The sequence below is a fragment of the Mustela nigripes genome, chromosome 3, assembly GCF_022355385.1.
Source record: "Mustela nigripes isolate SB6536 chromosome 3, MUSNIG.SB6536, whole genome shotgun sequence".
Lineage (NCBI taxonomy): Eukaryota > Metazoa > Chordata > Mammalia > Carnivora > Mustelidae > Mustela > Mustela nigripes.
In genome coordinates this window covers 119976722-120040774 of record NC_081559.1, presented here as the reverse complement: position 1 = coordinate 120040774, position 64053 = coordinate 119976722, and the positions used below count along the sequence as shown (strand labels likewise).

The following is a 64053-nucleotide window of genomic DNA, read 5'->3' as shown; positions in this document are numbered from 1 at the left end:
TATGCAGCCATCAAAAAAGAAATCTTGCCATTTGCAACAACATGAATGGAACTAGAGGGTATTATACTAAACAAAATAAGTCAATCAGAGAAAGACAATTATCATATAATCTTACTGATACGTGGAATTTAAGAAACACAACAAAAGATCATAGTGGAAAGGAGGCAAAAATAAAATAAGATGAAATCAGAGATGGAAACAAACCATAAGAGACTCTTAATCATAGAAAACAAACTGGGGGTTGCTGGACGGGAAGGGGTGGGTAGATGGGGTAACTGGTTGATGGACATTAAGGAGGGCTTGTGTAATGAGCACTGGGTATTGTACTAGACTGATGAATCACTGCCCTCTACCTCTGAAACTAATAATACATTATATGTATTAATTGTGATATATGTATTAATTATGTATTAATTAATTGAATTTAAATTTAAAAATATGATAAAATATAATAGTATATGGGACATGTGAGAATTGCTCTGATGTATTCCAGACTGAAAGATTTTATAAAGACTACATACTCATCACATTAAATAAAATGCTCCCAAATTTTTATTTGCAATTAATAATAATAATAATGATAATAATAAAATTAAAAAGGAAAATCTGTTATTTTTCTATGGATGTGGGTGTGGGTGGGAAGATTGGGTCAAAACAGCCTTTGCTGGCAAATATTTTAATTATTTTATTTTCCAATTTTTATTTACGTTCTAGTTAGTTAAGATAAAGTATAATATTGGTTTCAGGAGTAGAATTCAGTGATTCATCACTTATAACAACCAGGTTCATCACAACATTGTCCTCCTTAATACCATCATCTGTCTAGCCCATCCTCCACCCACCTCCCTCCATTAACCCTTTGTTTGTTCTCTATTGTTAAGAGTCTCTTAAGGTTTATATTCTTATTTCTTTTCTCCCCTACCCACCCAATATGTTCCTCTGTTTTGTTTCTTAAGTTCCACATAAGAGTGAAACCATATGGTATTTGTCTCTCTGATTGACTTACTTTGCTTCAGATAGTACACTGTAGCTTCATGTCATTGCCAATGGCAAGATTTCATTCTTTCTGATGGCTACCACATCTTTGTTATCCATTCATCAGTCAGTGGACATTGGGCTCTTTCCATAGTTTGGCTTTTGTTGATAATACTGCTATAAACATTGGAATGCATGTACCCCATTTAATCTGTATGTTTGCATCCTTCATGTAAATACTTAGTGGTGCAATTGCTGGGTCATATGATAGTTCTATTTTTAACTTTTTGAGCAACCTTCATACTATTTTCCAAAGTGGGTACACCAATTTTCATTCCCACCAACAGTGCAAGAGGGTTCTCCTTTCTCCACATCCTTGCCAACACCTGTTGTTTCTTATATTGCTAATTTTAGCCATTCTGACAGGTGTGAGGTGGTAATGTCATCCTTATTTTGATTTGTTTTCCCTGATAATGAGTAATGTTGAGCATCTTTTCTTGTGTCTGTTAGCCATCTGTATGTCTTCTTTGGAAAAATGTCTATTCATATCTTCTGCTCCTTTCTTAACTGGATTATTTGTTTTTTAGGTGTTGGGTTTGATAAATTATAGATGTTGGGTACTAACCCTTTATCAGATATGCCATTTGCAAATATCTTCTCCCATTTAGTTCTGTTGATTGTTTTCTTCACTGTGCAGAAGTTTTTTGTTTTGTTTTGCTTTGTTTTTAATCTTGATGAAGCCCCAATATTTAATTTTTGCTTTTGTTTCTTTTCCCTCCAGGAACATGTCTAGTAAGAAGTTGTTAGAGCTGAGGTCAAAGAGGTTTCTGCCTGTGTTGTTCTCTAGGATTTTGATGGTTGCCTATCTCACATTCAGGTTTTTCATCCATTTTCAATTTATTTTTATGTGTGGTATAACAAAGTGACCCAGTTTCATTCTTCTGCATGTTGCCGTCCAGTATTCCAACATCATTTGTTGAAGAGAGGTTTTTCCCATTGAATAGTCTTTCCTGCTTTGTTGAAGCTTAGTTGACCATAAAATTGTGGGTCCATTTCTGGGTATTCTGTACTGTTCCATTGATCTATGTGTCTGTTTTTATGCCCGTACCATACTGTCTTGATGACTATAGCTTTGTAAAATAGCCTAAAGTCTTGAGTCTGGATGCCTCCAGGTTTGCTTTCTTTTTCAGGATTGTTCTGGTCATTCATTGTCTCTTGTAGCCCTATACAATTTAAAGATTGTTCTATCTCTGTGAAAAATGCTGGTGTTATTTTGATAAGGATTGCATTAAGTGTATAGATTGCTTTAGGTAGTATAGACATTTTAACAATGTTTGTTTTTCCAATCCATGAGCATGGAATGTTTTTCCATTTCTTTATGTCCTCTTTAATTTCTTTCATAACCATTTTATTGTTTTCAGAGTATAGATATTTTACCTCTTTGGTTAGGTTTATTTCTAGGTATCTTATGTTTTTTGGTGCAGCTGTAAATGGTATTGATTCCTTGATTTCTTTTTCTGTTGCTTCATTATTGCTGTATAGAAATGCAACAGATTTATGTAAATTGATTTTATATCCTACAACTTTGCTGAATTCATGTATTAATTCTAATGACTTTTTGGTGGTCTTTTGTTTTCTACATAGTGTATCATGTCATCTGCAACTAGTGAAAGTTTGGCTTCTTCCTTGTCAATCTAGATGCCTTTTATTCCTTTTCACTGTCTGATTGCTACAGCTAAGACTTCCAGTACTATGTCAAATAGTAGTGGTGGAATGGACATCCCTCTCAGTTTTCCCCATTGAGGATTATATTAACTGTGGGTCTTTCATATGACCTTTATTTTTTTTTAAGATTTTATTACTCATTTTATTTATTTTCTTAATAAATTTTTGTTCTTTTTTTTTTTTTAAAGATTTTATTTATTTATTTGAGAGAGAGAGAAAAAGAGAGAGAGAGAGAGAGTGCGTGAGAAGAGGAAGGGTCAGAGGGAGAAACAGACTCCCTGGCAAGCAGGGAGCCCAATGTAGGACTTGATCCCAGGACTCCAGGATTATGACCTGAGCTGAAGGCAGTCGCTTAATCAACTGAGCCACCCAGGTGCTCATTTTAGAGAGACAGAGACAGAGAGTACAAGCAGGCAGAGGGAGAAGCAGACTACTCACTGAGCTGGGAGCCCAATGTGGGGCTTCAACCCCCAACCTAGAGACCATGACCTGATGGCAGATGCTTAACTATCTGAGCCACCCAGGTACTCTCCTTTGGGCTTTATGATTTTGAGGTTTGTTCCCTCTATCCCTACTTTCTAGAGGGTTTCTATCAAGAATGGATGTTGTATTTTGTCAAGTGCTTTTTCTGCATCTGTTGTGAGGATATATGATTCTTATCCTTTCTTTTATTAATGTGGTGTATCCTGTTGATTGATTTGCAAACATTAAACCACTCTTGTAGCCCAGGATTAAGTCCTGTTTGATTGTGGGGAATAATTCTTTTACTGTATTGTTGGATTTGAGTGGATTAACCAGGAAATTAAAGAAGAAATAAGAAAGTACATGGAAGTAAATAAAAATGAAAACTCATTCAGTAGTAGGATGTTGTTTAACTTCCCTGTATTTGTGGTCTTTCCTTGTTCTCCATTCCTTTCTAGTCTTTGTTGCTTTTGGTCTTTTTCCTCCATTCAAAGAGTTCCCTTTAATATTTCTTGAAGGGTTGGTTTAGTGATCATGAATTCCTTTAGTTTTTGTTCATCTGGGAAACTCTTTCTCTCTGCTTCTAGTGTGAATGACAATCTTATTGGATAAAATGATGGATAAACAGTGATTTCAAGGGAAATATACATCCCAATGTTCATAGCAGCAATGTCCACAAGAGCCAAAATATGGAAAGAACCCTTATGTCTATTGACAGATGAATGGATAAAGAAGATGCCATATATATATGTATAATAGAATATTACTCAGTCATCAAAAAATGAAATCTTGTCATTTGCAACAATGTGGATGGATGCTACGCAAAATAACTCAGTCAGAGAAGGGCAAATACCATATGATTTCACCCATCTGTGGAGTTTAAGAAACAAAACAGATGCACATATCGGAAGGGGAAGGAAAAATAAAATAAAATGAAAACAGAGAGGGAGGAAAAACGTAAGAGACTCTTCACTGTAGGAAACAAACTGAGGGTTGCTGGATGGAAGCCATATGGGGTAATTACCTATGGGGTAATTAAGTGATGGGCATTTAGGAGGGCACTTATAATGTACTGGGTGTTATACACAACTGATGAATCACTAAGTTCTACCCTTGAAACTAGTCATACAGTATATATTAACTAAATTGAATTTAAATTAAAAAAATTAAAAAGAGCATTTTTGGAAGTTAAGTAATTTTAAAAATAATACTTGAGAATTTCTTTGTTACATTTAAGAAATGCCTAGATAAAAATATAAGATCATACAGCAAAGGGGCTCTGAATTTAACTTTTTGAATTATACCAGCAGATGATGAAACAAAAGAGTGACTTCGAACTGTTATTGTTAAGTAGAACCAACTCATCTGCCCCACAAATAAAAAAAAATCTCAAGTACCATGTGACTCCCATCTACTCCTTTTTATGGTTGAATAATATTCCTTTATTTGTATATTATTCATCTGTTGATCAACATTTGAGTTATTCCCACCTTTGCCATTTTTGAATAATGCTGCTATGAATATTAGTATACAAGTGTCTGAGTCCCTGGTTTCATGTATTGTTTTGTTTTGCTTTGTTTTGAGGAACTACCATACTGTCTCCCCAGTGGCTATACCATTTTATATTCCCACCAGCAATGGATAAGGATTCCAATTTTTCCACATTCTCCCCATTGTCATTTTCCATGCTCTCCTGATTTGGGCACTGAAAACCCAACATTCCAGCTAACCCCTCTTCCCAGGCAACTGAGATCATCCATGACCCTAATTCTAGCATATTCTCTTTTGCATTATGTGAGCTACTTATGTGTTGCTATCTCCCACTGGGGTAGTCTCAATTTCTGGCAAGGATTGTGCCTTCGTGGTGAGTTAGGCTATAGCTTCTCTTTATCCTTCCTGATTCAGCCTCCCCTCTTCCCCACCAGCTCTTTGCCTGACTATCCTGCATGATCTGTACATCCTTAGGCTTCTGGTGGGATTTAGCCACTGGGAAGTTTCTGCATCCAGAAACTGGAGGAAGGTGGAGGTCATAGCTCGTTCCTAACACAAATGTCTTCCCTGACCTGCCAGGATGTGCTTTTGGCATAGCTCTTCCTGTCTCTAGGTTTCCTACCTTTGCTCCTTGAGGCATTGGGGTGGTGATGGTACTTCCTGTTAATAGTACTTATAGTTTCTCTCCATTCTGTTTATATCTTATGAATAGTCCATTTATGAAACTCTGCAAATTATACAGATTTCCTAAGGACCCAGTTATCCATGTGTTGCTGTTAGCATGCCAGCTAACCCTCTAATCTGGTTGGTCCTTGCCCTCGGGAGAATCAGCAACCCATATGGGTTGTTGAAATCCAGATTGGTGGCCACTCTCTTCCCCTCTGGCAGACTTCTGACTCAGCTGTCTGGGAAGGTCAAAGGATTTTCATTTCCAGCAAATTCCCAGGTAAGGCTTGGAGAACCATTCTGAGAACCATTGCTCTGGTCTTTGTACATTCTGGAACATGACAGTCCAAGTGTCTTTTTAACGGCAATTGATATTTGATATATGGGCACAGAATTGAGAGCAATGAAAAATAGTAATAACTGCCCCATAAATCTGGACAAATAGGGGAAGGCCTAAGTTGAGAAAAGTATAAATCCTTACAGTAAAATAATTTCTAAGCAAATCAGAGGAATGTCTGTCTCAAACTAAATGCCTGGGCTTTCAATGCTGAAGTTCTAGACAATAATGGGTAGTACAGAAACATCTATACATTGTGATAAAAGGGGAAACATTATTTAGTAATTTAGTAATAATATATGTGTGTGTGTGAGTGTGTGTGTGTGTGTATAAAATCACCCAAAAGAGAATTGCCGGTGAGAGAGGGAGCATAGAAGGAAAGTCTTCGCCGGAGAAATGTCCGTGGCATGACTTTGGGATTTACTTGTGGCAGAGGTGAGGCTGAAACAAAAACCGTGGAAGAAATGCAGCTCAGGCTCTGGCCACGGGCTGAGTGTGTAGGGACAGCCCCGAGATGCCTCCGAATAGTGCTGAACAGTTGAGAGGCAAAAAACCAGCCAAAAAACAGAAAGCTACTAATTCCCTTATAAAACTGTCAAAATTCTCCCTTGGACAGTTAGGGTGAAGTCATCATACTAAACACACTCAGATTTACAAGGAGATTAGTAGATAAATCAGGTAACTTTTTGTCCTTAAAGGGTTCGAGTTTCTTTTATATTTAAGACTGTTTAAGCAGATAGATTGAAATTTAAACAAAGTTTATAGTAAGCTGAACATGTTTAGCAACACCAAGAGAGCAGGAGACTGCCCCTGTGTTCTCAGTTCAACCACTCCTCTCACACAGAAAAAAATCATTAATTGAACTTGTGGCACCAAGTCCATTCATAAGAAATAAACCATCATGTGAATGGTTTATTTAAGGCAATAAATAATATTTCTTTTTTAAGCAATAAATAATATTTCTATCTATATCCTTCAAACTGTATTTCTCAAAATTTATTAAAAATAAACATTCTTTATTTACGTTGAATAAATAAATGTTGAATGGATAAGATAAAACTAGAAACAGCAAGTAAATTGATAGTCCATTGAGACAGAAAAGCCATTTGCCCCATTATTCTAATCATACTTCAGCTTTTAAAAATCTAAGTAGAATGTAATACTGCACTGTCTTCACAGAACCCTAACTAATGAAAGTTAATTCCCTTAAGAATTAATTTGTTTATGACTCATAATAACAGAACAGTATCTATGTGAGTTACTGTAGTTGAAACAAACAAACAAAAAAGGATTCCTACATTACGACCTCACTGGAGCCCCTTCCATCCTTTGTGAGATGTGCACAACAGATAACAGGTTTACCTGCTTTTTTCTGCTGAGGAAGCTAAGTTGCCCAAATTCACATGCAAGGAAGCAGAGAAGCTGCTTTTAAATACTAGTTTTTCATTAGCAAAACTTCAAGCAGCCTCTCTTTCCTGATTTACTATAGCTCAGGTCCTCCTCAAGAATGAAGTCCTGGTGATACAATCTTGAATGAAAACCAGTGTTTTTTCATCCTCCATAAATGTTTTTCCCCACTGAGCAGAGAAACTGATGTGTCCAGGGAAAATGATCATCCTAAATAAAACAACTCTCCCAGTGCTTTAGAAGAAGGGATCTTTTGAAGATGTGAAAAGACTTGTTGTAATTAAAGCCACATCAAAGTGAATGAGAATTCCTTGTGTCTGGAGCAGGCATTCTCAAGTGGGGTTCTTGATCACCTGTATCTCAATCATAGAGGAGCCATAGTAATGAATGCAGAGGCCCAGGCCTCTTCCTGGCTATACCAAGTCAGATTCTTTGGCATGGGTCTGCCTGTGTCACAGGTTTCCTAGACAGTTCTTATGCTCATGAAAATGTGAGAACATCTGACAGATACCATCAGTCCAGTTATCTACTCAGTCTGACGGAGCAGCAGGCTTGGGGAAATTAAATTATGCTAATCAAACTTGTCTGGGTCTGATTAAATACACTAGAATATTCCCAAGATCAAGAACTGTTTCTTACTCATTTGTGTGTCCCAGAGGTTAGAGCAAAGCCTAACTGATTGTAGAAACTCACTAAATGTTGGGTAAACACAAAGTAGAATGTTTCTCAAGTACAAACAAGGAGTTGAATAAATATAAATAAATATGTAGGTAAATAAATGAGGGAGAGTGGACTTTTCTTCCTTAAATATACGTCCAATAAATATATGTAAAACATTGATAAAAATGAAAAGTTACATTTAACAAACACATAGAATAGTTGTTGCAATGAAGAGTCATCAATAATTGCTAAAATTAATGAATTAAAATATGATAGGAAGCAAGATATTTGGTCAAGAATTATCTCCCCATAAGATACTTATTATTTCTTTAAGATTTTATTTATTTATTTGACAGGCAGAGATCACAAGTAGGTGGAAAGGCAGGCAGAGAGAGAGGAGGAAGCAGGCTCCCCACTAAGCAGAGAGCCTGGAGCTCCATCCCAGGACCCTGAGACCATGACTTGAACTGAAGGCAGAGGTTTTAACGCACTGAGCCACCCTGGCACCCCCATAAGATACTTATTAATTACAATGGGAAAACTAGTGAATTTACTTGGAGATATTTGGCAGACAAGCAATCAAAGGTAATAGCAGTAATGAGACATAGTGACATCACGTGCTTCCTGCTTGCCACAACTAATGAGCAGAATTTGGTTTTGTGGAGACATCAAAAAACTAAAGCTGATGTATATTCTACAAGATACTAGTCAGTACTGAAAAGTGTCAAGGTCATGGAAGACAAAGGACTAAGTTGCTGTCCTGGATTGGACTGGGAGTATGGAGACACAACTTCTAAGGGCAAGGCAGAATTCTGGATTGTATCCTGGGCTAGGAAAGATGTGAGTAGGACAACCAATGAAGAGTGACTCCAGTCTGTATATCAGCTAAAAAGGTTGTATGGATGTTAATGTTAACCAAACCCCCAGAAGGGTTTGGTTATGTACTATGTAGGATGGTGTTATGGTTAATATTAAGGAAGTCAGATGAACAGTGTTTGGGAATTCTTTGTACTATTTTTACAACTTTTTTGTAAGTTTACAATGATTTTAACATCAAACAAATATAAAAATTTTAAAAATTGTGTCTCCCTGAAAAGAATTTTTTTGCTTATTAAAAATGTAGTTCCTGGGGCGCCTGGGTGGCTCAGTGGTTAAGCCGCTGCCTTCGGCTCGGGTCATGATCTCGGGGTCCTGGGATCGAGCCCCGCATCGGGCTCTCTGCTCAGCAGGGAGCCTGCTTCCTCCTCTCTCTCTGCCTGCCTCTCTGCCTGCTTGTGATCTCTCTCTGTCAAATAAATAAATAAAATCTTAAAAAAAAAATGTAGTTCCTTGGGCCTCACACTTAGATCTACAAATCAGAATTTCTTCAAATGGAAACCAAGAAACTTCATTTTCACAAAATCCCTGGGTGGTTCTTAAAACACTAGAGTTTGAGAAGAGTAGGAACTCCTATATTAAGCTGCAAAAAAGATTATCTGACAAGGTCAAAACGTTTATCTTCTGGATTGAAAGTTATAAAAACTAACATGCAATGGATTAGTATAGCCACGTATCTAAATCACTGTGAAGTGTCAAGTTAATGAACTTAACATAGATTTTCAATTCTCTGTCAGAAGTCAGGATGTCAACCAAGCTAATAAAAGCTGATCATAGACTGATATAAAGAAAATGGTGATCATTCAATAATGTTGTGGTTCATGTTTCACAAAGCAATGATGTACCTTTGGTGACAGATTTAAAAAAATGAAGGCAAAACCATTTGACATTTTTCTTTCACTGAGTAGATTCCCCTCTTGTTTTAAATATCCCAAGGGTAGAGGACACATCTTCAAGGAAATAGTCCTTAAAAAGTATTTAAATTTTGGAGCACCTGGGTGACTCAGTCAGTTGAACATCCAGCTCTTGATTTCAGCTCAGATCATGATTTCAGGGTTATGAGATTGAGCCCCAGGTTGGGCTCTGTGCTCATTGGGAATCTGCTTAGGATTCTCTCTCTCCCCCTCTCCCTCCACCCTTCTCCCCTACTTATACTAGCTCACTTTTTCTCTCTGTCTCAAATGGATAAATAAAAGTGTTTTTTAATTTTGTTTTGTTTTGTTTTTTAATTACCACCATTGTAAACAATGACAGTTTGAGAAACCAAACCATCTCAAACCATTGGTTGTTTGGATTTGGCACTGTAAGCCATGGGGAGCCCCTTCAGGTTTAAGCTTGGAACTGACATGATCAGATCAGCTATTTTTTTAAGTAATTTCCACCCAACGTGGGGTTTGAACTCACAACCCAAAGATCAAGAGACTCCTCTTTTACCGACTGAGCCAGCCAGAATATGATTCAGTGGATATTCTAGGGGTAGCTTGGAAGAGAGTTGAAAACTGTGAAGCAGAGCCAAGAAAGCTGTTCCAAGTGTTCAGGCAGCAGAAGCAGACAGAGCTGAGAAAGATTGTGAGGATACTGGAGGCTGATAGAAAATGCAACGCGGGAGAGTGCCTGGGTGGCTCAGTCTGGTAAGTTTCTGCCTTCAGCTCAGGTCATGATCGCAGAGTTCTGGGATCTAGTCCCTCATCCAGGGACTCTGCTCAGTGGGGAGCTGCCTTTTGCCTCTGCCACTACAACTCCCCCAACCCCTCCACCCCCACTCATGCTCTCTCTCAAGTAAATAAATAAAATCTTTAAAAATTAAAAATAGAGCTTCCCTATGACCCTGCAGTTGCACTACTAGGTATTTACCCCAAAGATACAGGTGTAGTGAAAAGATGGACCATCTGTACCCCAATGTTCATGGCAGCAATGCCACAGTCGCCAAACTGTGGAAAGAACCAAGATGCCCTTCAACGGACGAATGGATAAGGAAGATGTGGTCTATATACACGATGGAGTATTATGCCTCCATCAGAAAGGATGAATACCCAACTTTTGTGGCAACATGGACGGGACTGGAAGAGATTATGCTGAGTGAAATAAGTCAAGCAGAGAGAGTCAATTATCATATGGTTTCACTTATTTGTGGAGCATAACAAATAGCATGGAGGACATGGGGAGATGGAGAGGAGAAGGGAGTTGAGGGAAATTGGAAGGGGAGGTGAACCATGAGAGACTATGGACTCTGACAAACAACTTGAGGGTATTGAAGGGGCGGGGGGGGGGGGGGAGGTTGGGGGAACCAGGTGATGGGTATTAGGGAGGGCATGGATTGCATGGAGCACTAGGTGTGGTGCAAAAACAATTAATACTGTTACGCTGAAAAGAAATAAAAATTAAAAAAAAGAAGAAAATCAGAAATGCAATGCAGGGATGGAAAACGAGATCAGACTTTCTTAAGAGTTTACTGCTTTTCTGCTACAATAATCTGCCTAGAAATTAAAACACCAGTGCCACCTATTGGTGAAGAAGATTCTCGTTCTAAGGTTGCCCTAGATCCAAAGTAACATTTTGTAGTATACTGGCAAGAATGATGCTGATTTCTCTTACTCTGTGGAATCAGCCCGTGGCAAAATACATTTTTTTAAAGATTTTATTTATTTATTTGACAGAGGGAGATCACAAGTAGGCAGAGAGGCAGGCAGAGAGAGAGAGGAGGAAGCAGGCTCCCTGCTGAGCAGAGAGCCCGATTCAGGACTTGATCCCAGGACCCTGAGATCATGACCCGAGCTGAAGGCAGCGGCTTAACCCACTGAGCCACCCAGGCACCCAGCAAAATACATTTTTGAGCTCTGCTCAAAGTACTGAGTGAAGTGAATAGTAAATAGTCCTTCTGCAGGCTGGAAAAGTTTAGGATATATCTTAGGAGAAACAGTATTTACTAAGTACAGAACTAAGTATTTACTAAATACTTATTCAAAAAGTACAGTGTGAGGTCCCAGAAGGGAGAATTTGGAGGGACTTATTTAGCTTGTTGCTGGCTGACGGGTGGCAGAATGAGGTCCATCAAAAAGGACACATATGGAAGCGAAGCTGTAGGTGTAGCCTGAAAGGAAATTTCGCAAATCCAAGGTACCCAAGAGAGCTTTCAATCTGGCTCCAGTGGTGTTTACAATGAATAGGGTTGACAGTTAATTGTCTCAAGTGGTAAGCCAGGTGCACTCTTTTGAGACGTATGAATGCTATTAGAATAGGAACACCTCCCTTCTTGAAAGCAGACAGTGCTTGCAGTCAAAGCCTTCTGTGACTCCCTCCTCAAAAGTAGAAGATCCAGATCTATCCAAAGAAATGAAAATGTTATTTAATGCACCAGCAGAGAACTGAAAACTGTGAGCAGTTAACTAAGCAGGCTAAAATAGAGACCAAATGGCAGCTGTCCACTGGTTGTCCTGAAATTTTTACCTTTGTATTTATTTTAAAAGAAGCCCAAAATGAAGTCTAACCTAAACATAACAATCGCTTAAAGTGGGTTATTATTCCTGTTGATGGTGAAGAGATGGGTGCTTCCTAAGGTCACACAGCTTTAAAGTGGTAGAGCTGGAATTTGGATCCAAGTGGACTGATTTTGGAGCCCATTTTCTGGAACTAAAACATTAGACTGTTACTTATATTCTGCTCTACTTGAGTTAACAGCCCCTGGTCTTTGGTAAATTGCTGGTACCATGCACGATGACTGATTTTTATTATTTTAAGCACAGTCCAACATAGACTACCTTGTTTCCACTTCAAGATCAGAAGGGTTTCTCATAACTCATTTTGCCTTTTATAACATTGTACATTTAAAATTTCATTAAGAGGATGTGTGGGTGGCTCAGTCAGTTGTGTCTGCCTTCAGTTCTGGTCATGATCTCAGGGTCCTGGGATTGAGCCCAGCATCGGGCTTCCTGCTCAGTAGGGAGCCTGCTTCTCCCTCTGCTTGCCAGTCCCCCTACTTGTGTTCCCTCTCACCATCTCTCTGACAAATAAATAAAATCTTTAAAAAAATAAAATAAAAATTCACTAAATACTTTGAAATTCTAGTCTTTTATTTTTTGAATTACACCCAATCACTTGTCACGTTTAGGTGTGCTCAACATAGGACATAAATATTATAAAAGTTTGTAATGATTCAAACATTCACCTAAGAATATAACAATTTGTTTCTTTGTGTCTGAGTATCTCAGCTCAAAAATGTGAATAAAATGCACTATGATGCGCTTGCATGATAATTATAAATAATACCCATTTCTTCTCATATCATCTTAGTATGCCACTTAACTGATTCAGTGTCATAAAAGTGATGTAAAGGGAGCTCAGACTAAACATGGAAGAGAGAAGTGCACTAACATTTGTAAATCAAAGCTTTTTCTGATTGTATTTCTTATTCGGAAATAAGTCAACAAGATTCCCCATTTAAAGAATCCCCATGTGTTCAGAATGTACATTACTATCACTTGTGTTTTTAAGTACCGTGAATCTAGTTTGGTACCTCTTCTAGCAGAGATAAGCATGGAATCAGGAGCCTATATCACCAAGGGGAAATGTGTCATACAAATATACTTTTTAATTCTTTTCTGGCCTTGATTAAAAGTGAAGTATGGACAAGGAGTCTTTCACAGAGGGAAAGCAATTTCCCAATCTCCTCAGCCCTGAATATCTTTTCTTTATTTAGATGCTAGGCTGCAAAGTATTTTCTCTTTCCTAAGATGATAAGAAATACAGAATATTTACCATTCTGCATACTAAACAGAAAGCCTTGTGTTGCCTGACTGCTTAGTCTAACTCAGTGATTTTAAACAACAGTGGCTGTCACATTTATCATAAGGTTACAGAGTCTTTGTTTATTTTCCTGACATTTTGTATAGAGATAAGGGTTTTTTGTTGATTGTTTTATTATAGAGCCTTTAACTGTCCATAATGTAACTCATTAACTTCAGACTTGTTAATTAAAAACACTTCTGAAACATGTTTGTAGAAATTGCACGTTTTCATAAAACCAGTTAAAGGAAATGTTGTAAATGTTCATAAATATGCCTATCATGTATTCATTTAAGTTATGAGAGGCCTTACTGTTTTCACCCGACCCTTTCTTTTCTTTGATCTATATATAATTGTATGAATCACAAATACATACACACATATAAGGAAAACTCTGAAGTGCTGGCAGCTAAGAAGGGGAAATTAAAAACACATTTTAAAAATGATTCTAAAGAAAGACTTATTAATGTTAAAATTGGAAATAACCTCATGAACTCATGACCTTTAAAACTTAGATCTTTGATACCCTGTTGATGTGTCGTCCCACGTGCCATGTTTTGTCATGTGGAAGAATCTGACACTCATCCCTACTAAAATCTCCTGGAGAGTGGCCAATTCAATGTCTCTCCCCGATTGAAAGGAATCAGGGAAATCAAGACAGGCCTGGACATCTTTGTTGGAGCTGGAGAGTAAGGATGCTTGACACGTCACAGATGGTTGTAGAGTGTCAAAGAGAAAGGAGATGACTTACAAGGTTCCAGCTGACCAAATTGTTTTGTTCGAACATCAAAAAATAGAATAGTTTTGTGAAAATTACTATAAATTTTTAATGTGACTCAAAAGAGGTAGGCAAAAACATACATAATTCTTCATTTATATTGACAGAACATATTGTATGTTACTCAATTCAAATCATGGGTGTATGGAATGAAGGTAACTTCCAATCAAACCTAAAATATTATGTAACATCTTGTAGCCTGGGATACGTATGTTTGCAAAATTCCATTAATATAGGCAGTAAAAGATCTGTGAAGGAAATTATTTTATAAAAGTTGTGTAAGATGGGGTACCTGGGTAGCTCAGTAGGTTAAAGTCTCTGCCTTCAGCTCAGGTCATGATCCCAGGGTCCTGGATGGAGCTGCTCCTCGGGCTTTCTGTTCAGCAGGGAGCCTGCTTCCCTTCCTCTCTCTCTGCCTGCCTCTCTGCCTACTTGTGGTCTCTGTCTCTCAAATAAATAAATAAATAAAATCTTTTAAGAAAAGAAAAAAAAGTTGTGTAAGAGATCATGGTTAAAAAGGAAAAAAAGGCAAGAGTGAAATATAATATGGTAAGTTCTAAAGAGAAATGGGCCTAGAAGTTTTTATTACTATAATAAAAAGTAGCCTGGTTCCATAACCCGCTCTGCACAGTTTAATTGTCTTGAATTTTCTTCCAATTTTCTGTGTTACAATCCTTGTCTCTTCCCTGAATTCACAATTAAATTGAGATTCTGAATTTCTTTCGGATATTGCTGAATCAATCATCTTAGCTGATCTGAAGTATGACTTCTATTTCCCCTTAGTCAAGAAAAACAACTTTGTTATACAAGAAGATACAAAATGTATAAAGAGGTAATGATTTTTTAAAACTTACATTTATATTATTAACAATTTTGGGAAAGTGTAGCAATGAGTTTTTCAATTTTTATGCTTTTTAAAATTCTTTATTTTAAAAATGGTTAAGTCTGAATAGCCAAAACAATCTTGAGAAAGAAGAACAAAGCTGAGGTATCATGCTCCCTGATTTCAAACTATACTACAAAAGCTATAGTAATCAACACAATATGGTAGTGGCATAAAAATAGACACATAGATCAATGGAACAGAATAGGGAGCCCAGAAATAATCATTAATAATATATTGTCAATTAACTTATAAAAAAGGAGCCAAGAATATACAATGGGGCAGGGGCAGTATCCTCAAAAAACAGTGTTGGGAAAACTGGACAGCCACATGCAACAGAGCAAAACTGGACTTCTACCTCCCATTATACACAAAAGTCAATTCAAAATAGATTAAATATTTGAATGTAAGACTTGAAACCATAGAACTCATAGAAGAAAACATAGGAAAAATCCTCCTTGACATTGGTCTTGGCAATGATATTTTAGATTTGACACCAAAGGAAAGGCAATAAAAGCAAAAATAAACAAGTGGAACGACAACAAACTAGACAGCTTCTGTAAAGCAAAAGATACCACCAATGGAATGAAAAGGCTACCTACTGAATGGGAGAAGATATTGGCAAATCGTAACTGGTAAGGGGTCAATACCCTGAATATACAAAGAATTTACACAATTCAGCAATAAAAAAATAACCCAATTAAAAAAATGAGCAAGGGAACTGAATAGATATTTTTCCAAAGAAGACATACAAATGACCAATTAAAAAGTTGCTCTACATCACTCATCATCAAGGAAGAGCAAATCAAAATGAGATACCACTTCACATGTTAGTATGGCTATGATCAAAAAGACAAGAGATAGTAAATGTTGGTAAGGATATGGTGAAAAGGGAACACTGGTACACTTGGGGGATTGGTGGGAATGTAAATTGGTGCAGCCCCTATGGAAAACAGAATTACCATATGATCCAGCAATCTCACTTTTGTGTATATACCTAAAGGAAATGAAAAGAGGATACTAAAGAGGTAGCTGCATTCCCATGTTCATTGTAGCATTATTCATGAAAGCCAAGATAAGCAAACATCCTGAGTGTCTATCAACAGATAAATGGATAAGGAAGATATACACAATGGAATGTTATTCATCTATAAGAACAAAGGGAATCCTGCTGTTAGTGACAACATGGATGGTCACTGATGACGTGATGCTAAGTGAAATAAGCCAGTCAGAGAAAGACAAATACTGCATGATATCATGTATATGGGGATTTTTAAAAAAGTCACTCATAGAAACAGAGTAGAAAACTGGTTGCCAGAGGCTGAGGGTGAAGCAAATAGTAAAAGGCTGATAAAAAGAGTACAGACTTTCAGCTATAAGATGAAAAAGTCTGAAGATCTAATGTATAACATGGTGAGTAGAAATCATATTGAATAATTGTATTGCATAATTGAAATTGTGTAATAGTAGAACTTAAATGTTTTCACCTCTCTCTCCTACCAAAGCAAATGTTTGAGAGAATGAAATATATTAAATTTGTGATTGTAATTTTAAACATTGAATAGGGTTTGTTGGTGTTAAATATTCAGAGAAACTTAAGCTGTTTGATTTATTTATAAAAAATAAGATTTGAGGCTTAAAAACTCATTTCTAACATGTGTACTGTTAAATATTGGCTTATTTAAAACATTAATTATTGTCTAAGTACCCTTTTATACACATTCCCCCTCTTTTACACACTAAAAAAACAAATTAACAACACAAAATGCTTGAGAGCATGTAGAGCAAAAGGAACCCGCATTCATTGCTGGAAGGAATGCCAAGTTGTGGTTCCTTACAAAACAACTCTCATTGTATGATCCAGCAATTGCACTTCTTGGCTTTTACTCCAAGGAATTGAAGACTTATGTTCAACAACGTCCTGGAGACAGATGTTTCCCTTGTTCATAATCATCAAAATCTGGAAGCAACCAAGAAGTTCTTCAGTAGGCAAATGGAAAAACAAATTGTCATACATCCAGACAATGGAATATTATTTAATGCTAAAAAGAAATGATCCATCAAATTATGAACAGACCTGGAAAAAACTTAAATGCATATTACTAAGTGAAGAAAGCCAATCTGAAAATGTTACACTCTGTATGATTCCAACTATATGATATTCTGGAAAGGGCAAAATTATGGAGAAAGTATAAAGATCCATAGTTGTCAGGGTTGGATGGGGGAGAGGGGTGAATAGGTTGACCAAGAGGATTTTTAGGGCCATGAAACTACTCCATATAATACTAAAATGGTAGATACATGTCATTCTATATTTGTCCAACCCATAGAACGTATAGCATTAAAAGTAAACACTAATGTAAACCATACTCTCTTGGTGATAATGATCTATCTGTAAGGTTTTATAGGTGAGATATGCACAATACCAGGCGAGTTAGGCACAAGTCAAGATTTATTAAAGGCGCTCTCTGGCGAAGTTTCAGGGCTCAGGAGAAGGGGAGCCAGGAAAGTCACACCAGGAGAGGTGGGCACCCTCCAGCGAGGTTCCTTGACTCCGGAAAGGGGAGTCGGCGGGGGTCTTTTATTGGGCCAAGGCAGGGCATGGGCTCACATCCATATATGGTAGGGTATTTGGTGATCGGAGGGTATGGGGTGGGTGGTCCTGATACTTCTGTTTCCTGCATAGGTATGGGGTTACCTATGGAGACGTGACCTGGGCATACATCCTTTTGGTGGGAGAGTCAAGGGTTGAGGAAGAGAGGGGAGGGGGCTGGAAGATGGCGGCCTGGTGGTCATTTCTGTTGTTCCTCCTGCATTCCCTGAGCCACCGACCCAACACTATCAATGTAGTTTCATCAGTTTTAACAAATGGACCCCCTCCCCCACATTCTCCTGATAGGTAGTTGATTTGGAGTTCATTACTCATTGTTACTTCTGTATCACTTCTATCAGCATTATTTCACCTTGTATCTTCCCAGTTGTTTTTCATTGTGGCTGCTAACTTACTGTATTTCTAATTAAAGTAAATTTTTGAAATGCTTGTCAATGTCCATGGACTTCCCATGTTTTCTTATTTCACTTGAGTAAAGCTATAAGGAGGAACTTATTCTACCTAACTAGGGCCTTCCGAAACTCTCTCTATATATTTTTCTAAGAGGGCTTTTCTGTGTCTCCTATGGTGAAAATCATTCTCATCCCCCAGATTCTTGTGCTTAACAGTAAAGAGAATGGAAGGGGCATTCTTCACCAGTGTAACAACTTTCTCTATATAAAGTTTCCATCAGCAGGATTTTTATAGGGCTCTTGAAAAGTTTCCTATGTTTCCCCAGTTCCCTGGAACAGGTTAGAAATACCAAGTCCAGAAAAATTATTTGAACACATTGGGATTGTTTTTCAGGGTTTGTGATTAACAAGATCTTTTTGTAAGAGAATTTAACACTGGGCAGTTGTCTCATGTGGTTATTCCCTCCGGTTCTCTTTCTGCTCTTTATCACACTGCATCCGAGAAGATAACTAGCAGTCAATTGATTAGCGAGTAACTTAAACATTTCTCATTATACTTAATATAAAGTAATAGATCGGGCTAATGAAATAATTAAAATCACAGTAATTTACACAGCACAATTTTATCTAGAGATGCCCACTTTATTTAAATTAGAACAAGTGGACTTAATCTCATTTTTCTATGTTAAACATTCCACAAAACATTTGGAGAATACTTTATGTCCAAAAAAAAAAAAAAAAAAAAAGTAGTCTTCTGTGGTCTTGGGCGCAGGGGTAAATCTGGATGACTTCATCTGTAGTAGAAGTCAACCAGGGAATCACAGAGCAAGCCCCGCAGAGAGCTAGGAGAGCTAGGCGTGGGTGTTCTGCGGGGCCAGCCTCCTGGGTCCTCAGCTCTGCCCCTGCAACGAGGAGAAGGCAATCTCGCGCCGGGGCAAAGCCGCGCTCGCAGCAGGATGGTCCTCCTGCACCCGGTTTGGTCGCTCCAGCCAGCACCTCCAGGCGCAGCTGGATTCAAGGTGAAGAAAGTGAGTTCAGTACCTTTCCGCCCCTGGAATAGCAGTCTCAGCACACTGCGGCCCAAGTCCATGCTCTGCTTTCCATCGTCCCGACCTAGAAGTTGTGGGTTCTGTTTACCCTCAGAATCTGAATCAAGATCCGGTGTCCCGGCCCGTAGAGCCATTCTGTAGGGAGCCCCGAGGACACAGTCCGAGGATCGGGTGTGCCGGGAAGTCCCTTGTGCTCGCACTCGCTTTGTGTCCTGGGACACCTCTGAAGTCCCCAGACGCCGCTCCGCCCCGCGTCCCCGCCCAGAGACACCGAGGCGCGCAGGTATCAGCAGCGCCCGCTAAGTACCGATTCTGTTCCAGCCGGACGCCGCCGGGACACCGCCCCACCGCCGGGTCGCGGACTTCCCAGTCAGCGCACACGCACCTGCCTCGAGACCCGCCCCTGGGAGCTTCCTTTCGGGTCCTCCGCGCCCAGACATGCGGCCAGCTAAGCCAGGAGCCCCACTGTCCACGCTTCTCCTGCTCGTTCTGGTTTTGCCCCTGCCCGGGGCCCACGGGAGGCCCCGGAGTGGCAGGGGAGCATATGCCGCGGAGCAAGAACCCAAGTCGTGGCTTTTCCTCCCCGCGGCCAGAGCCGGCCGGGCACCCAGCGCCTCACGGAGCGCCGGTAAGCAGTCCTTTGCTCTGATGCAGGGATTTAAGAAGGCGGAATTAAGCAGAGCAGAGAACAGACCATCTCTAAAGATAACCGGTTTTCAGGAAAAGAGGTAATGAGTTTATTAGATTTAGCACTGTTGAGATTTAAGTAGCAAAAAACCCCGTCTCGCAAAGGAACTGGAGTGTTGTGTCCCTTCCTTGGTGAAGAAGCCCGTTTCAGGAGGCTGGTGGAGCAGCTGAAACCCATGGGGCTCAACCCCAGCTGGTCCAGGCAGAGTGCACAGGTTCTGTATCTGACAGTGCCTCATTCTGGGTCTTCCTGGGTTTTGAGCATTCAGTGAGCATTGCCTGAGCACACAGACACAGCCTGAACAGACTCAGGAATGCCCCCTTTGCTTTCCCCTTCAAGTTGGCCTCAGGGGATGGTTAAAGAACCGCTAATTTTGAGCGGGCTGAGTTGGCTCTTGTTCACACAGACCTTCCCTAGGTTGGGCTCCTAAATCAGCTCTGGGCACTCAGGTCCCTGTCTACTTAGATGCTGAAGGAGGGGAGGAGGGAAAAATGAGGGAGAAAAAAAATAGCCAATATAGGGGTCCTGAGATGCCCCAAGGTAGAGAAGTCCAGTATGATTGGGAAATGCGAAAATCATAGGGCACAATGAGGTCAGAGGGGGCAGTCAAGAGTGCAGGGTACCAGGGCAGGAAGAAAGGTAGTAAGCAAGGAATAGAGAAGCTTTGAACACCTGTCTCTGTTTAGAGCTTGTGCCATACAGAGCCAGGTAGAGCCACGGGCTAGGCTTGGAGCAGAAGTGACCCTCTTTGGGGCCATCTGCTTGCCTGGGGACCAGCCCAGTTGGCTGCCTTGCTGTCACCTCATAACTCTCTTGCCTCACATTTCACTTTTAATAAAGCAAAGAGGGATTACTTAGTATCATTTTTCTTCCGTAGTGGTTGTGATAGAAATACATATTTATTTCCTCCACAAACTTTCACTGAGTGCCTATTACATGCCAGGCTGAGACCACCTACTGAAGCAGGCAGCCAGATGTCTGTGCTCTGTCACATTCTGGGTGTGGAGGGAGAAAGGCTGTGCACAGGTAAAGCCAGAGAGGAAGCAGAGGGAGGTGTTGGCCAGGGCCTCAGAAGCTGAGGTGGGTTGTTGAGCTTCTGGTGCTGGGCCAGGGCAGAGATTTCCAGGGTGACTAGCAAGCCCAGAGTTCTCAGGAGGGGAGGGGAGGCTCTGGGGGTGACTACAGCAGTGGTGTCACATCCTTCATGTATATGGACTTGAAATTATTGTGAGCCTAAATATTTATCTCTGTTAAGAGTTCAGAAATAGCTAAAGTAAAACCAAAGAATGGCCAAAATAGTAATTAGTAAAAGTTTATTGGGGATGCACCAAAAAGAGTTTGCATGCCAGGCGCTTTGTTGTTATAAAGCAGCCTATATAGTGAGAAAGCAGTGACCATTTATTCTTCATAGTGATTGATTATAGCATTACAATTAAGTGCTTGGGAATTGGTTGGTAGTTACCTGATACTGACATTGGCAAACAGTTTAAGTTTTGCTTATGAGTTTTAGAGGCATAAGCAAGAGATGACCCAGGTCAAGTTAGCCTTACAAAATAAGCTAAATGAAGCTTTGCTTGTATGACAAAACTGACTTGATCTGCTCAGAGAATTTTCTTCCTTTCTTTCTCTCTCTCTCTCTCTTTTTTTAATATTTTATTTATTTATTTGACAGAGAGAGACACAGTGAGAGAGGGAACACAAGCAAGGGGAGTGGGAAAGGGAGAAGCAGGCTTCCCAAGGAGCAGAGAGGCCAATGTGGGACTCGATCCCAGGACCCTGGGATCATGACCTTAGCTGAAGGTAGATACTTAACCGACTGAGCCACCCAAGCGCCCTGCTCAGAGAATTTTCAAGGCTGGTCTTCATTTGGTTTTGATTTTAACATCTCAGAGAAGGAGATGTTACTTTGGAATGAAAAAGAATGGGGGAAAGGCCCAAACTACAGACATATTAATGTTAACACAGTATTTCAGACCAATTTCATTTCACAGATCTTTTCTCCCCAGTCACAGATTTACAGTGGTGTTTCCTGGTTTTCTAAGAAGGCTCTAACTTCTCTTGGATGCAGGACGTTCCAGTCCTATTGTGACTTGCCCCTCTGCCTTCTGTGGTTCTCCGGACACCACAGAGGGCACCCTGTACCAGCCACACTGATTCAGACACAGATTCAGACTGTTCCTTACAGATACCAGCCGGTTCTTTGCCTCTGCTACTTTGGAGCCTCCAAGAATGTGCTTCTCTCATCTCTCCGAATTCTGTCTATCCTCCTTGGCTCTGTTACTTTCTGGTATCTTTGTTCCGTGTTCAAAAATATGGAAATCCTGAATTTACTTTGCAACCATCCCCACAGTTCTGATGGAACTTGGGTGTGCATAACTGTGTTACAACCTAAATCCCTTCTATTTCCAGTCTGTTACTATTATAGCTGCTCACTTAGCTAGACCTATCAGCTGAGTAAAATTTCTTCCACAAGAATAATAAAAATAATTTTCCTTATTCTGCATATCACCAAGAAGGAAGTACAGTGGGTTTTTGTTTTTGTTGTTTTGCAGATGAGTAAAATATTTAACATATTTTATTTGCAAAGTTACTGGAAGGTGTTTGTTTCACTGAAAAACAATAATACGAGAAAAAGTCAAGAAGCAAAGGTGATGTGTGATATTTTGCTAAGCACTTGGGAAGTGTTATCACTAGAACACTCATTATGAGGAGCCAGAGTGAGCTCACATGAATGAACTTCTGCCCTTCAGAGTATTTCTGAGTGGTGACTGTTGTAGGATATCATTCACCTAGCTGCTAAGGGGAAATTCTGAGTGGAAGTTGATAGGATCACATATGATGGCTCCTCCTCTTTCCTTGGAATGGTACAGTCCTAGGAGTCTGCCTTTCAATCATAAAATTGGCAAGAAAAACTAGGATTTTAAAAATTCCTTTATAATCTTTCCCCTTCCTTTGGACTTCATTTTTATAGCTATAAATAAGCTTTAAAGTGTTCCGATTTCTAGGATCTTTGTTGCCATGCAGAAGACAGAAAGTGATGGCTAGGTCATTGGTTCAAAGTCTGTGTTCCCCTCCTGTGTGTGCTATTGAAGAAAACATCATTGAGCTCCTGGGTGGTTCACTCGGTTAACTGGCTGCCTCGGACTCAGGTCATGATCCCAGGGTTTTGGGATCAAGTCCTGCAGAGTCTCCCTCGGCCACTCCCGTTGCTTGTGCTTTCTCTCTTTCATACAAATAAATAAAATAATAATAAAAAAAAAAGAACATCACTGAAGTGGGAAGTAACATGTCTTGGAGTTTAGCCATTTATTACAACTCTATTTCTCTGTCAACATAAGCTACCAGGAAATAGTAGTGAAAACATTATATCATGTTTGAAAGTGTATAGTTTTATACATATTAATAAAATTAAAATATTATTAAAATAGGATTTATCTGGAATTATTGTCAACCTCATTGGTTAGATTATCTCATTCAGTAATGATTTTTTCCCCTTTAAACACAAGACAGAATTTTTCTTCTCCTACAACTTTCCTCATATTGTGACTTGTATTAGTTTATGCATATAATATGTATAAAATATATACATAGATTATATTTGTATAGTATAATATTATACTATCTGGATATAAACCTCTTGCAGTTGGAACTGAGGACTACCCAGTTTTTAATGCCCTGTAGGCTATTAAATTCATTAGATGCAATTGACTTTTAGGAGAACATTTTTTCTTTGGAACTGAAATTTTGAAATGGAAAAAATTTTTAATTAACTTTAAAAGTAAAAGAATTGATTTTTTATTTGCCCTCAAAGGCTGATTAGAACTTATGATTTAATCTGTGCCATTTCTGAGTCATGAGCTCATTTCTTAGCATTTATGACCAAGTTTAGACAACACAACATCTGCTGCCCTTAATGCCTTCTAGGGCAGTGGATCTTCGAATGAGGCCATATACCTCGGAAGCAACTGCGAGGCAAGTTTTTGAATGTAATTATCGTGTTCACCTTGGATATCCTAAATCTCTGAGTATAGCCCATGCCTCGGCATCAAAAAGCTCTTGGCAGATTCTTGTGTAATTGAATTTTTGGAATTACCAGAGATTTTTAATTGAGGACAGTGGGGAGGAGAAAAGTGGTATATCAGAATCTTCTGGGACGTTTCTTTGAGACAGAGACAATTCCTGACTGGTCTCCACAACCCTAGCCACACTTTTCTTTCCATAGCTCTCTGTCCACCCTTTATCCCCACATGTACCCACAGCACCATAGCTTTATTTTCCCATGAGTCTGAATGATGATCTGTGAAAAAAAAAAAAAGTCTTCCTTGGTCTGCCAGCCTCGGGAGCATCGCCATTCAATACTTGTTAGAGAAGCACTATGCAAGAACTATGAATCTTAAAAAAAAAAAAAAAAAAGTGGGGGTGCGCCTGGGTGATTCAGTTTGTTAAGCGACTGCCTTCAGCTCAGGTCGTGATTCTGGAGTCCCAGGATTGAGTCCCACATCGGGTTCCCAGATCCACGGGAAGTCTGCTTCTCCCTCTGACCCTCTCCCCACTCATGCTCTCTCTCACTCTTTCTCAAATGAATAAAAACAAAATCTTTAAAAAATAAAGAACTATGAAGACCTGTGGTATGTAGAGCTTTATGTAAACCTATTAGCCAAACTTTCTCACGCCACCCCTTCTTTCTCTCTCTTTCTTTTCTCTCTTCTTCCTGTCTGTTCCCCCCTTCCTCCTTCTTTCTCTCTTTTTTAAAATCTAGCATTTATTTGCATCGCACAGTACTGGTTTTGAAGGAGTCCAATTCTGGTAACATTGTATTGGCCACCGCATTCAGCGTAGCTTTACCTCAGCACCTGGGGATTCCGGGGGAAAGCCCAGCACATAGTAAAATGACACAGAACAAGGAAAGGTGACTTGAGGGCAGAACGGTGGGAAGGGGCCACTTATCAGACTGCTAGTACCTCTCCTCAGGCCTCCCTCTTCCCTGAGACACAACCATATTGGAATTAGGCCAATTAATAACCCCACAGTGGCTTGTAAGTGTTCAAGTGAAAGGAAGAGTCACAGCTCTGTCACTTTAAATTGAAAGTCAGAAATGATTAAGCTTAGTGAGGAGGATACATCAGAAGCTGAGATAAGCCAAAAGCTAGGCCTCTTGCAGCAGTCAGCCAAGATGTGAATGCAAAGGAAAGGGGCACCTTTCCTTAAGAATCTGCCTTCAGCTCAGGTCATGATCCCCAGGTCCTGGGATCAAGCCTCATGTCAGGCTCTCTGCTCAGTCTGTTTCTTCCTCTCCCTGTAGCCCTGCCTGCTTGTGCACTCTCTCTCTCTATCAAATAAATAAATAATGCAAAGGAAGAGTTCTTGAAGGAAATTACCTTCTTGAAGGAAAGCACCACTGCAGTGAACACACGAATGGTAAGAAAGCGAAACAGCCTTATTTTTCATATGGAGAAAGTTTTAATGATATGGATAGAAAACCACACCAGGCAAAACAGCCCCAGGCCAATGCCTAATCCAGAGCAGGGCTCTAACTCTCTTCAATTCTGTGGAGGCTGAGAGAGGTAAAAAAGCTGCAAAAGAAAAGTCTGAAGCTAGCAGAGGTGGGTTCATGAGATTTAAGGAAAGAAGCTGTCTGCATAATATCAAAGGGTGAGGTGAAGCAGCAAGTAGTGATATAGAAGCTAAACAAGTTCTCCAGAAGATCTAGTTCAGATCATTAGTGAAGGTGCCTACACTAAACAACAGATTTTTAGTGTAGATGAAACAGCCTTCTGAAGAAGATGGAAGAAGATGCCATCTGAGACTTCCATAGCTAGAGAAAAGTCAAAGCTTCAAAGGACAGGTCGACTCTCTTGTTAGGGGCTAACGCAGATGGTGACTTTAAATGGAAGTGAATGCTCCTCTACCACTGCGAAAATCCTGGGCCCCTTGTGAATTATGCTGTGCTCTAGAAATGGAAAAACAAAACTCAGATGAGAGCACATCTGTTCACACATCTGACAGTGTACCTGAAATCTGATGGAGACCATCAGCAGCCATTAACACTGAGGCACTGAGGCAAGGCCCTCCACCAGCAAAGTGATGAAAACTTGCTGAAAGCTCAGATGATGATATAATTTGCAGCTGAAATAACATTAGGCCTCCCCAAAGGTTACATACAAAGAGGTTAATCTCTTTATTTAAAAATCTCAAACTCTAATAAGAGGTATGATGTAAAATCATATTTACAAATACATACTTTTTATGTAATTTTATAAGAACATGTAATTTTAGAAGAACAGAAGAGAGTACATGCTTTATGAGAGTGTATTTTTTAAAAAAAGATTTTACTTATTTGAGAAAGAGTGAGTATGAGAGAGAGAATGAGGAGGGGGAAGGAGAGGGAGAAGCAGATTCCTAGCTGAGCAGGGAGCTGATGCGGACTCAGTCCTGGGACCCTGTGTTCATGACCCGCTGAAGGCAGACACTTAACTGACTGAGCCATCCAGGCTCCCCATGACTATATATTTAAAAAAACCTAAAAGTATTTTTTAAAGATATTGCTTGCTTGAATATGTTTGTCATCAGCTTCTCCCTTCAAATATTTAATAAATTTCCATGTTTTTCAAATACCCATATTTCCCATGAGCAATTTTCTGAACATTGATATAATAGGGTTAGTTTTCATTTTTGAAAATGGAACTGTTTTTATACATTTACAATAGTTGTGTCATCTCTAAATAAAGAAAGTGATAATTCAAGGAACTATATAGCAAACGTTTCAATTTAGGTATCGAAAAATGCTAGCTTAAAACAAAATGAAGGAATGCCCCTCAGTACCTAATAAGGTGCAAAGGATCAATTAACGTGGTTTTGTAAAGAATCAATCAAGTCCGAGCAATTATCTTTATGGTAAGATACTAACTTATATGCAGGTAAAACTGAACACTAAACGTTTTCTATTATTTTGTTTTCTATTTGTTCTGGCTTCTGACTTTTTTATTATTCCATATGATCTCTGGTCATTTAAACATTTTTTAAAATTCCAGTTACTTCATAGGGTAGCTCTATTTTTAGCTTTTTGAGGAACCTCCATACTGTTTTCCACAGTGGCTGCACAAGCTTGCATTCCCACCAGCAGTATAGAAAGGTTCCTCTTTCTCTGCATCCTTGCCAACATCTGTTTTCCTGACTTGTTAGTTTTAAACATTCTGACCTGTGTGACATGATATCTCATTATAGAACTAGAGGGTATTGTATTAAGTGAAATAAGTCAATCAGAGAAAGACAATTATCATATGATCTCATTCATATGTGGAATTTAAGAAGCAAAACAGTGGATCATAGAAGGGAGGAAAAAATAAAACAAGACGAAATCAGAGGAGGAGACAAACCATAAGAGACTCTTAATCATAGGAAACAAACTGAGGGTTACTGGAGGGGGTCGGATGGGGGGATGGGGTAACTGGGTGATGGACATGACGGAGTGCATGTGATGTAATGATCACTGGGTGTTATATAAGACTGATGAATCACTGAACTCTACCTTTGAAACTAATAATACATTGTATATTAATTAGTTGAATTTAAATTTTAAAAAGGATGCAAAAAAATTTTAAAAAGGTCGTCAGACTGTCAAAAAAGTAAAATATATACATACTCCTTTTGTATTCCTCAATATGCTAACTAAAGAATATATTTCTAAAAAAAATTCCAGTTAGTTAATATACAGTGTAATAATAGTTTCAGGTATGCAATATAGTGATCCAACATTTCCATACACCACCTCATGCTCATCACAGCACCTGCTCTCCATCTCATTACCAGAGGGGTTACCTCCCCTCTGGTAGCCATCAGTTTGTTCTCTATAGTGAAGAGTCTGTTTTTTGGTTTGCCTCCCTCTCTTTTTTCCTCTCTGCTCATTTGTTTTTTCTTAAATTTCACATATGAGTGAAGTCATACAGTACTTGTCACACTGAATAAAAATATGAAACACTTCATGAATTTGCTTTTTAAATTTCACATATGAGTGAAATCATACAGTATTTGTCACTCTCTGACTTAATAAAAATATGAAACACTTCATGAAATTGTTTGTCATCCTTGTTAATCTTCTCTGTACTGTCCCAGTTTTAATATAAATGCTGCAGGAGCCTCTGCCTTGGACTCAGATCATGATGCCAGGGTCCTGGGATCAAGTCCCGTGTCGCATCGGGACTCTCTGCTTGGCAGGAAGCCTGTGTCCCCCTCTCTCTCTGCCTGCCTCTCTGCCTACTTGTGATCTCTGTCAAATGAATAAATAAAATCTTTAAAAATATATGTATAGGGGCACCTGGATGGCTCAGTGGGTTAAAGCCTCTGCTTTTGGCTCAGGTCATGATCCCAGAGTCTTGGGATCGAGCCCCACATCGGGCTCTCTGCTCAGCAGGGAGCCTGCTTCCCCCTCTCTCTCTGCCTGCCTCTCTGCCTACTTGTGATCTCTCTCTGTCAAATAAATAAATAAAATCTTTTAAAAATAAATAAATAAATGAATGAAAAACCTAGTCACCCTCGAAGGGTGATAGTTCAAAAAATACATATATGTATATGCTGCAGATAAGAGCACGATCTCTGCTCATTTTGAACATGAGAAGTAGGAATGAGAGATAAGCCTGTCAGCATTTATATACACACATGTATATGCAAATCTTCATAAAAGATTTATAAAAGGTTTATCAAAGATTAATAAAATCTTCAAATTTCTTCATAAAAATATTATTGTAAACAAAATTGATAATAGTGGCAGTTGGCAGCTGTTTTGGTTAAATAATAACTAGAAATTTTCACAAATTAGAGTAGTGAGATAGTAATTTGGGGGATACTTGTCATGCATTATGAGGAGATCCTTTTGTTTTTAATCCATCCATGTATATAATCTTTTATACCTTGTTGTTAGATACCAGAAGAATGAAGCATGCATTTGAGACTTGTGCTGTACAACATGGTAGCCTACTCAATTCATGTGCCTATCAAGCATTCGCAGTGTGGCTTGTCCAAGTTGAGATGTGCCATAATTGTTAAATACACTGCAGATTTTGAAAGCAGTATAAAAAAATGTAAAATATCTTAATATTTTTAAAGCAGGGAATATATGTTGAAAGGATAACATTTAGAATATTGGGTTAAGCAAAATAAATTATTAAATACATTTTACCTATTTTTTACTTTTTAAGGTGTGGCTACTAAAAACTTTGAAATCACATATGTGACTTATATTTCTGTAATGGAGATTGCTTTCTTTTTTTTTTTTAAGATTTTATTTATTTATTTGACAAAGATCACAAGTAGGCAGAAAGGCAGGTAGAGAGAGTGAGAGGGAAGCAGGCTCCCTGCCGAGCAGAGAGCCTGATGTGGGACTCGATCCCAGGACCCTGAGATCATGACCTGAGCCGAAGGCAGTGGCTTAACCCACTGAGCCACCCAGGTGCCCTGAAGATTGCTTTTTAAGACCATTTTCCATAAGATATCAATCAACTAATCTTTTGTGGTGTGATACTCTTCTATTTGATTTCTCAAGTAGTATTTTGTTGATCCAAAATTATCATAGGTGCATCCTAACATTAAATACAAATTCAGTTTCAATCAACTAGTTTTTTTTTTTTTTAAGATTTGATTTATATACTCGACAGAGAGAGAGAGATCACAAGCAGGCAGAGAGGCTGGTGGGGGGGTGGGGGGAAGCAGGCTCCCTGCTGAGCAGAGACCCCTCCCAATGCAGGTCTTGATCTCAGGACCCTGAGATTATGACCTGAGCTGAAGGCAGAGGCCTAACCCACTGAGCCACCCAGGTGCCCCAAAATCAACTAGGTTTTTTTTTTTTTTTAATTGAAAAAGTAATACAGATTTATGTTCAAAGTTAAAATTAATAATAAATATGTATTGAAAAATACCTCTTTTCTCCCACCCCCAGAATCTTACTTCTTGCCTTTCTGCAGTCACCATTACAGTTTTAGTACAAATAGGAGTGTGCTACCAAGCAGACATTGGCAAACTTTTTCTAGAAATGGCCAGATAGTAAATATTTTGGTTTTGTGGACTCTCTGATCTCTGCAGAAAGCACTCAATTTTGCATTATAGCACGAAAGCAGGCATAGACCACATGTGACCAAATTAGTATGGCTGTGTTCCAATAAAGCTTTATATGCGAAAATAGGCATAGGGCAGAATTTGACACCTGACACTAGTGCTGTTCATTGGAAATACAATAGCTTATCTCTAAACCTTTTGACTTATGTGTGTGTATCTTGTTCCTCCATACTGGGCATTATGATCTTTTAAGAGTGAATCTTGACTATGTCATCCCCTTGCCTAATCTTTGACTTCTCATCACTCGTAGAATTAAGGACAAAGTTTATAAAGGACTATAAGGGCATCTATGTCTGCTGCTTACGTGTGTGTATGTATGAGAGAGAGAGAGAGAGAGAGCACAGGCATGAGTCAGGGAGGAGTGACAGAGGGAGAGGGAGGAGTAGGCTCCCTGCTGAGCAAGGAGCCCAGTGCAGGACTTGATCCCAGGACCCTGGAATCATGACTTGAGCCCAAGGAAGATCCTCAACCAACTGAGCCACTCCGAAGCCTTTGTCTGTTGCTTCAGCTGACTTTTCTCTCCCTCACCTTCTTCCTCTTTTAGCCATCCTGGACAGTTCTTAAATACCTGAAACACAGTGTCATCCTTTCCTCCTCAGAGATTTCTTTCTTCCTCCCTCCCTCCTTCCATTCCTTCCTTCTTTTTCTTTCTGCCCTTCCCTTCCCTTCCCTTCCCTTCTCTTTTCTTTTTCTTTTTTTGGGGGAGGTGCCTAAGGTGATGTTTCCATCTCTTACCTAGATATCTCTTGCTTATCACTTTAAGTGTCAACTTAAATATCACTTTTCTGTTTCATTTAAGTCAGTCTGCTTTATGTTCCTAAATTGTGTTTGTACTTTGAAATGAAAATTCAAGTGTATTTAAAGTGTGGTTTTCTTGGTGGCCTATACTGAGCTCAAGCAAGACCATGATTGTTTTCATTTGAAAGGTAACAAGCTACTTGAAGGATTATACTCTCAGCTTTTAATTCCTTAAACATTTGCCAGATGACCCATCTGCAAAGCAGTGTTGTACACCCTGCAGATGAACAAGACATTGTACCTTTCCTCAAGAAGCCACAATATTGTGGTGGAGACAGACTCATGCATTGTTCACTATCATGCTAATCTGAAAATTGCCTTTATAGAGGAAGTTAGAAAGTGTGCTATGGGAGTGTAGAAGAGGGGTGTCCTCCTGAGTGTTATCATTGTGCCAGGCCTCATCAGAGAAACACAATTATCATACGATCTCACTGATATATGGAATGTAAGAAACAAAACAGAGGATCATAGAGGAAGAAAGGAAAAAGTAAAACAAGACACAACCAGAGAGGGAGACAAACCATAAGAGGTTCTTAATCATAGGAAATCAGCTGGGGGTTGCTGGAGGGGAGGAGGGTAGAGAGATGGAGTAGCTGGGTGATGGACATTAAGGAGAGCATGTGATGTCATGAGCACCGGGTATTATATAAGACTGATGAATCACTGAACTCTACCTATGAAACCAATTAATGTTGTGTGTTAATTAATTGAATTTAAATTTAAAAATATTTAAAAAATCATAGTTGAAAATGTTTTTGGAACTAGAATTATTCATAGTCTTCGAACATGTTTTAGCCATAGAACTCCAACTGTACTCAACTAACTCAGCTCAGAAAGGGGCAGAGGAGCTACCTTGCCAGATAAATTGGGGAGTACTGACTTCCCAGGAGCCAATTTGCCACGCTTGGTTTCAGAGAGGTATTGGGGAAAGACCTGTGTTCAGTCTGGAATATAATTAATGAGAGCACCAAAATATTTATATAAAGAAATACTTATATCTTCCTATTGCTTTGTTTTTCTGGATTAGTTTGGATGGTTCATAAGTTCAGATGTTTGTTTTGTTGTCAGTGGGAGGAGAGCTCGAATCCAGCTGCACATCTGTCGCCCTAACAGTGCTGCTCCGGACTCAGAACTGGGCTGCTAGGAGCAGGGAGCTCCCTACGCAAGGAAGCACTCTTAAACACTCCTCATTAACTCTAGGATGTAAAGGGCTGTTAGAATTCCTATGTCTTCATTTTACACTACCTATCTCAACGAGGTACACAAATCAGTGTGGTCCTTCAGACTCACTTATTATGCCCCTATTAAAACTCATATGATGTTTGACAGGCACAAGAGTCAATCTATAAAAAGGACATTGCGAGTTTAAATCTGTAGCTGTCAATGAAATTGGGTTCAAAATTTTATTTGTTTCTGTTTTCTTTTCCTCTTAAAGAGTTGTGTATATTCCAAACTGTTTTTTTTTTTTTATAAATTGTGTTTTTTGCTTATAGGGAGTACAAAGTGAAGTGTGAGATGTAGTTTGATTTTTTATTTTCACTTACTTAAAATGCAAAACCCCAGGTGCCTGGGTGGTGCAGTCGGTTAAGTGTCTGCCTTTGGTTCAGCACCTGATCCCAGGATCCTAGAATCACACCCCAAATCAGGGTCCCTGCTCACCTGGGAGTCTGCTTCTCCCTCTACCCCTCCCTGTCCCCCTAACCCTCCTACTTGTGCTCACGCTGTCTCTCAATTTCTCTCTCAAAACTAAATAAAATCTTAAAAAATGCAAATCCCCTTAAAGTGGGAGTGTATCATGAACTGGAGATTATTTCACCTCATTTTTTCTGGCTGCTGTTGGGAGAGTGGGTTAGAGGAATGAGAAGACCCATCAGGGAGCTGCAGCACAGGGATAATGACCAAAGTATGATGGCTTGGGACGAGAAGAAGCAGAGTGTATGGGTCTTGGGTAATTTCTGGCATTGGAATATATAAAATTAAGTAATGGTGTGTATATAGTAGAGAAGGAAAGAGGAAAGTCAGGCATACTTTCTTGATATCTGGGTTGAGCAAAGAGTAAGGAGTGATGCCTTGTATGAGACAGGGAACATGGCGGGTGGGGGGCAGGGAACAGGTCTGGGGTCTTAGGGAAATCAGGTGTTCAGTTCTGGCTATGCACTTTTGAGAGGTCTGTAAGTTTCCCAGTTAGAGTGGTAGAGCTCTGGGTGAGGTCTGAAGCTCCAGGGAATGGTCAGAGCCAGAGATACAGATTTGGAATGAGCTGCATGAACTTCCATGAGTTCATGTGTTAGGTGGTTGTCATTATAGACTATTTATAAGGATATTTTTAATGGTGGAAATGCATCTAAGAAATTGTAATTTTTTTTCTTTTCAGAAATATTCCCAAGAGATTTGAATTTAAAAGACAAATTCATAAAACATTTCACAGGTAAGCACAAAATCTATCAGTGATACAATTAAATAAAAAGCTTGTATACAAATTACTGTTAGGCATTAGGGATATGAAGATAAATGTCTGTAAGAAGCTCAACAGTCCAGTTAGGAAAGTGGACAAATGCTATTAAATTGCACTAATAATAATATCAACCAGATCTTGGTAAATAATAGAAATGTATATATATATTTTTAGGGATGCACGGAAAGTGAATAATTTTGCCAAAAACTACCAGGAAAAGCTTGTAGGGTGCCCATTTAAGTTGGGCTCTAAAGGAGAATAACATTTTCCTGGATGAGAAGAAATTCTTTGAGAACATGGTAGCTTGGAGGCAGGACAGGTAGATGGTGTGGATACACTGTGGGGTAAGTTTAGGTAAGGGTGTGTGTGGCCACTGGACAAAAGTATGCCTCAAAAGGTAGGTTGGAGTCATACTGTGAAGAATTCTAAACGATTTATATCCTAAGGAATTTAGGTCATGCTTCTTAGGCAATGGGGGCAACAGAAGTTTTTTTTTTTTTTGAATGGGAAAAAGACAGACTTTCATATGCCATGTCTTTTTTTTTTTTTAAGGTTATTTATTTATTTGAGAGAGAGAGAGAGAATGAGAACACAAGCCTGGGGTGGGGAAGAAAAGGGAAAGAAAGTCTTAAGTAGACTAGTAGACTCTGCAGTGAGGTCCGAGCTTGACAGGGGCTCTATCTCATGACCCTGAGATTTCTACCTGAGCTGAAACCAAGAGTCAGACACTTAACTGATTGTACCACCCAGGCGTCCCCATATGCCATGTTCTAAGCACAGATGAAATACTGTCTTATGACATTCTCTTTCTTTTTATCGACTTTGCTTATCATTGGGAATCACATTATGCCTCAAGTTCTAGTAATTCATTAAATTATTGTGAATCAAGCACGACCACCTTCACCATTGCTATTGCCTGACTGCTCCTAACCATCCCAGCTGCCTTTCGCTGTTTTACATCTCAGGCCTATAAGCTGGGAAAATTATGGTTTTCCCACTTAAAGAAACCAGTGGCCATATTTAATTAATCTGAGAATGATGGTTGTGAGCTTAAACCAAGACCCACCCTAGCAAGTGTAAGGAATTTTCCAGTGTTTAGCGTTTCTAGTCACTCTGTTCACAGCACTGTGAGCCCTTCTACCACTTCCAAAACATCAGATTACAGATGTAGGGATAAGTTTTGGTGGGAATTCTCTGGGTTTGTGGCAATAAATAAGGGAAGCCTCAAGTCCCTGCTCACTTTACTACAGTCCTTGACACTAACAAGACACAAATTAATTAGAAAATGGAATTAATGTCTCTGTATATAAGCACTAATTCCTGTTATATTAAAAAAAACCCTGAAGAACAGAAAGTGGGAACGAGGATATTTATTTTTTATTCTTCACATCTACTTGATTTGGTTTGTACAATTTCTTTTTCTATCTAGAGCTTTTCCCCTCTTAATTATTCTAAAGAGTTCTTCAGAAACTGAAGTTTCCAATATGTGAAATGGTGAGAATTGGTAATGAATTCAGAGCTTTTTCACAGATTACAATTTACTACCTCCCACAGAGCTAGGGTAAGGAGAAGTATTCTCAGACAAGTTCTTTTAAGGGCATGGAAGGATGCTAAGTTACAGTTGTATTATTTCCAGCCATCAAGTACTAGCAAATTTGTTTGGAAAACATGCCGATGTTTATCATAAACGTTCTTTTCCTAATAGGGCCAGTCACATTTTCAGCTGAATGTAGCAAACATTTCCATCGACTCTATCACAACACTAGGGATTGTTCAACACCAGCTTGTAAGTAGTTTGGATAGGTTTCCTTTTTTTTTTCCATTAAAATAAAATCTTTATGCAACAATAAATGCATGCAATTTTAAACTTCAACTGTCTGCGTCTGGGGATAGACTAAACAATGTATGAGATGTTATTTATAACATTGACAGTACTTAAATGAAGGCTTGTGTGTGCTGTTGAGAGTGCAAAGAATGAAACTGAATTGTAATTGGGACTATATCCAAATCTGAAAATAGCCAGATTTCCTTAAGGACTGAAATGTTTGTCAGGATTTATGCCTTTTTTCATTTTTCAAATTCCTTGGCATGAAGTGCTCTTCATATAAATGAGAAAGAAAATAAGATGACCATGAAGAATAAGTCAAAATTTCCTCTTCAGTTATTTTAAAGTAAATAGTTTCATATCATTTATACAATGAGTGACCGATTGTTCTGAATAATTATAGCATAGTGTTTTAAATGTGGCTCTAATGAATTCTTTTGGACACTTAAGTCACCAAAGTTAGTAATTTCAAATGTAATATTTAAATGTTATTATTGAAACTGCCCAAATTGGGATCATGTGTGGTAACTCAGTTGGCTGTTTTTAAATTCCTTTCTAAACCTCAACTTCCCTTTTAAGGTGCACGGATTTTAAGCATTTTGTTTCTTTTTAACTAGATTGGTCATTTGAAGTATGTTTAATTTTACTCAGGAAGTTGAATCAGAATTGTTATAATTTTTTTCAAAAACTGCTTGTGTTCAATGACTAAGGGAAATTAATCACACTGGAATCAAAGCAAACTAAGTCGTAGCACAGCATAGTGAAGAAAGCTTACTCTTTGAACTCAAACTACTCAGTAGTTATGAGATTCTTGACATTTGGATGCTGGTTTTTCATCTCTGTCTTTAAAGTGAGGGAACAGTAACATCTACCTAATTGTGTTATGAGAATTAATGAGAAAACCCAGGTTAAGCATTTGTTGTGTTGGGTGCTTATTAAATCTTAGCTCTCATTCTCAATTAGTGATAATAATAATATGGTTTTCCCACATTTATAATAACTGTATGCATAATTTTCCCTTAAATGTTTTTTGTAGATTACAAGAGATGTGCTAGATTGCTAACAAGATTAGCAGTGAGTCCCTTGTGCTCACAGACCTAGAAGACTTTCCCTATGAGTATGTATTTATTTATTTTTCTTATTCTGTTTAATCAGCTAGCTTTCTGAAGAAATTTTGAACAATTTAGAAAGCCAGGCAGCTGATTGTAGCAACACCTAATGAACTTAATCTGTGGATTTTTCACTTAGTATTAAAGCTTTGTTTAAATGCTCAGACTGCTTTATTGAATTAATTAAAAATGCCCTCAACGGTGATTAAATTAAGTAAAATAAACAACTTTTTGGCAGCCTTACCAGTCTTGAGTGATTTTTAAAAATATTTCATCTATTGGGGTTATATTATTATTGTGCAGAAGCCTTATGCAAATAGACATTAGATGTACAAAGCTATATAAAGCTCTACCTTTTCTTAACTGGTCAAAAGATATAATAAAAGTAGCACTGGGATCTAAAATTTTGGTTTATGTAGGGTACATAACAAAAAGAAATAAGGTATTGGAAGAGTAAAGGAAAAAGCAAGGGATCAAAAATATGATGAATATGTAATCATCTGCTCTAGCTTATACTTTGCCAGAGTGAAATAGTAAGTCAGAATTTTCATTCTGACTAAATTACCCTAGGAGCCCTAGGACAATAAAGTAGTTGGATAACCTAAAAAAATATAACATTTATTTACAAAAGTAGACTCTATACAAGAAACTGAAGGATCTTTTTTCCCACTAGAGATTTTTCTACTCAGTAGTTCTTTCCCGGGACAGAACAAAGCCAACACACTTTTGGGTCAGTATTTCAGCACCACGGACAAGTCTCTTTAAAGAAACAGGTTTTCATCTGTTGATGGACATCTAGGTTCTTTCCATAGTTTGGCTATTGTGGACATTGCTGCTATAAACATTCGGGTGCACATGCCCCTTTGGATCACTACATTTGTATCTTTAGGGTAAATACTATCATATGATCTCCCTGATATGAGGAAGTAGTGATGCAACATGGGGGCTTAAGTGGGTACGAGAAGAATCAATGAAACAAGATGGGATTGGGAGGGAGACAAACCATAAGTGACTCTTAATCTCACAAAACAAACTGAGGGTTGCTGGGGGGAGGGGGTTTAGGAGAAGGGGGGGTGGGATTATGGACATTGGGGAGGGTATGTGCTTTGGTGAGTGCTGTGAAGTGTGTAAACCTGGTGATTCACAGACCTGTACCCCTGGGGATAAAAATATATGTTTATAAAAAATAAAAAATTAAAAAAAAACAGGTTTTCACAGTTTGTGACATAGAAATGGAAGTCATGGAATGTGTATATAGAATTATCTCTGAATCTCTTGATTTAGCCCATGAAACTTGATCTACCCAAGTAACTGCATGGGGATTTACTTAACTCATCTCACAGTTTCATTGTGCCAATTACTAAGACAATCTTGACTTGTTGTCTATTTCTATTCTTATTTAAAAAGCAATTGTAAATAAATAATAATAATTGATACTCTTAATTCTGCATATTCACAGTTTCAGAATTTTAAAAGTTCTCTCTCTCTCCCTTTTTAAAAAGGTTTATTTATTTTAGAGAGAGAGTGCAGCAGAAAGGGGAAGAAAGAGAGGGAGAGAGAGTCTGAAACAGATTCTGCATTGAGTGTGGAGCCTGATTTGGGGCTGGATCTTACAACCCTTAGGTCATGACCTGATCTGAAACCAAAAGTTTGGATGCTTAACCAACTGCACCACCCAGGCTTTCCCCAATTTTTTCTTTCTTTCTTTCTTTTATTTTCTTTTTTTTAGATTAAGAGAAGATCATTTTAATGTTCAGAGGCAAGATATTTGAATAATAACTCTCAATCTATCTCAAACCTTTTGAATAATATAAACCATGAATAAATAAAGAAAATTCATTAGGCTATTGAAGTGATCTAAATCAAGACACATTTATCTTTCTTTGTTTTAATATATTTTATGTGAATGAGTGAATTTGCATAAAGTCAAAAAACCAACAAAATAACCATGAAAATTCTCAAAAAATGAATGCTGTACTATAATTCCAAATACTGCATATAAACTTACATTCTCGTAGAACTAGATTCATAGAAGACAGAGCTGAAAAATATGCCCCTTAGAAATTGCAGAGAAAGACATATTTCTATCGTAATATCTGTTTATAATTATTTATTTAACAAGGTATTAGAAATACAGTATTAGAGATTAACAGATTTTAAGAATATTTATGTTACTTAGGTTATGCCAAGTTCATTTTTGGTTTATTTAGATATCATAAAACTTTAATGGGGGAGTCATAATTTAAAGTATCTAAAAGTACTGATTGACCCCTCTACCCCTCCACACTCATTAGCTTATATTCTCAGAATTAAATTATAAATTGAGCCCACAGATTCCTTCAGCAAAATAAAATAAAATATAACTATATTAAAACTATGCATACTTTTAAGTACATTAAGAATCAGAATATAAATAATAGTTTTCTTTTTCCCCCTGACAGGCATTTCTTAAGGATGTAAATTTGATTTGAAGAAAAAAGTGCCTGGAATCATACTAACTGTACAAAGAGATGAAGCATCTATTTTTATGGCATGTTAATATGAATAAAATAAGAGACTTCTCAGAAACAACTGTTTGTTTGTGTCCTTTCATATAGTTCAGTCTTTCTTGGTTTATTTTCATGTATAGAGTAATTTGAAATTTTTAAAAAATAAAGTTTAAATCACACAATGTATATAGAATATCAAAAGTGTGCTATTCTTTTATTTTTGGTAGATATATTTTATTTTCTTACATGGTTTATGTTCCATATAGGTATGGATTAAATATTTAACTATGTAAATTGTGTCTGAGAGTGTTGAGATGAGTGAGAAATGATTTTGGTATATGATTTGAGTAACGGTTTGTTGAATAATCATGTTTGAAGTCCACTTTTGTAACTCTTTTAAAATAATATTTAAATATATTTATTCAGAATTTTTCTTTAATTGCACTAATTTGAAATATGAATTTTATTAAAACTGAAATATGAAAATCTGTTTTTCTTTGAACATGTTTGTAGCAGAGGTTACACTATTGAGATATGATTACTATATATGTATATATGTATAAATATGTATTTTCTAGACAGCTAACCAGTGTCCTGAGAAAATTCCTATCTTTTTGAAGTTTGAACATATGGTAGTGCTGTCTTAAAGATTTTTATTTTAAATTTATTTATTTGACAGAGAGATCACAAGTAGATCACAACTAGGCAGAGAGACAGGCAGAGAGAGACTGGAAGCAGGCTCCCTGACGAGCAGAGAGCCTGATGTGGGACTTGATCCTAGGACCCTGGGATCATGACCTGAGCTGAAGGCAGAGGCTTAACCCACTGAACCATCTAGGCATCCCGGTAGTGCTGTCTTAAATAAAAAAAGCAAAGAAATGTGTCATGGAGTTAGGAGAATATAGGGGTTACCTGGATACTCTATTTAGAATATTTAAGTAATCTCTACATCAGTGTAGGGGTAGAACTCATGACACTGCAATCAAGAGTCTGGTGCTCTACTGGCTAAGCCATACAGGTGCTTGCTGTTTAGAATTGAACAACATATTCTGATACATTAAAATAGTTTCATGTAAAAACAACAATGAAAAAAATGAGAAACCTACAAAAAATGATAAAAACCCCCATCCTTTTACTTTTAATTATTATTTTTTAAAAGATTTTATTTATTGGAGAGAGAGAGCATAAGTGGGGGTGGAGGGAAGGGGCAAAAGGAAAGGCAGAGGGATGAGTAGACTACTTGCTGTGTGTAGAGCCCTACTTGGGGCTCGAACCCAGAACTCCGAGATCATGACTTGAGCCAAGGTCAGCCACATAGCTGACTGAGGCACCCAGTAAACTGCCCCACATCTTTTTAAAGTAGAAAGCAGGGCACAGACAGTGCAGTCATTGACTTCGCTCTACTTATTCCCATTGTTTGTGCTGGCGTCACAGACACAAGTACGTCTGCACTAGCTGGTGCTTTTATTTTGCAGCTCCTTTGGTCTCTCCCATAACTGTGTGTATCCTGTCTATATATGTAAACATACTTACTCCTTTATCGATCAGAAAAACAAGCTCAAAAGTGCCTTTGGCTTTGGGAATATTGTGAAATTTAGATTTTCAATGTTTTTGTTTTATTTATTTTGCCTATGGACAAAGACAATTATGTTTAAAAAAACATGGAAGGGGGCAGAATGGAATTTTACAATATTGCTATGTAGTAAAGAATGAGAAGAATACCATATTTTTAGTTCATTGCACTTAACATAGTAATTATAATCTTTACAACATTTGGAAAAATGAAGTAGTTTTTCCTCATAACCATCTAAGAGCTGGAGTGTTATTTTTATTAAAGTGAAGAGGCTATTGAATAATGACAAATAAGAACTTAATGGTGAGACATATGTGGCTGAAATAAAAAAGATAGCCTAAAGGGGCTTCATGATTAGTATGATTTCAGTAAGATAAATTATTTCAGATGGAGTTCTATGAAATTAGATTTTAAACATTCCCACAGATGACTGCTGTGCCTCAGAAATGTATTCTATGACACACACACACACACACACACACACACACACACACACACATATTTAAAGCCTGCAGGGATAGATTAAAAATATCTCCAGTTAAAAAGATGTTTATTTTATTGCTTGATACTCATTTTCTCATTATATTAAACTCAACAGCTTGAGAGAGTAGTCAATAAAGAAACCCTTAATTTGTCTCCATAGAGAAAATTTTCTCACATGGGGAAATAGGTGGTTGAAAGATGAATAGGGTAGAATACGAATGGTTACTTAGTAACAAAGTAACATCCACGCATCACAGAAATAATCTCATTGTCTAAGTGACAAAACAGTAGGTTAACAGTGTTTACTCCAGAATACTGAGAGCTAGATCGATTAAGCTGGCTGCTCTCAACTAGTCACCTACGGGTTTCACAAGACCGCCCAGTGAATCTCTGAACTATCTGCATAATTACCTGAACTTCCACTTCTCTTTCTATTGTACATCCTTTGCTTTGTTTTTAAAATTTATTTATTTATTTATTTTTTGAGGGAGAGAGAGAGAGAGAGAGAGAGAGCGAGCACCAGGGTTGGGCAGATGGGCAAAAGGAGGGGAGAAAGGGAATCTTAAGCAGGCTCCATGCTCAGCATGGAGCTCCATGCAGGGCTCCATTTCATGACCCCTGAGATCATGACCTGAGCCAAACTTAAGAGTTGGACACTTAATTGACTGGGCCACCCAGGTGCCCCAGTACAACCTTTTCTTTAAAGGCAAGATGCAGTCCTTGAGAGTCCTGCAGAAGACAGGAAGCATGTGTGATTTTGAGGGGTGGGGTGGGATGGGGGGCGTGTATGTGTCTTATCACTTTTCTGTATGTTCAAAAAATAGTTAATTGATTAGAACATCTAGCCCTATCTGAAGCAGCCCTTCCCCATATTACCTTGTTTAATTTGTTCAATATCTTTTATCACTCTTTGTAATAATGATATTTGTTTCTCTTATCTATCTCTCCACAATAAATTGGGTCTGAAAGAGAAGCACCTATCTTCTGAAATATTTCTAGAGCCTAGAAGAGTGATCAGCTCATAGTAGGTGCTTTATATAATGAAGAATAAATAGTTATCACAAAATCCAATTAAGGAGATTAAAGAACATATTTTAATTTATAATAAAAAGCAAACAACGATTTATGAAACACTATTGAGAGGCTGTCTAGTCATGCAGTAAACTCGTGTTTTGTGCTTCATGGAAAGACACTGAGTCAAAACCCACAGGACAGATTGTCTGCCACATTTCCCCTTTGCAACTCCTTCAGTTTATCCAAGTCAGAGGCATGAACACAGTAGTAGACCTGGGAGAGCCATTTAAACTAGTGCATGGAAAATCAAGTACCTGTAAGGCCAGGTGACTAAAGCAAATGATTCAAACAGATCACAGGGACAGTGGCTGGTTTTCACAACCTGTCAGCAGTGGTGGGTGGGTTTCAGTGCTGGCCAGTGCTGCCATGTTAGAAAGCAGACTCCTTTTGAGTTTTCTAGGATTGCTGGAATTTGGACTTTGATGTGAAATATATAAACTTCTAAATGTTGACATTTAACTAGAAAAATGTTACCACACTGTGCCAGCCAAATAAACAATTTTGGCTCATGAACTGCTATTTTTTTGGCATATGATGGACATTTTAACTTGGGAGTTTCTTTGGTTTGATTTCCTTTTATCCTTTTTGAAGAATCTTGGCTCCCTCTTCTATCTGGTCCCAAAGGAGATTTACTATCAGTTTGAGTTTTACCTTGTCTTTGCCCTAACAGTCCCTAATACCCTGTTCCTAGAAATTTCTCCTGGGATCCATGCTGTGGAACCCCAGGCAAGGCAACCATATGTCCACATCTCTCGGTGTACCCTGAGATGCCTCTTGATCTTTGACAATAGTGACAGTCTTTAGCTTCTTCAGCCTGTGCCAATAATGGGCAGAAAGGTGAATGGAGGGGAGAAAGAGAGAAAGGAAGAACAATTTGAGGTATAAAAACCATTCTAGGGACGCCTGGGTGGCTCAGTGGGTTAAAGCCTCTGCCTTCCGCTTGGGTCGTGACCCCAGGGTCCTGGGATCAAGCCCCACATTGGGCTCTCTGCTCGACAGGGAGCCTGCTTCCTCCTCTCTCTCTACCTGTCACTCTGTCTACTTGTCTGTCAAATAAATAAATAAAATCTTAAAAAACAAAAACTATGTCCATCTATCTGCATCTGGTCAGCAAAATATTCCCTCTTTTCTTGCACATCTCAGGAGCTTGATATTAAAAATTTGTTTGAGTGAGTGGTCAGTGAATTAGTACCAGATGATATCACCCTTGCACCTTCCTTCCTCAGTTTAATAGAGCAGTTACTTTTTCATACTTGTGAGCGTGGTGGAACAGCAACTGTTATGGTGACCAAGAGCAGCTCTGATGAATAGTTGTAATAGGAGGCAGAGTCCATGAAAGGTTGGAAGATTAACCCTTAACAATGGGGCTAATCCCTCCTCTGAGTAGGACGTGTGTCCAGAAAGGTTTCTTCAGTTCTATCATGAAACAAAAAGGAAAACAAATAATTTTTAAAAAAACTTCTTGAGGGGCACCTGAGTGGCTCAGTGGGTTAAAGCCTCTGCCTTTGGCTCAGGTCGCGATCCCAGATTCTCTGCTCCGCAGGAGCCTCCTTCCTCCTCTCTCTCTCTCTGCCTCCCTCTCTGCCTACTTGTGATCTCTGTCAAATAAATAAATAAAATCTTAAAAAAAAATCTTCTTAAGGTTCTTAGTCTTAATGAGTAGGTGTCCAGAATGCTAGAACATCCCCTAACTGCCAAGTGAAGTTTCTGTTCAAAGGCAAGATCCACTTCTTATGAAGTGACCTCAGACAGGCTCCAACCTTGAGGAAAATCTGTCTTTGGTATTTATGTGCTATCTGGTGTCAATAGAAGTATAGAGACAGAGGATGGTAGAAAATAGACTTGAGGGGAGGGAGTGCAACTACCTAGGAACAAGTAGCCATTGAAGGGCCTGCGGGGCATCCAGGTAGAGAGGACATAGAGGATGTTGCAAAGAAGCCATCAGAATTCAAGTGAGAATTTCTCAGTCTCAGGCTAGTGGTATGTTACCAGGTAATCTGTGAATCCCTTCTGAAAGTGAATGGAATACACACACATAGTATATATACCTATAATCTGTATATATAATATGTTTTATATTATCAATGTTTCATTTTTCTCCAGAAAAGATCCATGGCTTTCATTAAATTGTAGAAAGATCCATGACACCCAGCTAAGTTAAGAACCACTGATTTAACTGAAGCCTCTGGGAGAAAATTATAGCATGAGATGCCAAAAAAAAAAAGGGAGCCTCAGGTCCTGAGGAACAGCCTTTGGGGAATGGAGATGTCATTGGTGCTAGCAACTTCAGTAAGTTTGGGAACAAAGGTTTTAGGGTAGTGGGTTGTGACATAATGGGAGTAAGAAAGTGGAGGGCCTGAAATCTAGATTATTCTCCAAAAATCTCAAAGCATCTGGCCAAAATGTGAGAGAAGGCAGGGTTGGAGGGGAACGCAAGGCCCAAGGAGTTTTGGGCAACATGTGAGAGGTTGGGTCCTGTTTAATTATTGAGATACACAAAAATCAGTAGAGCAGGCTTTGTAGGAGGTAGAAGGTGACACTTAGCAAAGTATCAGAACCTACCCAGCACAACATATTGCTAAATAAACAAGTGAAATACACCCGATGTACAGTATGCATGTAGTATGCATTGCCCCTACCATTATGGTCTTAGGAGTTCATCATCCGGTCGCTAAAATATTGCTGTGAACTTCTGGCTGGATACTGGTCCTAGGCTTGCCCTCCTCCATGATTCCAGGACTAACACAAGTCATTTCCATGAGACAGCATAGGTATTAGAAAAAGAAAAGAAAAAAGAAAAAAACAACAATCAGTTCTCAACTTAGCTATAGTTCGTTGACTTTTGTTACAAAACCTTTGTGTTCCATGTTTATCTACTTAAACTGAGAGATGGACTTTCTTTTGTACCATCTCTTGTTATTCTTAGCAATTTTATGTTGAAAGTAATAAGCAAATAATGGATCAGTAAAGTACTTCTGAAACTTTGCCATTTCCTTTGGGCAAAGCAAATACTATAATTTGTTCCAAACCATTCTCTAGACCAAAAAACATTAGTTGGGAAATCCAAACAGATTCTTTACAGATAATACACATCAGCAGAAGCCTGAATTCTTATCATGCTCATGGCTGACATCACCTCTGGTTCACACTCGGGCAGGTAGCAAATAAATGCATTTTTGGAATTGAGATAGAAGAGAAAGCTCTAGATGTGTAAAGGGCAGCTCCTGAAAGTTGTGTATCTAGACTGACGATTAAATGTTCCACTTTAGAAAATAAAAATAAACTCCTTCAGAATTTATTAGAAACTTGTCTATAAAAGTTACTTTAACTGTGATGAATATTTATTGATTTTTCTTTATAAATTCAGTGTTTTATTACCCCACTACCCTCCCTGGTTGCACCTTTATCTTTTCAACCTCAGAGTAGGTTTTACCTTCTCTGGAAAGATTTACACCTTTCTCCCCACATCTTCTAGTCCCTACCATCAAGTGGACAGAAATCCCAAGGGCTCATAAGTTTGTTATAAATATATTGACTTTTCTTCGACAAAGATAATTACAGACTAAAGATAGATAGCAAGAAACTTCAAAACCCAGGAAACCCTAGAAATTAATTTGAAGGCGTTAAATAGTATTTTCTCATTATAAATTTATCATTAATGATATTTTTTCTTATAGGACAATCTATATTTTATTTGGGGCTGCCCTTAAAATTTAGGAACTTCTCTACAGATTCTGTATTTAAAAACAAGTTTAATTCTTTATGGTTGAATAATTTAAAATAAATACATTTCAGAAAAATCTGAATAGAAAACTCAAGACAAATTATGTGTAATTTTCTTGCCCAACACAATCATTGAAAAGTTGATTTGTATTTTTCTGCACTTTTTACATAATTGTATCCTGATTTACTTTAGCAAGTATTGTACAAAAAACCCCCCCAAAACCCTACTTTATCTGGTGATAATGTGGCCTTCATAGATATATTAGAGATGCATCCTGTTTTATTTTGAAATAGTTTGTCTACATAAGTTATTTCTAAAATTTTACTTAGAAAGCTTGAAAACATGTCTAACTAAGGCTCAATTTTTTTTTCCAGAAATCGATTTATGCCTCTTCTAATAATGAATATTCTATTGGATTAAAATAGAAGTAGCTGTCCATTTAAAATTCAACCTGAACTGAGTGGTGTGGTTTGCTTTACATGCATTGGAGAAAATTCAGCTGAAATCCTTTCTGCCCCCTGGTGGATTTTAATGCCCAAACAGATAAAACAATGTTTTAGTTTTGCGGGAAAATATTTGTACAGAAATCAATGTTTAGTTTATTTTAGCAAATATGTTTCTATATTTGTTCAAAATTAATAAGGTTCTAACTAACAGAAACAACCTGATTTAGATTAATCAAAAAGACACAATTTATGGAAGGATATGAGGGTCACTTATGGGTTCAAACTTTGACCTTGGGAAGAATAGGAATCCAGGATCCTGGGACCTTAATGGTAAGAATTTATGAAATTTACCTTAAGAATACTGCCATTGATAAGACAAAATGCTCAATTTCTATGTTTTCCCATTCAAAAATCAAAATTTTTTGAAGGGAGTTGCCGATTGGCCCAGATAGGATCATGTGTTGACATTAAAGAGTGAGTTTTGGCTGGAAATAAAACCGCTGTTCCCTGGCTATTTCTCCTCTACGTGGTGAGACATTTCCAACAGCATGTCAGAACTTCTCACTCCTGTGAATTACTGAACATTTCTTCAGTCTATTTGCTTGAGTTACATGCCAAGAAGAGAAGCTGTAATAGGGATAAGAAGGAAGGAGCTGAATTCTGTTTATCTTACTAATTCCACTGCATCACTGATTTATCATCAGTGTGCAAAGAACCTTACATGATTCACGGGCTGTCCTTGGTTTGCTGTAGAGACTTAGAATCTTCCTACATCATCATCTGGAGTTATGTCACTGTTATTAAAACAGCAACTTCCAAAATTAAAATTAGTTCAACAGCTTCAAAGCATTTGTGGAATGACTTTAAATATGAAAATATCAATAAATGAAAGATTCCTGAGCTGTGTTCTAATGGATACTATTTCCTGTATGTTGGAGTGAAATACAGAGACAGTAACCATTTATTTTTGAATGTACACTGTATATAAAAACATCAGATTGAGCAGTTTCTCATCTTATTAATTCTTATGAAATTCAATTATGAGGTAGTGCTTACCAGTGTTCAGCCTCATTCTAGAGAAAAGGGAACTGAAGCTCAGGGATTTTTTAATAACTTCCTCAAGCGTATGCAGACATCACCTGGCAGAATTAAGATTTGAATTAAGATTTATTCCTGTGTTTTCTGATTCTAAGCCTGATACTCTTTGGACTGTATAGCATTGCTAACATAGTCTGAGTCCTTCCAGTTGGGTCTGAATATGCCTAGTGGGTGTGTCATCATCCATGGGATGGAGCGCACATCCTGGTGTCTGTAGGTTAGACCTGACAGGAAAGGTTGCTCATGAATCAGCTTGGACAGACAGCATAATTTACAAAGAGAGAGGAGAGAGAGAGAGGGAGGGAGAGAAGAAGAGGAAGAAGAAGAAGGAGGAGGAGGAGGAGGAAGAGGGGGAGGAGGAGGAGGGGGGGGAGGAGGAGGAGGAGGAAGAGGGGGAGGGGGAGGAGAAGGGGGAGAAGAAAGAAGAAAAGAAGGAAAGAAAAAGAAAAAAAGAAAGGAAAAGAAAAGAAAGGAAGGAAAGAAGGAGAAGGGAAGACAAAGTCATAACCAGAAATGGCAAAAGCACGCAGCAAATCTTAGATATGAGTCTAAGATATAGCAGAGACATAAACTTGGAGTCTGGGAAATGAACGGAGAGCAGAGGAGATTTATGGAGGCTTTAGTTTAGATATTTAGGAGACAGTCTATGAATAGGAGTAGATCAGATTATATTGGAATGAATACTCAGGAGAGGCATGAAGTCAGGTTCATTGTTTGAAAAAGCTATATGGAGCTTGGAGTGTGTTGCCTCCTTTCTCCCATCCCCTGTAATTTGCCAAGTCACACAGAACCAGAGTTTCTCTGGAGCTTTTTGGTTCTATGTTGTAAGTCTATGTTGCATCTAGAAAGATCTGTGGAGTGAGATCCCAGAAATATGCCCCCAGCTACATGTCTTACTGAATCAAGTACAGGCAACTACTGGTGGTGATACTTAAAGGCTAGAATTTCTTGTTCCAAGGATTTTGGTCCTATCTTACAAGTGTGTGGGTCCTGGGGCCAAGGAATAAGAATATCATGGTTCTAAGCATGTTTTCTCAAGAAGAAGTTGGTAAAATGGGTTAGATGTGGATGGAATGGGAAGCTTTAAGCTATTGGTTGATGGGTATATGATTTCAGATACTTAGGATGTCTCTGAAGATTGAGATTGCTACTCCAGATGGTCTGTGGCTGACCTTTTTCAGGCCTTTTATAAGGATGGCTAGCAGATTATCCCTAATAGAATTGTATGAAATATTCATTTATAAGAACCAACAAATTCCTTCTATTTGGTGTTCTAATGATGTCCTCATACTTTGAGGACATTACATCATTAACTATAAGCCATTGCTAAGTTCAAGCTTCAATTAGTCAACTGAATAAGCTTTTAATATTATTCACAGGGGCTCAAACAATCCAGTAAATCCAAGATCCTCGGTGACTTTGAATCCATGTCAATGAACTCAGACAGACTTGATTGCTACATTTTTAAAATACCCTTCCATGTATACCCCAGGCTCCCTAAGTAAGTCTGGCAAAATCCTTTAATCTATTGGTGTATACATTACCTCTTTCTAGAGTAAGCCTCATTCCTCTCTAACTCTGCTATTTGGGAGTATAGCTCATAAGGCCTGGAGGCAATGAGAGGCAGTGGGGTATGTCCTGAGAAGAATCCATATGAGTTTGCAAAGCAGCTTTTACAGATATATCATTTAAAGACTTGAATGTAGAGGAGGACAGATTTCCTCAGAGTGGAGGAGGGTGGAGGGAGACAGGGGAGTTCAGTGCATTTGGAAGATGAGTTTTTAATTTCATCCATTTCTACTTAAATGTCTCCATTCTATGATTCAGAGTCCTGCTTCTTCTAAGCAGGGTCTTTATTTTAACAAAATGACCTGTAAGGGACAAGCATTTGCTTGGAGCTGTAATTCTGCTAATATTGCAATTGGACTCTGGCTTAGTTATTTATTAGCTGTCTCTACTCTGTGACTGTGAATTAAGAGACCCAGTTAAAGTCACCACAAGGACTTTCTGGTTCTTCTTCATGAGAGCTTTTAATTGTATTCTTGTATTCATGTTCATGTTTAAATTTGAATTTGTGTTTATATTGGTTAATTTCCATTTTTCTCCACTGTGCTCTCTGGCTGTCAGGAGAAGCAGCATGGATCCATAATCTTTATCATCAGTGCTGTGTCTACAGTACCTCACACACTTGATATTCTAGTAACTTGCTCTCCATCTGCACACTATATAATACTGCCAGCAGTGGGTAATCCTGATGCTTTTACATGTTGCAGATCACCTGCATCCCATTTTTGCCTGGTGAAGAAAATAATCCTTGCATTCTTCAAATATATGACCAAGTCCCACCCAATTCCAGAATCCTGTGCTGAGAGTCTGTTTTCTGACACTATGTAATTGCCAATTTTATGTGTAAAATTGGCTAGGGCATGGTCCTCAGTTAATCAATCCAACATTAATCTAGGTGTTATTGTGAAGTTATTTTGTAAATGTCATTAAGTAAAGGATGGAAGCAGGGGACTGGGTTGTGACACCAAGAAGGGACATAGGCCATGGAATGCAGGTGGCCTCCAAAGGCTAAAAAAAAAAAACAAACAAAGGAATATAGTCTACCCTGAAGCCTCCAGAAGTAATGTAATCTTGTGACACCTCGATTTTAGACTTCTGACTTTAGGAACGGTAAGAGAGTGAATTTATGCTGTTTTAAGCTACTGAGTTCATGGTCATTTGTTGCAGCAGTAATAGGAAATGAATACAGATTTTTGTACCAGCAGTGGGTATTACTTAGACTATATTTATTGGGATGCCAATAGGAATGCATACTCAAAATAAGATACTTTGATACAAAGGGACTGTTTATAAGGCACAGTTGCAGAAGAACCACAAGTGACAGTGCAGTAATTAGGGACCTTGCGCCTTCTGGATAATAGTTATTCTTAAAATGAAAAAATGAGGTAAGAGAACAATTTCCAGAACTTAAAGGGAGATCACTGTATAATTGTATAGTTCATCTGCCTGATGCACAGCAAAGAATGGGCTTATTCAAGAGCTAGCCAAATGAAGAGATGGGAGGCTGTCTCAAATCTGTCTCATCCCCCTGAGAATAGAACAAGTTTTTATAATTACAGGGATTGTAGTTACATGCATATTGGTGAAAAAGTCAGGGAAGTTTTTGACTATTTGTGAGGAAAGATGGAGCATGTACATTGAGCAAACATATACGTAACATCCCATGTTCACTTTGGTGCAAAGACTTAACATTAAAATGAGGCAAAATTCAGCCCCTGACCTTAGAAGTTCATCTTAGGACAAAGAGAGGGGCATGCACATGCTCTGAGAGCTGGTGTAAAATGGATGGGGTCTTGGGTTTGTTGTCTGGGGTAAGGAATGCAAGGCTTTGCTTGTTTGAGGCTGGAGCCATATTGGTGACCTTCATTTCTGTCAGTCTGGGTCTCTGTAGAGACAGCAAGTGGATTTGTTAAGGGGTCTGAAAAGACACAAAAGCTGTTTAGAGAGAAAAAAGTCCCTGGCAAAGCTAAGTTTTCTGTTAGTCTTAACCTCATTAACCCTATGGGGCTAAGGTCTATTTATTGTCATATTTATTTCTCCCTACTTTCATATTAAAGATGTTTTCTAGCTCAGGGACCAGTAGACTATAGCTTGCAGGCCAAATCTTGCCTGTAGCTTATTTTTATACAGCCCACAAGCCAGGAATAGCTTTATACTTTTTAAAGCCTTAGGGGAAAAAGAATATGTGACAGAGATTCTATTGCAAAACCTAAAATAATATAAAAAGTAAAATAAGACAAAAAAGAGTAAGGAAGAGAAAGAGGTAGAAATAAGTCATAGACATGAGGAAATCTGAGGATGTATCTAAGCTGTCTAATATCCAAATAATAGGAGTTTCAGAAAGAAAGAACAGAAAAAACAAAACCATGGCAGGAGTGGCAATCATCAATAAGATAGCTCAGAAAATATCTCTAATGGAAGGACATGAGTTTTTATATTGGAAAGCTTCTATAAGTGTCCAGCACAAAAATTACATTAGATCAAGGTATCGTTACAAAAATTCTGAACACTGAGTATGGAGCAGAAGTTTTTCTGACCTTCTGAAGGGAATATAACATTTCAGGTCATCTATAAAAGATCAGGATGAGTTTGGCTTTCTCAACAGAATACTTGAAGTAAGGGGAAAATGGAAAGGTATTTTTTTTAAGAGATTTTTTTTAAAAGAGATTTATTATTAATGAGAGAGAGAGAGGGAGGGAGAAGGGGTAAAGGAAGAGAGAGAGAGTCTGAGGTAGACTCCACACTGAGTGTGAGCCAGATGTGGGTTTCTATCCCATGATCCTGAAATCATGACCTGAGCTGAAACCAAGATTCAGACATTTAACTGACTGAGCCACCCAGGCACTGCAGTATTTTGAAATTCTGAAGAAAATTATCTCCTCCCTCAAATTCATTCCTTATGAAGAAGCAAATATATTTTCAATCATTCAAGTTTTCAAAAATTTACTGCCATTCTGTTTTCCTCAAAATCTATTGGAAGATGTGACCCATCAAGAAACAACAGTTAAGAGTAGGAAGAAGAAAACATTTCATACAAGAAACATAGTATCCAACACAGATGAGCGGGCCTTGGAATCCCTGGAATGATAGTAAATGGAGATCCCAGGATTATAACTGGGCACCAAAAACAGGGTGACTAATGTAGATTAGACCAAGTGACTCAAAAGACAGAATCATGTGTTTTCATTGGGATCTCAGAAGCCATTATGCCTTTTTTTCCCCATTTTCTTCTCTTGAGAGAAAGAGAAAGAGCATGAGTGGGGGGAGGAAAGGGAGAGAGAGAGAGGAGGAGAGAGAGAACCTTCAGTAGGCTCCACACTAAACATGGAGCCTGACATGGGGGCTCGATCCCATAACCCCGAGATCACAACCTAAGCCGAAATCAAGTTAGATGCCCAACAGACTGAGCCACTCAGACACCCCATTGTGTCTTTTTTTTTTTTTTTTTTTTTTTTTTTAAATCTGAAGACACAATATCCAGTTCTATCTGGCCAAGACTTTTTTTAGTCTTTGGCTTGTCTTAATAAAGTTCCTATAATCCTCTGAATGCTCTCTTGCTTGGATCAGTTAAGATATTCTTTTCACCTCATGGAAGTTCTATTTTGATTTATTTCTGAGAGATGTTGGTAGGTCAATGTGAGCTTCAAATCAGATCACTGTTGTAAGTCAGCAACTCACTGGATCTGACCACATTTTTCCCAGACATCAGTAGCTGGTCTATACTGCAGCCTTGTCAAATGCCTGTAGCCCTATACTCAGGTTTCATTCATGATTTTTCCAGAAAGGGGTCTTACAAGATCACAAGGTAGCTCATTCCACACTACTGTCCAGAGATCCTAAATTTTTATTCTATAAGGCAATTTTATATAGTATGAGAAGTATTGGCTTGTCTTTACATGGATAAGTTCAGATTTTCAAGCATGAATAATATTTTATGTAGGGACATTCAGTGGCAAAACCATAAAGAAAATTTAAAAAGTTAAGATACCTTGGGAGCATGAAAGGGGGAAGTAGAAAGGAAGGCATATAATTGAATAAGATGCCTTAACGTTTTTAAATTTTTTTACTTGAAGTGGGTAGCCAGTAAATGGTATTCATTATTCTTGAAATTATTCTTAAATATTTTAATTTGAGGCAAAAGAGGCTAGGTGTAACAGACATTGATTTTGCTTAGCATTTTCTGATTCTGATGCTGATATCAAATTTGGAATTCATGGGAGACATAATCCTTGAGCAATGAGTCTTTTGGAATGAAGTGAGCAATTCAAGCTCTCCTTTTTTGTGTATGGCTCACAATTAAAAAAAATAGGATTAGGGGGCCTTGGTGGCTCAGTGGGTTAGGCCTCTGCCTTCAGCTTGGGTCATGATCTCAGGGTTCTGGGATCGTGTCCCACGTTGGGCTCTCTGCTCAGCGGTGAGCCTGCTTCCCCCTCTCTCGCCTGTCTCTCTACCTACTTGTGAGCTCTCTCTCTCTCTGTCAATAAATAAATAAAATCTTTAAAAAAATATGATTAACATTTCCTATGTCACCTAAAAGAAAATCAATTTACTGCTTCATTTGACATATATATTACTGAGCAACAACCCTATGCTAGCTTCCTGTTGTAAGTCAGTAATGAAAAGAATAAAAACAAAGTAATCCTTGGCTTCATGGAGCTCCTAGTCAAGGGGGAGAGAAAGACATGCACCTTCATTAGACCATGAATGCTAGAAGGAGAGTGGATAAGCTAATGTAATCACCCCCGCGACACACCCCACTCTCCGCACCATGCCTAGAAGTAATTACTGGGATAAAAAATTATCAGAATTCTTTAAAATGCATAGCTTGGTTTTTCAGAAAGAAAAGACAAGACTCAGATGATATAAATGAAAAACAACTAGAAATTTAAAATGTGCACACATGAGCCCATGCTGTGGCTTCTGTGTGTGAGGAATTCAATGGTCTCCCTAACAGAGTCCTTGGTGTGGGAGGAAGCTTTAGGTCCATGCAAGGTGGGCAATTATTTCAATGCACTTGATCCCACTCATTAATTATAACCCTGAAATCAAAACATTGAGAGCAGACAAAGGGAAAGATAGAACAGACATCAAACTGAAGTTCTGAATTGGGGCAAAAAGTGACAAGATACAGATGAGACAAACTCCTGCTTAGCATTCTGGGATTCCAGTACTAAATAGAATTTCTGGGGATGATAATTCTTTTTTTTTTTTTTTTTTAATTTGACAGACAGAGATCACAAGTTGGCAGAGAGGCAGGTAGAGAGAGAAGGGGAAGCAGGCTCCCCGCTGAGCAGAGAGCCTGATGAGGGGCTCCATCCCAGAACCCTGGGATCATGACCTGAATCTAAGGCAGATGCTTTAACCCACCGAGCCACCCAGGCGCCCCTGGGGATGATAATTCTTAAGCAGTGCATCTTTTCTAGGAGTCTGGCTAATCCTAATGCCATGGCCATAGGTGCCCTTTTAATCTTCCTTCTTTGCATATCAAAAAGAGCAGGAAAATACTTCTCCTAGGTTCAAAAATCAAAAATCAAAACAAAACAAAACAACAATAGTAGCTCCCAATTAGCTGTTCTCTAAATTGAATTTACTGAAATGTAAATGTTTATGTCAAACTGATTTCCTAAAAGGTATTGTTTGTACAAATTAATTTAGGACCAAAATGCCTTTGATGACATCTGAGTTCTTGGTTGCCTTTCCCATAAGTGGACTTATTTCCTAACCCTATGTCATATCATCAAATTGGAAATTTAGACTTGGATCTAGACTTTCATAGCTAGCAAGAAGTTAAAAAACAAGTATCCCTTAGGAGGAGGAAGTGAAAAGTTATTTAAACTTTCTCTTTCTTCCCTTAGAATACTTGGTATTCCTTGCAAGCTTGTCTGTGATCAATAAGTATGGCAGAGGATATAAGAAGTAGGAACTTTTGGTATGTACCATTTTTATCATCTCTCAATTCAACTTAGCAAACAAACCTTACAAAACGTTGCTATTAATAGTAACTGTAATAATAGTAGGGTAAAATTCAGATGATCAACCACTGTTTTATCATTTTTTTAATTATGGAAAGCTCTCAAACATACAAAAGTAGAGAAATAACATAGAATAGAAAACACCTGTATATTCACTATATATTCACCTATATATCCACCACCCAGAGTAGATAATTATTGATATGTTTTTTCTGCCCTCACCCACTTTTCTCTGTTCCTAAATCATTTTGAAGCAAATTTCAGTAATTTATTTAAAGAATAAATGCTTTAATATACATTTCCAAAGACTTGACTCTTTATAAAAATTTAGCATGACCATAATATCATTATTACTTCTAAAAAATTAGTAATTATTCCTTAATATCATCAAATATTCAGAGCTCAAATTTCTCCAGTTGATCAGTTTTTTTTTTTAAGATTTTATTCATTTATTTGGAAGAGAGAGAGAGAGCATAAGAAAGATCATGAGCAGGGGAGAGGGAGAGGGAGAAGCAAGCTCCCCACTGAGCTGGGAACCTGAGGCTGGATTTGATCCCAGTAACCTGGGATCATGACCTGAGCTGAAAGCAGATGCTTAACTGACTGAGCCACCCAGGTGCCCTTGACCAGCTATTCTTAACTATACAAGGCCTAACAAAAGAGAAAAAGAATTCTGAATTGTTATCAGGAAGTTTTACAGTGATGATTTAACACAGAGAAGAGAATATTTTGACATTAATGGTAAATTAAATGCAGTATGTAATTTCATCTGGCTGCTCAGCTGAACAACTTAGTCACTGAACTTCCATATATTAACTTAAAATGTGCACATGTGGGGCACCTGGGTGGCTCAGTGGGTTAAGCCTCTGCCTTCGGCTCGGGTCGTGATCCTGGGTTCCTGGGATCGAGCCCCACATCGGGCTCTCTGCTCTGTGGGGAGCCTGCTTCCTCCTCTCTCTCTGCCTGCCTCTCTGCCTACTTGTGATCTCTGTCGGATAAATGAAGAAAAAATCTTTTAGAAAAAAAAATGTGCACACATTCCAGAACATTCCTGAGGAACAGTGTGAATGGCTGCCCCTCTAATAGGCCTGGAGTGGGTGGGGGGGAGATAATTTTGTTTGGGGAATGCAGGAGAGCTCCTTTAGTAATGCAAGATTGGGGAACCAGACTAGAAAACAGAATCTGGAAAATTTAAGCTGTCTAGGTAGCAGACTTATGAGGGTCCAGCTCCTGGAATAACAAAGTGGCATATGTTAAATCCCTCACTGCAGATTTCAGATTCTAGGCAGGCATTAGCATTGTCCTAAATTTGAACATATGTCCTGCCTTGGCTGAGGGGGGTGCTTTACAATCTGACTCACAGTCTTGCTAGACACTACTTAGTGCAGCTTCCACAACAGTAGAGGTGCTATTATTGAAATAAGATAGAATCGTTACTGGGAAACCAAAGAGCCACAGGGAGAGTGGAAATGGTCATGACATCAACATGCTGCTTCAGTGAGGAGATTAAGAAAAATCTAGAAAGAAGAACATAAAAAAAAAAAAAAAAACAACAACTTTTTTTTTTTTTTAATTTAATGTACTGGAGTATGTCTGAAGGAAAAATAGAAAAATAGTACTGTAATGAAGCGAGGTGTCATTCCCTTGTAATTCTGCTGAAAAGTAAAGAAGCAAATAATCTTTGTTTTTCTTCAGTTACCTGATCATATTTTAAATTTTCGTTCTGTGTTTTCCTTATGTTATTCATGAACAGCTAACGTTATGTTACTTTCCTTATTATTATGCTATTTCTTAATTGCCAATGCAACTTTTGTAAGAGCAGACTTTAAATTTTTTTTATTTTGAAATAATTTTAGATTTGCAGACAAACTGCAAAGATAGAAAAAATGACCTTGTACCCCCCTCCCCCACTAGCTTCCCCCATCACTGAAATCATACATTACTGTGTATGTATGAAAATGTACAATCTTTTGTACATTTGGTCAAAACTAGGAAACTGACATTAGTACATTACTATTGAGGCAATTTCATACTTTATTTAGATTTTTCAGGACATTTAGGTTTCCCATGAACATCCTCTTCCTGATGCAGGATCCAGGAGAAGGTACTATATTGCATGTAGTTGTCGTGTCCCTAGTTTCCCCTGGTCTGTGACAGTTGTTTCTTCTCTTATCTTTTATAACCTGGACAGTTTTGAGGAATAGAGGCCAAGCAAAACCAGTTTGGATTTGTCTAATATTTTTCTCATGGTAAGATGAGAATTATGGGCTTTAGGAATGAAGACCAACCACAGAGAGTTTTCGTCTCATCATGTAATATCAAAGAATGTATCACATCCATGTGACAACACAGATGCCAAGAACCTTCATCACTTGCTTAAGGAGGTGTTGCCTAGGTCTGTCCACTGCAAAGTCACTTTTTTTCCCTTTCTCTACTTCATTATTTAGGAATGAGTCACTAAATCTAACACTTCCTCAAGAGATGGGGAGTGGGGATTAAGCTCCATCTTGTAGACAAGGGAATATCTCCATATACTCTTTTGAGTTCTCCTATAAGGAAGATTTGTGAAAGAAGACTTTTTGATTCACAGTAGATTGCTTAGGAAAGATTGCACATTTTCAGAACATAGGTATTTACCCAGTTACCTCTATGATAGAGAAATCTGTTACCCTCTCCCTCCCTGTCTTCATCAATGCATTCACACTGTGGTTAAAGAAGAAAAAGTTAAATTTGTCAGTGGTTGAAGGTCATTCAACATTATTTGTCATTAAATGACTCATAAATGTTCATCATAGGCCATGTATATATATCAAAACAAACAGTTGGGAAAAAAGTTGAAAAATCCAATCTTCTGTAAACACCAAAATAATTAGTCTGACTACTTTTGGCAGGAACAAGTTGATGAATTTGGTACATTTTATGTCATCCCATTAACATTTTTCACTGGGGAAGTCTGCTTAGGTATTGCAACTGTTCAATCATGATGTATAGTCCACATTGGGAGAACCATGGTTTATGACTTTCTTTCTGCACAGTGTGAAATTGATTACAACTTATGCTACACTTTTCGTTATTCGACAGATGGGCAAACCCAAAGAATCATTTAAATTGAAGTCTTGTCCTTCAAATCAGATTTGAAAAAGGAGCATGTTGTTTGAATTAAAACTACAGATTAGTGCTGATTTGCTTGTGGGGGACGTGAAGGTTTTGTCAGGCTCCAGAAGGATCTCTTGGTTTCCTTCTCACTTCTGAGGCTGGTTCTTCATGATCCTCCCTGGGCTGGAAAGACCAGCTGATTCACTGACCGCTGTATTGACAAAAATCAATGCCCCTCTTGCACGGGGAGATTGGGCAAGAACGGGGTTTGTTGTTCCGGGCACCTTCCAGGGTGGGAAGGCATCGGGTTTGGTAAATTAGTTGAGAATGAAATATAAATGTTTGCATTTAAGTTATGGGTGCCTCGTAAGCTGAGCCCACTGTGTAACAGAAAGCAGGCGAGTCACAGGTCTTGGTTGAATGACTGTTCTAGCCTTATTCTAGGTAGGACCAATAACAAGCCAAAAGAGACAGGGTGGATTACAAGTGTATGTAAAGTGACATTAGTGGGCTCCTCTTCTCCAGCCTGGGTTTAAGTGCTTCGAAGACAACACTAAACACGAAGGAAGCTGCAGATAGGGCCCACCTGAGTGAAATCTGAACCTTTCTCTGTCTATAAAAAAGAAAGTGGTGGTTTATCCTTCTTCAAACTCCAGGAATCAGAATCAGAATAATTTGGCTCAGAATCTTGGCATCTGCAAAATTAAACAAATATCATTTTTAGCCTCTGTACACAGCTTGTGGTGATTTCTGATACTGCTACATATTTTAAACTCCCTGAGGAGGCAAAGGCACATATTTGCTGAATAGTCCCTAAACACACACACATATTTACACTGACAAATTTACAAAGATCTAACATCATTATGATCATCGATTTATATGACAAACAAGAGAACTCCACCACAGAGGATATAGTCCCTAGCAGTTGACAGCTGAGAAAAACACAAGATATATCTCAAGCAGAACAGTTTCATAGAAGATAGATATTCTCAACCATACTATGGAATAGAGGTAAAGTACCTGTACTTAAGAGCATTTCAAAGACTATTTAGAGCTATAGGTTCTATAGGCTTGTGTGTTTATTATCATTATTTTTTCTCAGTCGTAATATATGAATTATATCGCTGTTTCCCTGACAAGACTGTAAGTATATTTGATCAGAGACCACTCATTATTTCATCTGTAGTGCACAGCATTGCACCAGGCACACGTAGGTAATTGATATATATTTGTTGGGTGAATCAACAAACTATGAAAAGATGTAAGGTTCACTTGTCTCTAGTTTTGTCATTCAAGAATGTACTGCCCATAAAGAACTTAGCAAACTCAACACCCAAAGAACAAATAATCCAATCAAGAAATGGGCAGAGGACATGAACAGACATTTCTGCAAAGAAGACATCCAGATGGCCAACAGACACATGAAAAAGTGCTCCATATCACTCGGCATCAGGGAAATACAAATCAAAACCACAATGCGATATCACCTCACACCAGTCAGAATGGCTAAAATCAACAAGTCAGGAAATGACAGATGCTGGCGAGGATGCGGAGAAAGGGGAACCCTCCTACACTGTGGGTGGGAATGCAAGCTGGTGCAGCCACTCTGGAAAACAGCATGGAGGTTCCTCAAAATGTTGAAAATAGAACTGCCCTATGACCCAGCAATTGCACTATTGGGTATTTACCCTAAAGATACAAACGTAGTGATCCAAAGGGGCACATGCACCTGAATGTTTATAGTAGCAATGTCCACAATAGCCAAACTATGGAAAGAACCTAGATGTCCATCAACAGATGAATGGATCAAGAAGATGTGGTATATATTCACAATGGAATACTATGCAGCCATCAAAAGAAATGAAATCTTGCCATTTGCGACAACATGGATGGAACTAGAGCGTATCATGCTTAGCGAAATAAGTCAAGCAGAGAAAGACAACTATCATATGATCTCCCTGATATGAGGAAGTGGTGATGCAACATGGGGGCTTAAGTGGGTAGGAGAAGAATCAATGAAACAAGATGGGATTGGGAGGGAGACAAACCATAAGTGACTCTTAATCTCACAAAACAAACTGAGGGTTGCTGGGGGGAGGGGTTTTGGGAGAAGGGGGTGGGATTTATGGACATTGGGGAGGGTATGTGCTTTGGTGAGTGCTGTGAAGTGTGTAAACCTGGTGATTCACAGACCTGTACCCCTGGGGATAAAAATATATGTTTATAAAAAATAAAAAATTAAAAAAAAAGAGAATGTTACTGCCCTTAAATATAGACATATAGACATTTCTTGCTTTTTTTTTTCAAAGATTTTATTTATTTATTTGACAGACAGAGATCACAAGTAGGCAGAGAGTCAGGCAGAGAGAGAGAGAGAGAGAGAGAGAGAGAGAGAGAGACAGACGCCCCGCGGGGCAGAGAGAGCGAGACGGGGCGCGCGATCCCAGGCCCCCGAGATCATGACCCAAGCGAAGGAAGCCGCCCCAACCACCCAACCCCCCAGGCCCCCCTGCGTTTTTTTTTTTTTTTTTTTAAATTCGGATATTTTCACAGAACAACTGGCAAAGACTGATTCCAATCTAACTTAATCCAGTAGGTGTTTATTGAGAGTGAATTTTGAGCAAGTCAGTTTCGATAAGTGTTTTGGAACATGGTGAATAAGGCACTGTACCTGCTCTGCAGAGGTTCAAAGCCTCCAAATGTCCCACTTCCCTGTATGCGCACTGATGCTTTCAAATATAGACCATTGTCACGAAGCCCTATATATCACAGTTGATGGCACCTCCTGCTGGCCTGTGAAAGCCCACCACCCATTGGAATATTAGCTGGTGAGCCTAAAATCCTGTCCTCTGTAGTAGCTTGCTTTCATAAACCGTGAGCGCAACAGCTAGAGGTCATCCTTAATTCTCTAGTTGTTCCAGGCTCTCACTGATCAGTACTGTATTCACCAACTAGGTTTCCCAGGAGCTTGAGCAATTTTCCTTTGAAAGAATTTGGAACATATCTCTGTTTACATTCTCTCTGGGTTTAATCTACACTCCTGTTAGGAAGTACCCTCTGCCCTCAGCTGCACGGTGATGCTGTCTGTACCTACCCAAGGCAGCCAATCCCTCACCTTGGCTCTAGAGGTCACTGTGGCTGGTTTTATTCCTGGTAAGTTAACCAGTACTTCTCTCCAGCTCTGGTGGCCTCAAGATAACCTCACCTCTTCTTTATCCATTCGTCTGTTGAAGGGCCTTGACTCTTTCCACAGTTTGGTGACTGTGGCCATTGCTGCTATGAACATTGGGGTGCATGTGCCACTTCTTTTCACTACATCTGTATCTTTGGGGTAAATACCCAGTACTGCAATTGCAGGGTCATAGTATAGCTCTGGTTTTAATTTTCTGAAGAATCTCCACACTGTTTTCCAAAGTGGCTGCACTAGCTTGCATTGCCATCCACAGTGTAAGAGGGTTCCCCTTTCTCCACATCCTCTCCAATATTTGTTGTTTCCTGTCTTGTTAATTTTGGCCATTCTGACTGGTGTAAGGTGGCATCTCAATGTGGTTTTGAGGTGAATTTCCCTGATGGCTAATGACGATGAATAATGGAATGGAATATTACTCATTCCATTGGAATATTATGGAATATTACTCAGCCATCAGGAAGGATGAAAATCCAACTTTTGTATCAACATGGACAGGACTGGAGGAGATTATGCTGAGTGAAATCAGTCAACAGAGAAAGTCAATTATCATATGGTTTCACTTACTTGTGGAACATAAGGAATAACATGGAGGACATTAGGAGAAGAAAAAGTAAAGTGAATTGGGAGAAACTGGAGAGGGAGATAAAGCATGAGAGACTGTTGACTCTGAGAAACAAACTGAGGGTTTTAAAGGGAAGGGATGTGGGGGGCATGGGTGAGACTGGTGGGTATTAAGAAGGACACATATTGCGTGGAGCACTGGGTGTGGTACATAAACAATGAATCCTGGAACACTGAAAAAAAAAAAAAAAGATAACCTCACCTACTATCTTCTCCTGTGAAAAGACAGCCTTCAATCTCCCCTGCGTCTGAAAACAGTTCACCGGGCTTTCATTTCTTCTTGTGTTCTGTATGAACTTGTGTAGATTTATTCATATAGCAAATGTTTCATTTCAGCCAATATTATGTAAAGATTAAATATAATAGTTCTTCTTTTTTTTCTTTTCTCACCCATCCCCTGCCCGTCCCCCACCCAATTCCTAAATATAATAGTTCTTCTTGATATTTAACTCATTTCTCTGAAATGTCTCTCAGCCTTTAGATCTGTGTGTTAATTACTCCATAGTTACTTATGATTTCATTTTATTTCCACTATGGAATTATTGTCTGTCTCCTTTAAGAAATGTCTTGAGTTGTTGCCCTAAGATTTACAATACAGAACTTTTTAGTCTAACTTCAAATAGCATTATGCCATTTCCTATGTAGCAAATAAATTATATTAAATCTTTTCCCTGTCATCAGAATTTTACATTTTTGTTATACTATATTTGAGAAATATAGAGGTTAAAAGAGAAATAATAAAGAGAAATAAACATATAAATTCATTAAGTTGTATATTCTTTGCCTCAAATGCAAACATAGTATATTATGTTTTACCTATAGTACTGTAAGTTATCTTTTCACTATTTTCCATGGTGATTTTTTTCTGCATAGGGCAGCTATTATATATAGTTAGGCCTTATCAGCCATGTAGTCTGTCCCAAATACTCAGACTCTGAGGTTATAGCAAGATAGCAGCTGAAGACATAGAAAAATAGTTGGGTATACATATTTTCCAATAAAAGTTTACATACAAAAAATAGGCAGTGGGTGGGGGCTTGGTTTCTGGCTGTAATTTGTTAACTCTTGGTTTAGAAGTTATTAAGAGAATAATCATATAGATTGGCTAATTGAATTTAAATAAAAAAAAGAATAATCTTCCAAAATCGTCTTCTAAGAAATGACAACAAAACAGGATTGATAGTGATACTTAACACCAAGAGACCTGGTATAAAGAGACACCTGACATCAGGCTATCTCTGAAGATGATCAGGATAAAGAAGTACAAGGAGGAAATGTCCAAACTCAGCACATCTGCTCTCAGAGAATGTCATGGGTTCCCACCAACTGAGCATTTCTACTGACCTCTTCATGTCAGTTGGATATGACAATGTAATCACATTTATTTTGATAAAAAATGCCATTTTGTAATTAGATAGAAATAAATGTCATATACTTGTGAGCTGAGCTGTGAAAGTGAGTATCAATTTTTAATGTGCTTGACAGAGGTCCCTTTGACATTGCTGTTGAAAACTGACCTCTGTGCTTTGGGGAAAAAATATAATGTCCTGATAGAGTTTGGAATAAAGAGGAACAATAGGTTTATTGCTTTGCCAGGCAAAGGAGACTGCAGCAGGCTATGGTCTTTAAAAAACTATGAGCTCTCCCAGGGGAAGAGGCTGGGAGGTTTACAGAGAAACATAGGATCTAGCCGGTTTCAGCAGGAACTGTGGGGTGCTGCCAGCCTCCTTAATATTTTTCAGGGTCTTCCAGGTTTCCTGTAACAAAAGGCTAAGAAGGGGAGGAAGGGAGGTTTGCAGAAGAGAGGAAAAGGTTACTTAAAATAGAATTTTGCTGAAGCATTAGTGGAGCCATTTTGATTTTTGTTCAACTTTATACTTTTAAGTGGTTTCTACATGATCATGGGACACGATCTTCCTCATTGAAACCCAGCACTGATGGAGGGAGCACGGCTGGTGAAGTTGATGGCCCTCTCTGCCCCTAAGTTTGGGCCTTATTAGAATTCTAAGTTAATAAACAAGCTTTGGAAGCAAGGGAAATATCCCAGAAGGTAAATCAGAATCCTAATAAGGTTATAACCTTCAGAGAACCCTCTTTAAATCCCTTGGCTCATAATGTCACTTCCACAAAAGCCCAAAATAAAAGGGCCCTTTTCTCATATCAATGATCTCAAATGTGGAAAACTAGTATTTGTTACTCAATAAGTTTCTCTAAGGGTAAATATCAAATATCACTGCTAATTTGGGTTAAACTCATTTAGATACATTTAGAATTTCACTTCAATAACCAAAACCTTAAAATGATTTAATAATATATTCTAACTCTGACTGCAATGTATGCATTTTATAGATCTTAAATTCTATTATATATGGTACTTTACAAAAATAATAGAATGAATAGGAATTTAAAGATAGAAATAACAATTTCGTCAGTCCCTGCTACATAAAGGCACCTAATAACATTTGCTGAATTAAATACATTTTGCACAACATCAACTAATTTATGGGTTCCTAATGTAATCCACTTCTTGCCCACTGGAATATTGTCTAAATACATCACCTCAGTATTGGATCATTTGTGATGGAACCACTTTTTGCCTATGTCTGTGTTATTCAGGGTTTTTAGTTACAAACATCTACATT

At 38.4% G+C, this 64053-nt stretch overlaps 1 protein-coding gene and 1 pseudogene across 1 annotated transcript; one reads left to right on the top strand and one right to left on the bottom strand.

Moving 5' to 3' along the window:
- The first annotated feature begins 19532 nt into the window (after window positions 1-19532).
- On the top strand, window positions 19533-36068 carry ALKAL1 (ALK and LTK ligand 1). The gene is made up of 4 exons (XM_059392847.1): window positions 19533-19722; window positions 33062-33115; window positions 34848-34928; window positions 36004-36068. Exons 1-4 carry the CDS (start codon window positions 19533-19535, stop codon window positions 36066-36068), a joined length of 390 nt encoding a protein of 129 aa, XP_059248830.1.
- Window positions 27831-27920, bottom strand: LOC132014771 (U6 spliceosomal RNA; annotated as a pseudogene).
- Window positions 36069-64053: the final 27985 nt, after the last annotated feature.

Coding starts and splice junctions, on each gene's coding strand:
- ALKAL1 (XM_059392847.1), top strand. CDS start 19,533: ATGCGGCCAGCTAAGCCAGGAGCCCCACTGTCCACGCTTCTCCTGCTC. Junction 19,723..33,061: donor CAGCGCCTCACGGAGCGCCG/GTAAGCAGTCCT, acceptor TTTTCTTTTCAG/AAATATTCCCAAGAGATTTG. Junction 34,929..36,003: donor GGATTGTTCAACACCAGCTT/GTAAGTAGTTTG, acceptor TGTTTTTTGTAG/ATTACAAGAGATGTGCTAGA.